The 72,089-nt window shown below is 37.1% G+C and overlaps 1 non-coding gene across 1 annotated transcript; it reads right to left on the bottom strand.

Annotated features, from left to right (window-relative positions):
• Window positions 1-39,590: 39,590 nt before the first annotated feature.
• On the bottom strand, window positions 39,591-39,720 carry Gm22159. Its single transcript, XR_003949301.1, has one exon. It is a non-coding gene; the product is annotated as a small nucleolar RNA SNORA17 (small nucleolar RNA).
• Window positions 39,721-72,089: the final 32,369 nt, after the last annotated feature.

A 72,089-nucleotide genomic window follows, 5' to 3' on the forward strand; every position in this document is an offset into this window, starting at 1 on the left:
ACCTGAAATGTAGACCTCTGAATAAGGACATCTTTAGTCTTATCATTATGACCTATAGGCTTTTCCACACATCTTTAGGATTCTACTTCATTTACGATTATCAGGTTTGTGTTGATCAAAGGTGACACTGTTGTGTAATTCTTCTTATAGATAAATTATTTACTGCCAGGAATTATAATTTTATATCAGATAAAGATTAGAAACTTATAAGTATTTTGAAAAAAATAAAAGTTTGTCAATTTGGACTCTGAGAGAAGATGAGGCGCAAGAATTTTTAATTTAGTTCCTAAGTAACTTCATGTTTTTATAGACAGAATAGCCAGACATCTTCTGCTGGAAAAGGAAAACATCACACTAGCCTATTGTTTTGTTTCTCATTTTTAAATGTTCCATATCCAATATAGAAGTTTCATCTGTCACCATTAGTTTATTTATTAGCATTTGCCACTTTATCAAGATAGGTATTTAATTAAGACTGTAATTCTGGAATTCAAAGCAGTAGATACTGAACTAAAACTCAATCACTATTCACACAGATTTTTTTCAAGGTTTTTCAAATCAAATGTGAACTTTACATAAGTATTATATACATCATTTCCACCCTTTAATTTCCCCACTACAGCTCCTCCCATATACACCGAGTTCTTCTCAAATTCATGATCTCTTCATTTTTCAATAATAATGGTTAGACATATGCCTACAGACACACTTATATTTATATATGAGTACACCCTGCTGAGTCCATCTTCTGTTACTTATATATGTCCATATTTAGTACTGACCACTTAGTATGAGACCACTATTATGGCATTGATCCCTCAAAAAGATTAAACCTCCCACTCTTAGCAGTCATTATTAATTCAATACAACTGTTCATCAAGAGATGGGGATTTAGGAGATTTTCTTCATTCACATTGGCATAGCAATTGATGGTATTTTTATGCCGGTCTTGTTTAGTTAAGCATATTGTTGGGATTTTATATGTGTATTTTCCTTCATTTAAAGGGCAAATATTGCAGCACATGTCTGTCCTCTGTTCTTACCATCTTTACCCCCAGTCTTCCATAATATTCCCTGATACTTAAGTGTACCATTTGTATTGTAGATGCAATTGGGTGTTGGTATTCACATAATCTTATTCCCTGTGTTTTGGACAGTAGTCATTTTCTGTAATAGTATCTTCTGCTCTAAGAAGAAGCTTCTCTGATTAATAGTGAGAACTACACACTTGTCAAATATATGAGCTAACCTAGCCTATAAACTTAAAGAACTATTTCCAGTTAGGTGTGGTTTCTGTTGTATTTAATCTTGTAAGGCAGACAGAGGTGGCCCTCTGAATTCCAGGTCACTCTGGTGAGTTTCCAGGACAGCTAAGGATATGTAGTGAGGTCCTGTTGCCCCAAAATACAGAAAAAAGAATATAGTCTTAAAGAAGGGAACTCAGATTCTGGAAGTTAACGTATCTAGAAAATCTTATACAAAAGTCCCACAGTTGTCGAATTTGTGAAATCTCGAACTTCCCAAAACAGTACCTGAAATGCAAGCCAATAATTCATCAAAGAAAAAATGTTGAGTAGATTGGACTAGCAAGAAATTTTTTATCTGCTTATTGATTCCATGATTGAGTTTATAAGAAGATGAAAATATAGGCAGACATATAAACAATATATTTAAAATTTTGAATATGAATATATCAATTACTCTTTATATTCTTTGGTTAAGTTCTAGGCTCAGCGCCATGCCATCTCTATGGAAGAATGAGAAGAATAGATTCAAGCTGAGTTGTAACATGCACAACTAAAACAAGGAGCTTTATTTACAAAAATTAAGAGAAGGATAGATATTAAATGAATTGTAACAAAAATGTTATATTAAATTCAATGAAATGTAGAGACAAATATAAAATAAGATTATATGAATGAAATGTGATTTAATCAAAAGCTGAATAAATATCTACATTCTGATTGGTTTTAAAAATTCTAAACTTAACAGGAAGTTTTTTTGGGATTTTGATCATGCTGGTAATAGAAAGAATAGGCTACATCTTAGACTAAAATCAGTGAAACCCCTAGGTCAATACTTTGTGAGAAAATGGTGAATTTTAAGAAACTATCAACGTTTTACTATCTCATGTGGAAAGTGGGCATGGTATTAGGCATAAGAGAAATAACAGAACTGTAAGAAATCAGTATGAAAATATGTAACTGTTTCAAGTACCCACTATGTAACAACGCTTATAATGTATCATGTGTTAAAAAAAATCTTGACCTTCAGTTGTAGATGAATTTTAATCTAATAACATGGCTGTCCAAGCAAGGAATTACATCCAAAGACCTAGGTCTGTATGACCCAACTGAAATGCAGATGTGCTACATAACTTTAAATGCTCTGGCTTTCATATACACAAGCCTTTAGGACACATTGTTAAGGTAAAATTACCTTATAGAAAAAAGCAGTCATGTTTGATTGTGATACCTAAAAGAGGGAAGACAAAGTGATGAATCAGAGAAAGAGTTGACAGAATGATTCAGCTATAGGGCACATCCAAATGCCTTGAGAGCAGGACAGGAGAAAAAGCTATTTAACAGCAGTATAGGGTTAGAGAGTCAGGAAGGTGAGAGTTAGTGCAGTGAGTTGAGTTCATCCATACGTTCAAGCGGTCCAGTGCAGGTCAGCAGAGGCAGAGAATAAGAGACAGAGACAGAGAATAATAAGGAGCCAGAAAGGGAAACAAATTGCCCTTGTTAGTTTGAGACAAAACAGAGCAATTCATTAAGAATCTGGGAGAAGCCAGATTAAATTAGTCAGCATGGAGAGTAGTCTGAGTCAGAATAGTTGAAGTAAACATAGCTAGAAAGGATAAGACTATTCAGCAGTAAGCCTCTGAGATAAAGAATTCATGAGGTGAGCAAAATTTACTTTTACACTTGATATTTTATTTTTGAAGGAGTTAGTTATGTTTGACATTGGTAGGTATAACTTATATTTTACATAGTGCTGCTTAGGACATTATGGTTGAAAGAGCATCCAGGGACTACAAAGAATCAAAACTTACAAACCCATCAGATCCACATCATTTATAGAAAACACAACCTCACATAGTTAGAAATATGAAAATACATGATATGAAAAAAACATATGAACCTAGGGGAAAATTTATAGATGGAAAATAACAAAAAGTTGGTTCTGATAAAGTTAGTGTTTAATGATGTCATTCTCAGACTAGTAGAAAATTTGGGACTTTGAGTATTACTTTACTTGGTGATTTGAAATGTTATAATGTATAGTAATTTAATTACATTGAGTTTGTGATGCTTATAACCTTATGTTTAGTGAACTCATTAGGATTGTTCTACGATAGATGTAGTAGAAACAGTAATTTCATTTTACATTAAAGGCAAACAAATGAAAGATGTTTACAAAGAACTTTTCATTTTGACGTCTATAAGATTTCTTCTTATTAAAATATTTTATTTATATATATTGGATAATAGTCTCCACTCTGATTTAGGATTGGTAAAGATCCTTTCACAATCTGTTGGTGGCCTTTTTGTCTTATTGGCAGAGTCTTTTGCCTTACAGAAGCTTTGCAATTTTATGAGGTCCCATTTGTCGATTCTCGATCTTACAGCATAAGCCATTGCTGTTCTATTCAGGAATTTTTCCCCTGTGCCCATATCTTCAAGGCTTTTCCCCACTTTCTCCTCTATAAGTTTCAGTGTCTCTGGTTTTATATGAAGTTCCTTGATCCACTTAGATTTGACCTTAGTACTAGGAGATAAGTATGGATCTATTCGCATTCTTCTACACTATAACAACCAGTTGTGCCAGCACCAATTGTTGAAAATGCTGTCTTTCTTCCACTGGATGGTTTTAGCTCCCTTGTCGAAGATCAAGTGACCATAGGTGTGTGGGTTCATTTCTGGGTCTTCAATTCTATTCCATTGGTCTGCTTGACATTCTCTATACCAGTACCATGCAGTTTTTATCACAATTGCTCTGTAGTACAGCTTTAGGTCAGGCATGGTGATTTCACTAGAGGTTCTTTTATCATTGAGAAGAGCTTTTGCTATCCAAGTTTTTTTGTTATTCCAAATGAATTTGCAGATTGCCCTTTCTAATTCGTTGAAGAATTGAGTTGGAATTTTGATGGGGGTTGCATTGCATCTGTAGATTGCCGTTTTTACTATATTGATCCTGCCAATCCATGAGCATGGGAGATCTTTCCATCTGCTGAGGTCTTTGATTTCTTTCTTCAGAGACTTGAAGTTCTTATCATACAGAACTTTCACTTCCTTAGAGTCATACCAAGGTATTTTATATTATTTGTGACTATTGAGAAGGGTGTTGTTTCCCTAATTTCTTTCTCAGCCTGTTTATCATTTGTGTACAGAAAGGCAATTGACTGAGTTAATTTTATATCCAGCTACTTCACTGAACCTGTTTATCAGGTTTAAGATCTGTTGGATTTTTTAGGGTCACTTATATATACTATCATATCATCTGTAAATAGTGATATTTTGACTTCCTCTTTTCCAATTTGTATCCCCTTGATCTCCTTTTGTTGTCGAATTGCTCTGGCTAGGACTTCAAGTACTATATTGAATAGGTAGGGAAAATGTGGGCAGCCTTGTCTAGTCCCTGATTTTAGTGGGGTTGCTTCCATTTACTTTGATGTTGGCTCTTGGTTTGCTGTAGATTGCTTTTATCATGTTTAGGTATGGGCCTTGAATTCCTGATCTTTCCAAGACTTTTATCATGAAGGTGTGTTAGATTGTAGGTTCAATTATATTTTATTGTTTGTTTGTTTGGTTGGTTGTTTGGTTGGTTTTTTTGAGACAGGGTTTCTCTGTGTAGCCCTGGCTGTCCTAGAACTCACTCTGTAGACCAGGATGGCCTGGAACTAAGAAATCCACCTGCCTCTGCCTCCCAAGTGCTGGGATTAAAGGCAGACTCCACCACTGCCCAACTAGGTTCAAAGTTTGAACCTAAGATAGCAAACTCCTATCCTGAAATTTCAAAAGTTATACATTGTTTAGGGATCTGAAAACTCAACTGAAGGCAATTCAATTCTACCACTAGCAATGAAAGGTGGCTAGTTCATATTTTGTATCCTCCATTACAATGAATCCTCACTAGGGGTAAGAAAGGAAGAAGTTTTTGGAAGTTTTCACTCAACTGGATTTCCACAGAACCCCCTACCTCAAAGCTACCCAGGTCCAACAGTTTCTAACTACACACTCTTTTCCATTTTCCCCTGCCTGAACCCTCCCACTCTTGTCCTAGTAAACCTGCAATATTTATCCTATTTCCCCTTACCAGGAAGTTCCATGCATCCCTAATAGAGGCCTCCTCATTACCTAACCACACTGTTTCTATGAATGATAGCTTGATTTTCATTTACTTAACAGATAATATCCACTAACAAGTGAATACATATCATATTTATATTTCTGGGTCTTGGTTACCTCACTCATACTTTTTTTTTATAGTTCCATTCACTTGCTTTCAATTTGCAATGATGATGTCATTTATTTCTCTTTCATTCTTTTTCTTTCTTTCTTTCTTTCTTTCTTTCTTTCTTTCTTTCTTTCCTTCCTTCTTTCCTTTTTTCTCATTTTCTTTTCTTTTTTGCTTTTACTTTCTTTCTTGTTGTTTTTTGTTTTGTTTGTTTCTTTATTTTCCAGACAGGGATTCTCTGTGTAGCCCTGGCTGTCCTGGAACTCACTCTGTAGACCAGGATGGCCTGGAACTAAGAAATCCACCTGCTTCTGCCTCCCAAGTGCTGGGATTAAGGGTGTGCACCACAACTATCCGGCTTTCCTTCCTTCCTTCCTTCCTTCCTTCCTTCCTTCCTTCCTTTCTTTCTTTCTTTCTTTCTTTCTTTCTTTCTGAATAATACTCCATTGGATAAAGGTACCACACATTCTTTATCCAATCTTCAGCTGAAGAATATCTAGGTTATTTCCAGTTTCTGACTATTATGAAAAGAGAAGCAATATACATGGTTACTGAATTCTCCTTATGGTAGCATGGCACTTTACTAACTAAATTCCAAAAGTGGTATAACTGAGTCTTAGTGACAACTACTCTTAATTTGTAAAAATCACTGCATCAATTACTAGAATGGTCAGATTTTATAAGCATTGGAGAAACGTTCCTCTTCTTTCACATTCTCACCAGCATGAACTGTCATTTGTGTTATTTATCTTAGCCATTCTGATAAGTATGAAATGGAATCTCAGATTGGTTTTGATTTGAATTTCCTTGATGAATGAGGACATTGAACATTTCTTTAAGTGTTTCATGATCATTAGAGATTCCTCTGTTGAAAATTCTCTATTAATGTCTGGGCCCTATTTTGAATTTAGTTGTTTGGGTTGCTGGTGCCTAACTTTTAGAGTTTCTTACATTTTTGATAATAGCTCTCTATAAGATGGAGGTTCAGTGAAGACATTTTATCCATCTGTATGATGCCATTTTGTCCAATTGGCATTATCCTTTGCCTTACAGAAACTTCAGTTTCTTGGGGTCCCTTTATTATTTGTTGATCTTTGTACCTGCACTATTGCTGCACTATTCACAAAGCTTTACCTGTCCCTATTCATGCAAAGATCTTTCCCACTTTCTCTTCTCTTACGTCTTTCTCTCTTGATTATGTTGAAGTCTTTAGTCCACTTGGAAATGAGTTCTGTGCAGGGTGATAAAAATGGAACTATTTGCATTATCTCACATTCATAGATCCAGTTTGACCAGTACCATAAGTTTAATAAGCTTGCTTTACTTCAGAGAAGGAATAAATTCATATAATATAAATACATAAATACAAATATAATACCAAAACAGAATAGAAATACAAATGACAAGTGGATTGAGAAAAAAATGGGAAAGCAATACCCTTCACAATATTCTTGTACAATATAAAGCTTCTCCAGAAAACTCTATGCAGACAAGTGAATAACTTGCCTGATAAAACCTTCATATCTTTGAAGAAAGAAATTGAATCTATCCTGGCTTCTTTATCAAATGTAGGTGTGTCTATAGTTGTGTGTATTTGTGTCTGGGTATTGATTTCAAATTTGTTGATCAATGTTTATGATTTTATGCCAGTACCATGGGGTATTTTTATTACTAGAACACTCATAGTCAAGTATCATTATACCTGCAGCAGTTTTTTTATTGTTCAGAATAATTATTAAGAGGTTTTTATTTATTTAAGTGTATGATTACACTGTAGCTAACTTCCGACACCAGAAGAGAGCATCAGATACAATTACAGATGGTTGTGAGCCACCATGTCGTTGCTGGGAATTGAAATCAGAACCTCTGGAAGAGAGCCAGTGCTCTTAATCTTGGAGCCATCTCACCTGCCCAGTTCAGAATTATTTTAACTATCATGATATTTTTATTTTTCAGTATGAAGCTGAGATTTGTCCTATCGTTTTCTGTAAAAAATTATGTTGGAATTCTGATATTGTTTTAGTTTGGGTTTCATTGCTGTGAAGAGACTCCATGCCAAACTTTTCTTTCTTCCTTCCTTTCCTTCCTTCCTTCCTTCCTTCCTTCCTTCCTTCCTTCCTTCCTTCCTCCCTCCCTCCCTCCCTCCCTCCCTCCCTCCCTCCCTCCCTCCTTTCTTTCTTTCTTTCTTTCTTTCTTTCTTTCTTTCTTTCTTTCTTTCTTTCTTTCATTAGATATCTTCTTTATTTACATTTCAAATCTTATCCCCATTCCTGGTTTCCACTCTCCCCTCCCTCTCCCCCTGCTCACTAACCCACCCACTCCTGCTTCCTAGCCCTGGCATTCTCCTATATTGGGGCACAGTACCTTCACAAGACCAAGGGTTTCTCCTCCCATCCATGACCAAGTGGGCCATCTTCTGCTACATATGCAGCTAGAGCTGTGTATCCCACCATGTGTTCTCTTTTGTTAGTCATTTAGTCTGAGGGAGCTCTGGGGGTACTGGTTAGTGAATATTCTTGTTCCTCCTATGGGGCTTCAAACCCCTTCAGCTCCTTAAGTACTTTCTCTCGCCTTTTCATTGGATTCCATGTGCTTCGTTCAATGGATGGCTGTGAGCATCCACTTCTGCATGTGTCAGGCACTGGCAGAGCCTCTCAGAAGACAGCTATAGCAGGCTCCTGTCAGCAAGCTCTTGTTGGCATCCACTAAACTGTCTGGGTTTGGTGGTTGTATATGATATGGATCCGCAGATGGGACAGTTTCTGGATGGTCATCCCTTCAGTCTCTGCCCCACACTTTGTCTCTGTAACTCCTTCCGTGGCTATTTTGTTCCCCCTTCTAAGAAAGATTGAAGTATCCATATTTTGGTCTTCCTTCTTGAGTTTCATGTGTTTTGCGAATTGTATCTTGAGTATTCTGAGCACCTGGGCTAATATCCACTTCTCAGTGAGTGCATATTACGTGTGTTCTTTTGTGATTGGGCTACCAGTAACAGGACTGTGAAAAGCTTCTGGATCCCACTCTAGGGGTGAGGAAAGGGCATAGTCCAGTTGCCAGGGAACTGCCTGCTTGAGTCAGACTCTGACTCCCAGGCACCACAGACCACTGGGTACTGTGGAAGAGCTGGTTCTGGGATTGCTGGGCTCCATGAAGGCCAGGAATGTCAGGTTCTCACTCTTGAACATTCCAGATGCTGCTGTATGTCAGGGAAGGGCTGAGAACAAAGTGGGGACCCTTGGGCAGATTCTACCCAGGGGCTGAAAGAAAAAGGTCAGAGAGCTCTGGAAGGTTTCCTGGAAGAGAGATTCAGGCTATGTCAAGCAGCTAGCTTGGAGGGCTGCTCGGGTTGGCTGGTAGCTATGGCTAGAACTTAGAGAGGCCTCCTGGTGGGAGGTTAGCCATGAGGCTCTTTAGAGGGAAACCTGCTCCATTGCTCCAGCACAATGGTCCTGATGAGAATAGGTAGTCCATAGTTTTTAGTCATTTATTGTAGAAAGGCAGAGACAGGGAGAGTGTAGAGAAGCAGAGAGCAGCCATGTCCACTTGGAGAGAGGGCGGAGGGAGAGGGAGAAAGGGAGCAAGAGTAAGAACAAGAGAAAAAGAGGTAAGAGAGTAAGAGAATATGAGGTAAGAGAATGAGGAGGGGGCAAACAGCTACTTTTACAGTGAGCTGAGACTGTCCTGGCTGTTGCCATGTAACTGTGGGGGTGGAGTCTGGACAGCCTACATGATTGAAAACCACAGAATTATGGAGCTGGGAACTTGTGTCAGGAGGCTAATGTCTGGGAGCATGCAGTAAACCTCCTTTCATCCCTTGCAGATTAATGTTCTGGGTCTCTGAGCTTTAAACCTAGCTTGACCAGAAACCAGGCTGACTTTCATGGTCCCACAGCTTCCCTCCATACCTGCTGCTGTCGTTGATGCTCATTCCCATGGTCCTGACATCTCTAATATTCTGAATTCTTCATTTCAACAGAGACTGCACATTGTTCACTGGCCTTCTAGGATTCATTTGGATTCTTCAACCCTATTACATGCACCCAAAGAACTCCTTTCAATCCTAGAGCTTTTATGCTACTAACTCCGCTAACAAGTATGGGACTCTAAAGATTTTCAAGATAAACTGCAACTTGAGATATAATCTTGCTATCTTTGGATCATGATTTTTGTGAAATGACCTTAATACATCCCAGAAGATATAACATCAATGAAGCTTGTTACTTCTTAATCAATGTAAATTCTTAGCTGCAGCTAAGTAGCATGAACTGTCACAGTAAAACACATGTTTTACTTTCAGAGATTCTTAATTTCAAATATTACATGATTAGAGTCTTTGTTCATATCACTGTACCTGTGTGTTGTCTTTTCCCTTCCCCATTTAATCAAGCGTCAACAATAGTCTTGAATGATAACCATACTGAGAGTTTGTGGTAACTACTCACTTCATGTTCATATTCACAGATAATTGCATATATTATTTTCATGCTCAGAAAGTATAAAGATATAAAACTTATCTATTTATACAGTCCAAGAGCTATAGTTCATATATAAAAAAAAAAAAACAAAAAAACAAAAAACAAACCAAACCAAACAAACAAAAAAAACCCCAGAAACAAAACAAACAGTTCTCCCATCTGAAATATGACAGTAGAGCTAGAACATTGGATTTCAATCTAGGTACTAAAGCACTGAATGATTCTGGAGAGATCTAGGGAAAACCACATGGGAATGACAACTGATTTTTATCTAATTTTCATGTTGACTTTGCCTAAATATAATGATGCATGAAAAATGCAAACTGGTAAGATTATGTGGATGAAATGTCCTCAAGTTTTCCTGCCATACCTCACCTGTGAAATGCTTTCTACCATCAGTAGAAAATTAGTTATTTTCTAAATACAGATTTATAGAACTCTCACCTCAATGAGACTTATTAGACCTGTCTAAAGGTATATGCTATGTGTGGACAGTAAACCTTTCTGTTATTAGACTTCCTTTAATTTATCATGTGATGGATTATAGGAGAGCCTCTGTCTATATTCACATTTAAAAACATAATTTTAAATAAAGATATATGTTTCCTATATACTATTAAGTAACCCTGAAAGAAAATATAGTGTAACAATATCCCACTTTCTTCCTCAGTTTTAAAAAAAATTATTATTATTATTATTATTGTTTAATTTTTTTTTACAGTCCACCCCAGTCTGCCCTATGACTGTACCTCATCCAATACCTCCTACCCACTCTCCAGGAGGATTTCCCCACACTGCCAAGGACCGGGCCTAGTCGGTCCCCCTCAATCCATGGGAATCAGGGGTTCCGGCAGATGGTCATAGAGTTGGCAGGAATGGGGTGACAAACAGACTTGACACAAGGGAGTGTGGATCTGAATGTAATCTGTCAAATTGAGCATCACACTTTTTATACAGAATAGTGAAGTTAGGCGACACACCAGTAAGGTACAATGAGGTTACTGGATTCTTACACAAAACAGAGGAATGCCTACATGGAAGGACTGGCAGGAACCAACTGGGAGAATATCAATGTTAACAACTCAGATCAAAAATAAATCCTCCTAAGGTCCACTTAGAAGCCAGGGGCAAGGGCTTCGTGCCCTTGCCACAGTTCCTATTCTAGTCTATTTTATAGTCCACCTTTCCCCTAGGCCATTGTAAATACTGGTATATGGGTGTAACTCAGCTATCTATAGTTCTAAGTATCTACCCTGGTTCCTCCTTAGATCACAAACTTCCTTCTTCCTAGATAATGGTAAATTCCTGTGTAGGGTAGTGACTTAGCTATCCATGCCCAGGATCAGCTTAAGGACTAACTAGGATTGGTGAAGAATCTAACTTAGCTATATGTCAAAAAAATCAATCCTTAGGAGCACTTATAATAAAGCAATATTAAGGGAAAGCACACAGATCCATTTACCAACTAAAGCAAGGACATTGGAGAATTCATTATACAGGATGCCACGATTCCAGGAGACTAAGTTTCTGTGAACTTTTCACCTCAGAACAACACCCAGGTTTTTGGGGCCTGTCACTTGTCACTATTGAAGTGGCTATAGCACCACACCTCACTCCCACCACACTAGAACTTCGATTCCCTGGGGCCTCAGTTCTCTCGAGGGTTAGGTTCATCTTCTCTCACTGAGGCCAGAAAAAACAGTCATCTCCTGTATATGTGTACATGAGCCTCATATCAGCTAGTGTATGCTTCCTGTTTGGTGGTCTGAAAGATCTTGGGGATCCAAGTTAGTTGAGACTGCTGGTTACCCTCACCCTCAACTTCTTCCAATATTTCTCTTAGTCAACCAGCTACTGTTACATCCATTGATTGGGCGTAAATATCTGCAGTAAATATTTCAGCTGCCTAATGGGCCTCTCAGAGAGCAGCCATGCTAGGCTCTTAACTCAAAGCACGCCATAGGATCAGTAATAGTGTCAGGCCTTGAGGCCTCCATTTGAGTTGGATTCCAATTTGGGCCTGTCACTGGACCTACTTTCCCTCAGCCACTTCTCCATGTTTGGCTCTGCAGTTCTTTTAAACAGGAACAATTCTGGGTCAGATTTTTGACTGTTGGATGGCAACCCCCATCCCTCCACTTGATGTCCTGTCTTTCTACTGAAGATAGATTCTATAAGTTCCCTCTTTCCAATGTAGGGCATCTCATATATGATTTCTCCCTTTGAGTCCTGAGGGTCTCTCACCTTCCAGATCTCTGTACATTCTAGAGGGTCATCCAAGTTCCTACCTCCCAATGTTGCCTTTTTCCATTCTTTCTTCTGGCCCTCAGAACTTCAGTCTTGTTTCTCCTAATACCTGACCATGTTCCTCTTTTCCCCTGCATGTTACTGCTTCCACCTAGTCCCTCCTTCCCTCTCCACATATTCCCCCATAACTGTGTTCTTTTCCCTCCCAAATGGGATTGAGGCATCCTCATTTGGGCCCTTCAGCTTGTTAAACTTCTTGAGTTCTATAGATTGTATCCACAAGTTTAAGTGGATAAAGGACCTCACCATAAAACCAGATATACTGAGTCTAATAGAAGAGAAAGTGGAAAAGAGCCTCAAATTAATTGGTGTAGAGGGAAATTTCATAATCAGAACTCCAATAACTCAGGCTCTAAGATCAAGAATTGATAAATGGGACCTCAGGAAACTGGAACACTTCTGTAAGGCAAAGGGAATAGTCAATAGCACAAATCAGCAGCCTATAGATTGGGACAAACAAGCCTTTACTAACCCCACATCCAATAGAAGCTAACCACCAAAAAACAAATATCCTCATCAAAAAATGGCCTATAGAACTACACGGAGAATTTAAAATAGAGGAACCTTAAATGGCTGAGAAGCACTTGAAGAAATGTTCAAAGTCCTTAGTGATCAGGGAAATGCAAATTAAAATGACCCTGAGATTCCACCTTACACAAATCAGAATGGCTAAAATAAAAAACTCAGATGACAGCACATGCTGGAGAGGATGTGTAGAAAGAGAAACACGCTTACATTGCTGATGGGATTGCAAGCTGGTACTACCACTCTGGAAATCAATCTGGAGGTGCCTCAGAAAATTGGACACAGTACTACTTGAGGACCCAACTATACCACTCCAAATATCTTCTCAAATGTATTTTTAATTAGTGCAGTGCATTATCTAAATATTGTCTGTAGCTAAACCTAGAAACTCTCATATTAGTTTTATTGTGTGAAATGAATTAGCAATTATTAAATATAATTTGTTACCTATGGGAATTGAAATACCCACAACATGAATACTCCCCCACGTTCTGACTCAGGAGAGGCGGCACTCCAACTTACTCACGAGAAACGGCCTTGATGCAAACCACAAGAGGACTTTTTATTCCAAGAGCGCTCTGGGGCCCGCAGTCATACACCAAACATGGGTAGAGGACTGTGACACCGAGTAGCTGGGTAAGGTGGTATTTAAAGGAAGAAACCACAACTCAAGCGGGTGGGGAGGGCATTGTTGGAAAAATACCAAAATTACCAGTTAAGAGGAAGTGGAAAGTTAAGACAGTTTTCTATGAGCCTCTAACAATAGTACATTTGCATAGTGGGTTCCAGCAATGGTCATGGTGGGTCAGGGTGACTTTCTTTGAACGAACACGCCATGAACCCAGGAAGCAGGTGGGTAGAGGAATGTTGCTATCACTATCTGTTTTATGATTAGCATGCCTTGGAGCATTGAGTCACAAAGGTCACATTCTCAAGCATGGGCCTAAAGGCCTAGAGTTTTGTTTTTATACTTTTTCAGAATAATATGAGACAGAAAAATAAAATTTACATTGCACAAGAGCAATTCAGTACAAATCTACAATTTTCTTTTTAAAAGAAGTTTGTTCTGAATTTTAGTCTGCTTTCTTTGTAGATGAATTGTTTATATAGAAAAGCAAACAAAACAGGATTAAGTGTATTAATATGCATTAAAGTTCCAAATGACTGATCACTTGATATTTTAATTTATTTTAGTTCTTTATGTAGTGTTATCAACTTCAAGTATCCTTTACAAAAGTCATTTTTTTATTATTTTCAAAGCACACATCAACCAAGGGAAAGATGCTACAAATGTACTCACTATTACAAACAAATTCAAAGCTGTTAAGCCTGACCAATTACTTATTTAATTTAGTTTCAGTGATCATTGTTTCTCATTGAATGCCAATTTCAATGCATGCTTGAATTTCTTCATTTCTCATAGTGTTTCAATAATTGTAGTTCTGAAATTTTAAAGTGATCCTTGATCATTGCAACTTCTCTTAAAATGTGCTTCTTAGGAAGAACGTGACTGAAGACTGATGTTTTTATTTTCATTCCAAGCTATTGCTTTCTTCCAAATTCATAAAACCCTGTCCTGATACCACTGTTTTTCCTCAAAAGTTAATATTTTTAAAATGTATGCTGATTGAAAGTATAGAATTGATTTTTGTGTATTAATTTAATCAATTTTTGAGTTTGATATCATTTTAAGGAGGAAGTGTTAAAATTCATTAATATCAGTTAACTACTTGAATTCTTTTTTTGTTTTGTTATTTTCACATACCTGAAAATACCTTAATTTTCTTTCATTTGTGAAGGATACTCTAACTGTACACTAATTTCAAAGGCAACAGTATTTCCTCATGACTCATTACTGATGTAGTTCCACTGTACCTTATATATGAAAAGTCAATAAGAATTTGGCTCTTCTATTTTTCTACCTGCTTCCTGAAAATTTTTCTCTAACAAAGTTCTTGGCTAATTATACTTATAACAGAGTTTCCATTTATATTATTCTTTGCATTTTTCTATTATTTATTGACTAACTTTATTTTTTATAATTATTCAATTTTTAAATATATATATTTTAGAACAATTTTAGAATATTTCATTTCATGAGGTCTCAAGCATACACAAAGAACTACAGGTAACTTAGAAAAGCTAGGACCAGGAGAATTAGATTTCCTCAGGGAAGAGGACATCTACTAGTTGTCCAGTGTAAAATGGTCAGCCTGAGAACATTCATAAAAGTAATGTTATATCCACAGTTTAGGGTATATTTTGGCATACATGTAGATGTATGAATACAATAACAATTAAGATCATGAATTCGATAAATTATTAGAGGGGTATGTAAAAGTGTTTGGAGTGGGTAAAATAAGGATAATTTGTCATTATATTATAACATAAAAAGTACAATTCTTAAAAGATTAAAAAAGTATAGTAGGACAACTAATAAATGTAATATGCTAATATAAAGAACTAGTTGTATTTTCTACCTCATGTAATATTTTTTCTCTTTCTTTCTTTCTTTTCTTTTCTTTTTTTTTTTTTTTTTTGAGACAGGGTTTCTCTGTAGAGCCCTGGCTGTCCTGGAGCTCACTTTGTAGACCAGGCTGGCCTCGAACTCAGAAATCTGCCTGCCTCTGCCTCCCTAGTGCTGGGATTAAAGACGTGCACCACTACGCCCAGCTTGCTTCCTTTTTCTTATACTTTGATAACATTTCAAGGTAGTAAATTTCTCACCTTATAAACATTTTTCTCAGTATTTTTAATGTCTAATTTTAGATTGAATATCTCAAATTCATATTCTGTGTATCATCTTGTTACTTTCCATCTTCTAGTTTACCTTCTTGAATATTTCTGGTTTTTTGCATTCAGGGATTCTCAGTATTTGCTCTTTAAGTCTCTTTACCAATCCAAGGAGGGCCCAACAAACAAATCATAGGCTTAATATATGGCTTTTTTTTTTCCTTGAACATAATTAAGTTCTGTTTCTTTTACTAGCTGACAGCTTGTGAAAGGAAAACCAAATAGATCCCAGATGATGATGGATCAATGGTTTATAATGCAAATGGGAAGTGTGCTGCAGTACACGTCTACAATCCCATCACTGACAGGGAAAGGCAGATAGATATCTATGAGTTCAAGACTAGCCTGGTCTGCACAAGGAACTCCAGGATAGCTAGGGTTGCCCAGGGGTGGAGGTGGGGGGCGAAATATGTATTGCTCTTAAAGAAATCTTGAGATCTGCTCCAAGCACCCATGTCAGGCAGCTTATGGCCCCCTGTACATAAGCATTAAAGCACCAAGGCCATCTTTTGTATTCTGTTGTCACTCTTCTCACAAAACTGTATACACACACATAAACACACACACACACACACACACACACACACACACACACACACACACACAGTTAAAGAGTAATATCTACAGAGAAAGTTTCTAGATTTTCTTCAATTCTCCTGAAACTAACTTTCTTTCTTTCTTTCTTTCTTTCTTTCTTTCTTTCTTTCTTTCTTTCTTTCTTTCTTTCTTTCTTTCTTTCTTTCTTTCTATCAAACTCCAGACTTTATTTCCCTCCGGTCCACCCTCTGACTCTTCCACATTTCATACCTCATCCCCCCCCACCCCCAGTCTCAATGAGTATGTTACCACCCCCCAAACCCATTCCACCAGACCTTTAAACTTCCTGAGGCTTTCAGTGTCTTGAGGGTTAGGTGCATTTTCTGTGACTAAATCCAGACCTGCAGTCCTCTGCTCTTATGCACTAGGGACGCCATATCAGCATATTTACTAACTTTTATATTTTCTAGATTCAAACAAGAAGTTTTAAGTCTCCTGTGCTAGTGAAACAGGGACAAATGATATTCAGTACTTTTCATTTTTCAGTGAATATTGTGCTCAAGTAATTCAAGTTGTCCAGCAGAATTTGAGGATATATCTCTATATCTTCTACTTTCTTCGATGTTTATTTCTGTCTAAATCTATTGTATTCAATTAAAATTATTCTATTTGATTTAACAATAGGAAGATTATCAATTTGCATTTATCTGAGGGTTTTCCCTCAAGAAAAAATTAACAATATAAAAATATCAGTTGTCTTTATACTGTGAATTGGGCTCAGAGCCCAATTCTTCTCTCTGATTAGCAATTTACCAGTAAGCAATAATATCAGACTATCTCTCACATTTTATTTTGATATCAAGCCTTTATAAGTTGTTCATGGAGACAATGAACTTACACTGTATTGGCAGCTTTTATCTTAAGTGGTTGGAATTAGTGAGCAATGAAACCAGAAAACAAATTCAATTCTATTATCATTATTCTGTATACCACAATTTGTTTTTACTTGGTCTATTACCAAATTGTGATTGTGATTTAGATTTATTTCAATTAAATTTTTTATTTATTCTATCTGTAAGTGTTAATGCAAATTTCTAGAAAGTTCTTTACTCTTACTTTGCTTCTCTAGAGATATCCTCACGATAGCAGCCAGCATGGGTGATTATTTCAAAGTCTGTACAGATTCTACATTCTCAAATGTTTTTGTGGCCACATTAAACTTATAGGATATATCAAACTGGTAATTTTACTTCAGATGTTTTGTGAGGACAAGCTTAGCTTTGATATTGCTGGAAGATAGCAGTCTATTAATTTAAAATAACCTAAAACACTTCACATGATACTTAGCAGATGTAATAATGTAACATAATAGCCAATGAATGCTAATTAAGAATACAAAATATCTTGCAGAGGACCCAGGCTCAGCTCTCAGCATCTTCAAGTTGTAAGATGGCTTAGAACTATACATAATGCCATTTCCAGGGATTATGACAATGCTCTCTTCTGAGCCTCACATGATACACTTAAATATACTTATGCAAAATATAAATACACGTAAAATAAATCCATTATCTCTCTGTCTGTCTGCCATTTTTCACCCAAAACAACTGGACTCTTAGTCTCCAAAATGCAGCCCATCAGATTTATAGCATCTTTCGTCAGACAGACTCATAGACATTTTATATGGGTATTAGGTTTTTTGGGAACTTCAGTTCACAGGAGAAAAAAAATCACAATATTTGATAATAGTCACAACATAGATCTGAAGACTAGCACAAAAAGGGTGAAAGTATTTTACATAGAAGAAGTGAAGGAACTATTGAATTATTATTTCAGTAGGAATAATTGTTTTAAAACAAGTCAGAAGCAGCCACAGAATGACTGGAGACAGATGGGGAGGACTAAACCATTGGATGGCCCTTGCAGCTTAAAATTGAATATGAAATAATTCAATCAATTCTTGTATTTAGGGGGTCAACTCTTAATGGAGTAGTTATATATGAATTCCTTCTAGAAGGCTTTTTGAGAGTGGGTGGAGGTCAGATCTTAATATGGTTATAAATTAATATTAAGAGATTATGATTTTATTTTAAATACAGAGGTATAACTTCTAATAATTTTAAGTAGGAAGGATTGATGCTTCTGTATTAGAGAAGCATTTCACTTGTAAATAGACAATTGGTAAGTAAAGAAACACAGGAGTAATGAGCAAGCCAATGATTATGTGTAGCAATAATTTGTTATGATTTGTTCTGATTCTATTAAATACTTAGACTAAATAACTGAAGTTTAAGTAAATTAAGCTTTTATTGCAAAAAGCTTCACTATGCTAACACTGTATCTGTAATGCTACATTTTTTTTCAGCATATCTCTGCCTGCTCCCTTGTGAAATATATTCCTCTGAAAGACTTTTTATCAACAACTAGAAGTCATGGTTTTCAAAATGTCATTCTTTAAAATTTGCTAAGTTCTATAGAGTGAATATCTGTCAAGCAGGACTGGATGATTCTTGCCTGTTTTAAATGTATGTAATAGTTACCAATTCTTTATATGTATAATGTACCACAAGAATAATGTAACCAGGTTCAGCTTGACTGCCTTATCTTCTCCACACAGTGATGATAAACAATTTAGGCTGCCTTCTTAGTCTCTGAAGGTTCTTTATTTTTCAATAGCTGTAAACCTTGCTCCTGAGTAGTGGTGTTAAAGAAAAAGAATCCTTTATTCAGACAACTCTGATATCCTTTGCATTTTCCAGTGCTGAATGAAAGGAGTATACTATTTGAAGGCATTTGATTTGTAACACAATAGCTGCTTTTCCTCAGCTAATGCAGAGAGCATAGAACAGATTTACATTAAGTGTATGCTCTTATGAAGGAAGAAATAAGCATTTGGGTTTGAAATATATTTAGTAGCTATTTTTATGACAGGCAAGTCATTTTGTTCAGCTGTGATTTTCAGTCTAACACACAGGCTCACACTAAGCATTCATTTTCCACTTCTGGTGTCATCTTGGTTAAGCTTAAGATTTTCCACATTGTCTCTTCTTCCCTGAAGAAGAGAAGGCATCTACCATTGTCTGGTAGATGCCAGTCAATGCTGTTAATTCTATAAATTGACAGTAATAAAATATCAAGAGAGCTATTTTGTGGCTTTTTCTCAATGTAGCTAGATTAAGAATAGGACAGTGTATCGGTTCATGCTACCCACTTGGGTAATTGATGATAGATCCATTAGCTGCATTATTTAAGGATATAAGGCTCCAAGTGATTTTTTTCCAGTTCCTTCCTGTTGCCTTTTTCATTTTAATTTTACTGTCAGTAAAATGTTTGAAGGATTTAGAAAGGTTAAACCACTACTGGCCACAGTTAATAGGAAACATTTGAGTAGCAGATGGTGGGATAAAACCACAAATGTATTTTCTTGAGCCCTTGGAGACAGAATAATACACTCAAGCATGGCTATGTCTCATTAACCAAAACACATGTTGTCTTTCTTCCTCTCAGTAAATGATATTCTGGAAGCATGAGTATCACCAGTAATAAAAGACAATTATAAATGAGATAACACTATAATTTTACTCTCATTGCTGTTCTATTATCCTAATACTTTCCATTGAACCATCACAATTTATTTGGTGTTCCTTGCCACATGGCTTGCAACACATAAAACTAGAAAACAATTAAATGGCATTTAATGTCAGCTACATGGGTCGTATTGCATGGTAATGTAGTATAATTGGTCTATTACTATGGGCAAAATAAGTTTATTTTAGTTATTACTTGGAACTCTGAAACAAATTGTTCTTTCAAGGGATAAACCATAATACTGGGGGGCAATGGTGGCACATGCCTTTAATCCCAGCACTTGGGAGGCAGAGGCAGGCAGATTTCTGAGTTCGAGGCCAGCCTGGTCTATAGCATGAGTTCCAGGACAGCCAGGGCTACACAGAGAAATCCTGTCTCAAAAAAACAAACAAACAAACAAGCGAACAAACAAACAAACATAATATTGATTCCTAAGAATAAAAGTTCATGGATAGATTCTCATGTGCATTACAGTTGCCTTTTAATATAGGCTGAAACTCCATATAAGGATCCTAGTGATCTCCTTCATTGTATGCACTCTTAAGCTCAGATCACCAAATGTCCCTTCAGGAACAATTTGCACCTCTGAATGAAAAAGACAGCCTCATCCCCCCATGCAAAACTTTCAGGTATTAGTGAAAGAACAGTCAAAGTTTATCCTAAATCTGATGGTCTAAAAAACATTTCTGCTCTCTATTGTTTAAGCTAGATGCTAGTATTAAAATGTTCCTTTAATCAATGATAAACAATGAAACATCCATTACTAGATTTTAGAAAAACAAAATAGTATCAAAGATATCAGGTCTTTGATATACAACCACCACTGTTGTTATTGCTGTGGATGTATAACATTTAAGAGACAACAGATTGTTCACAGGACATGGGGTGGGGCGGTAAGGAGGACAGAGAAAACAAAGATCCCTTCTTTGATAATGTTGTTTCTTAGCTTGTTCTATTTCAGTTCATGCTACAGTAGAATACATAAGGGTCTTTCCTCTATGCAGCTTTGTTTTGCATACAAACAGCTATGCATTCTAACAGTAGGTATGTGGAAATGACACTTACTCTTCACACAGTCCTGTCATTCTTTCTCCACAAAACACAGTGGATTAAAATAAACCATCTCCTAAAAGATACATTAGAAATCATTATTAACTACATCAATCCAAAGAGCATCTGAATGTGGTATACAACCTACTCTATATTATTAGGATAAAACAGATTTTTCACCTTTCTTGCGTATAATGAACATATAATCCTTTCTAATTAATTCTCCCTATAGCCTTTCACTTTCGAGGAACATGCGATGCTGGGTCTTACATAGATCTACTTCAACCTTAACAATGTCCTTTTAGAATGTCAAATATAAAATGTTACCTTGAATTTTAATTTGTTCAACTGCAGTGGTTTGGATAAGACATGATCCCATAGGCTTATGTATGTGAATGGTTAGTTCTTCAGTCATTGCTATTGTTTGGGAAGTTTTACATCCTTCTTACATGCGTTCTCACGACCGGCCAGGAAAGATGCAACAAACCGGAATCTTCTGCGGCAAAAGCTTTATTGCTTACATCTTCAGGAGCAAGAGAGCAAGAGCAAGAGCAAGAGCTTTATTGCTTACATCTTCAGGAGCAAGAGCTTTATTGCTTACATCTTCAGGAGCCAGAGAGCAAGAGAGAGAATGGCGAAACCCCGTCCCTTTTAAGGAGAATTATCCTCCGCCTAGGACGTGTCACTCCCTGATTGGCTGCAGCCCATCGGCCGAGTTGTCGTCACGGGGAAGGCAGAGCACATGGAGTGGAGAACTACCCTTGGCACATGCGCAGATTATTTGTTTACCACTTAGAACACAGGATGTCAGCGCCATCTTGTAACAGCGAATGTGAGGGCGGCTCCCCACACATCCTTTAAGAGGTGAATGCTTGCTGGAGGAAATATGGAGGAAATCCCAGGTAGGATTTTGAAGTTTTGTAGAATCTCCCATTTTTCTATTCATTTTTGTTTGTTTGTTTGTTTGTTTGTTTCCCTGCTTCCTATATACAAAGGAAAGGAAAACAGCAGGCACTTGATTCTGATGTTCAGCCCTGCCTTTCCTTCCATTATGAGTACCAGTCTTCTGGAACTTCTATATTCCTTACTTTTGCTTGTGTTATTTTATCACAGTAACAGAAAAGTAACTAACACTCCAAGATTTAGTTTTTGTTTGATTAGTTACTTTAAATGTGAAAACACAATCTAACTATAGATTTATTTTTAGCATTGACCATATCTGGTCATGAATAGCATGTGTATTATTGTATCAAAACAAGAGAAATGACTAATAACATTTTGTCATTATTATTAATAGAAATTAATAACTTTAAATATTATTTTGATCAATTTAAATATAAAAAATGAAGGAATTGAAAGTGAATGCATTCCTGAGTTAGCATTTAGATATAAATCAAATTTGAGTGCCTAGAAAATAATTTTGTACATATTGGGAAAATTGGCATTATAAAAATAAGAGTTGGCTCTTAATGATAGTTCCAATGTATCAGGATTCTTCATTTTAATGTATCTTTTTGAAAAAAAAACACCTTTAAAGTTGTGATAATAAATAAGTTTTAAGATTCTACTGAGAATTGATTTTATGTCCTTAATTAAGATTGGGTTTCAATATATACAAAGAAAGAATCGATGCTGAAAAACAAAAAAATAATAGGATCCAGAAATACAAAAGATATACAAGATTTAAAATTTCATATCAAATTTTTATTTTAAAAAAGGCAGTTGTGTTTTCACTTTTTTATTAGTTATTTATTCACTTAATATCCTGATTACAGCCATCTCCTCCCAGCCCCACCCTTATTCCCCATTCTCTTCTCTCTTTCTCCTCAGAAAAGGGGATGACCCATGTGTACCATCCCACCCTGATACATCAAGTCACAGCAGGACAAGGTGAATATTCTCCCACTGAGCCTAGACAAGGCAGCACAGGTAGGAGAATGAGATCCAAAGGAAGCAAAAACTGCAGACACAGCCTGGCTCCAAATGTTAGGAGACTCACATAAAGACTAACCTGCACATCTGCTACAGATGTTTAGGGGACCTAGGTCCAGAGCATGCATGCTGTTTGGTTCGTGGTCTCAGGTTAGTCTCTTTTGATCTTCTTTTCTAGTCCCTCAATCCTTCCTAGTACTCTTCCACAAAACTCCCAGAGCCAGTTTAATGTCTGGATGTGGTTCTCTTCATCTGTTTCTACAATTGTGTGAAGCTTGTGTCTGCAGGCACATCAGAGTATAATTAATAGTGTCAGAAGCTGGCTCCCTATGAGATCTGTCTCAAGTTGACCAGTCACTGATTGGTCATTCCTTTAATATCTACCCCATCTTTACCCCTGAACATCTTGTAGCTGGGAAAAATTAGGGGCCAAAGTATTTTTTGGAGGAATTTTGCGGTCCCCATCCCTCTACCTGCCTACAGGAGATGGATACTTCAAGTTCCATATCCCTCTCTACAAGGCGTTTCAACCAGTGCCATTCCCATAAAATCCCAGCAACCTATCCCTTCACAGTTCTCAGGTTCATCCTAGAGATGCTTCCTCAATGATTTCAATTCTCTCTCCTAGTCTTCTCTGCTCACCTCTTGTCCACTATTCCCACCTGTATTCCCACCTCAGTTTACTTCCCTTCCCTGACTCCTACCCAGTTCCTGCCCTCCAATCACATCTCATGTTTATTTTATTTTCTCTTCTGAGTCTCAATAATCCTTCCGGAGACCCTCCTTGCTACTAAGCTTCTTTGTGTTTGTAAACTGTAGAATTGTTAACATGTAATATATGGCCAATATCCAATAATATGTAAGTACATACCTTGCATGTCTTTTGGTATCTGGGTTGCCTCACTACTGATGATTATTTTTTTGGTTCACGTCAAATTGCCTATAAATTTAATAATGACCTTGTTTTTAATAGCTGGGTAGTGTTCCATTGTGTAAATGCACATTTTTATTATCCATTCTTCAGTTGAAAGATATTTAGGAGAGTTCCAGCTTCTGACTACTATGAGTAAATCTGCTATGAGCATAGATGAACAATTGCCCGTGTGGCATGATGGAACATCTTTTGAGTATATGCTCAGGAGAGATATATCCAAGTCTTGAGGTAGATACATCCCTAATAAAATGAGAAAACACAAATTTAATTTCTAAATTGATTGTACAAATTTTTACTTCCACCAATGATAAAGTGTTCCTGTTGCTTCTCATCACCACCAATATATGAATTTCCTTCAGCTTTTGAACTTGGCCATTTTGAAATGTATAGGACAGAATCTCAGAGACACTTTTATTTGCATTTTCCTCATGATTAAGGATGCTGAACATTTCTTTGAGAGGCATTTGCCTGGTTCTCTGAAACAGAATAAATATAGAGTAAAAGTCTACCTGCCAGGAAAAGTCAAGGCAGGTCAAGGTCTGCTGGCAGATTTCTTGACCTTCTGTTGCATGGAATGATAGGAGCACATACACATGAGGCTCAAGTCAAGGGAGTTGACATGCTTCTTGCCATTCTTCTACATGTTGTGAATTCTCTGATTAACTTTATATACCACTTTTTAATTGGTTATGTTTTTGTTGGTTTCTAACTTTTTGAGTTATTTACATAGTTTGGATGTTAACCTTCTGTCAGATGTGGAATGAGTGAAGTTTGTTTATCATTCTGTAGCCAGTTGTTTTGTCCTATTGACAGTGTCCTTTGCTTTACAGAATATTTTCAGTTTCATGAGGTACAATTTGTTAATTGTTGGTTTTCTGTTCAGAAAGTACTTTCTTGTTCAATGTATATAAGGTATTTTCCAATTTTTCTTCTATTACATTTGGAGGATCTAGTGTGCTGTTGAAAATCTTGGACTTGAGCTTCTGGCAGGGTATTAAATATGTATTTCTTTGCATATTCTACATTCAGTCTGTGGTTCTGAGTTCTTTCTCCTCCCTCAGGGGATATAGGGAGCACAACACATCAAACAGGAAAATATGAAGTGGAATTCAGAAAGTGTGGGTCAGTTGGATCTTCCTAGCAGTGAGTGCTGTTGGAGAAGGCTTTCTCCGAGGTTTTAAGGTTACATCTCAGTTAGAAGATACTCAGCCATATAGTTCTCTTAGACTGTATTCAGTTAAATAGCTTGTGGGCTTTATTTGGGGGTAAACAAGTGCCCTATGAATCTAGGAGAGTGGCAAGGGATTTTTAAGGGTGAATGTAAATCACTGGCTGGAGCATAATATACTAAGAATGCCTTGCTTGCATGGAGAGGCATTCCAGAAAATCCAGGTATTTGCTGAGCAAGTTCTTTCTTGAAATAAGAAAGTGGAACCTATAATTTTGCCAAAGACTAAGTGACAATTGTTAGAAGATCTGGGTTTGGGCTACTCAAATCAGACAGAGAAAAGGAAGACTATCTAAGAAAAGTATGCCCTCAATTTTGCTTCAGGAAATCAGTCCAGACATGGTAGACTACAACATTAATACAGGGATCCAAAAGAAGACATTGAATAACACCATTTGTTGAAGATAAATTCTGTTTTGCTTGGTAGAGTATTGGCTTCTTTGTGTAAAATCAAATGTCAGTAGCTATGTGAAAATATTTATGGGTCAGCCCCAAGAATATACAGTAGGGGCTTGATCTGTGATTTAAGCTTTTGTAATTTTTCTTTCCAAATGTGGGTACTCTTGCATTTGGAGCATAGATATTTAGGATTGATATGTCTTCTTGGTAGATGTTTCTTTGAAAAGTATGAAGTGTTCTTCCCATTTCTTTTGATGAATTTTTGTTTGAAGGTCTATTCTATTGGATATCAGAATGAATAATCCAGCTTATTTCTTAAGTCCATTTCCTTGGACAATTCTTTTCTAGCCCTTTACTCTGGGTTAAGGTCTCTCTCTCTCTCTCTCTCTCTCTCTCTCTTTTTTTTTTTTACTGAGGTCTGGGTTTTTGTTTTTTGTTTTTTTGTTTTTTTTTTTTTTTTGTTGTTGTTGTTTAGTTTTTGCTTACATGCAGCACAATGATGGATCCTGTTTTAACATATATTCTGTGTTTTATCTTTTTACTGGGCAATTGAGTCCATTGATAGTGATATATATTAATGACCAATGATTATTAGTTCTTGCTATTTTGACATTGTTTGTGTGTGTGTGTGTGTGTGTGTGTGTGTGTGTGTGTGTGTGTGTTTGTGTTCATTTCATTTTGTGGGTATGGAACTACACATTTCCTGTATTTTCTTAGGTATGGTTAACTTCCTTGGATAGGAACTGTCCTTCTAATATCTTCATAAGGTTTGATTTGTGGGTTAATTTTGTTTAAATTTAGATTTGGCATATAGTATATTGTTTTATCCTTCTTTGGTGATTGAAAGTTTGCCTGGGTATAAAAGTTTTGGCTGGAATCTCTGGGGTCTTAGAGACTGTAAGACATCTGTATAGACCCTATTAGATTTAGTCTCTGTTAAGAACTTGAGTATACAATTTTGAGAGGGATGTGTGGGCTCATCTCTCAATGGGGAGCCATGCCTAACCTCTGGATATGGTTTCTACACTCTCTCTCCTTTGTTGGGTATTATAGCTAATGTTATCCCCTTTGGGTCCTGGATGCCTTCCCAGGCATCTGAGACATTCTGTTGGCTACCCCCAGTTCCCCATCCCCCATTGCTACATACCTCTGTTCAATTTCCTGTTCCTCTGTTCATTGCCCTAGTCTCCTCTCACACCTGATCCTACCCTGTTTTGTTCTTCTCCCCTTCCTTTCTTCCTCCCAAGTCCTGCACATCCTGTCCCCTTCTAAGTAGGACTGAAACATCCACACTTTGTTCTTCCTTCCTCTTGACCTTCATATGGTCTGTAAGTTGTATCATGGGTTTTCTGAGTTATTTTTTATTTTTCCTCTAATGTCCACTCATCAGTGAGACTGCTCCTGTCTAAAGGAAATACAGGGAGAATGAGTGGAGCAGAGACTGAAGAAAAGGCCATCCAAAGACTTCCCGACCTGGAGATCCATCCCATATGCATCCACAAAACTCAGATAGTATTGCTGATGCCAAGAAGTGCTTGCTATTCGGAGCCTGATATGGATGTTTCCTGAGAGCCTTGGCCAGAGTGCTACCAACACAATGAGGGATGTGTAGGGTTAAGTAGGGGTCCCGCATCCACTCAGCCACAGGGCCTGGACACACTTTGCCACGCTGCCACCAGGTTGGTGTCAGGCCTTAGAGCAGCTCCCCAGGACAACCTTCCAGGTGTAGGGGAGTAGAACCTGAAGTCACAAGGACAGCCAAAGTTGGCTTGGGTGTTTCTGGGTCTGCAGGGAGATTGGGGCAGTCTGATTCTTGGGCTCTTGGGTACCCAGGCAGCACTGGATGCCATAGAAGAGCTGAGAACAGAGTGGAGGATCTGTGGGCTGGATCTGTCCCTGGGAGGAGGGGTCAAGGAGGGGATCTCTGTCTGGGTTGCATGAGGATTGTTTTTGGCTTGATTTGTGGGTGGCTGACTAGCTTGGTGGTCAAGGCTGGGAGCAAGGAGAGGCCTTGTATGAGAGGAGAGATTAGACAGTGACTCTGTAGGTGAAGGCCTTCTCTATGGCTCCCCAATGAGGATCTTGGTGAAAAGAGACAGTCCATGATTTTAAGGCATTTATTGTCATGGCTGAAAGTGGATGAGTAAAACCTTATTCCTCTTCTCAGGTCAGGCCTGAGACTAAATACCCTTTGCAGGGAGGAGTGTCTGGGAAGGAAAGCTTAATTAGCTAACCCTTTCAGGTCTTTAGGTACCTCATTAAAATGCAAATGAGCCTTGAGTCTATGTGACCTCTTCCTGTGGTGGGGCTCAGAGCATTACCCTTTCATGACTGATGGCCATAAATCTATGGAGGGATGAAGCCTTCTGTCAGGAGCCTACTGTTAGGAAGGAGCCTAGTGTCCAAGAATCAGGCAAAATGCTGCCCTCCCTTTAGGGTCAAAGGGGTTTCTAGCCTTAGCTCAACCAGGAATGAGGTTGCCTTTCTCTGTACTACAGGAATGCTTGCAGCCAACCATTAGACTGAGAAAGGGAACCCCTATGGAGGAGTTAGTGGAAAGACTGAAGGAGCTGAAGGGGTTTGCAACCCCATAGGAAGAACAACAATATCAGCTAACCAGAACCCCCTCCCCCCACCAGAGCTCCCGTGGACTAAACCACCAACCAAAGAATGCATATGAAGGGACCCATGCCTACAACTGCAAATATAGCAGAGGGTGGCATTGTCTGGCATCAAAGAGAGGGAAGGACTTTGGTCATGTGAAGGCTTGATACCCCAACAAAGGGGAAGGCTAGGGTGGTGGAACAGGAGTGGACAGATGGGTGGGGGAGAACCCTTGTGGAGGCAGAGAGGAGGGGGTGGGATGGGTGTTTTAGGAGAGGAAACCAGGAAGGGGGATACCATTTGAAATGTAAATAAACAAAATAACCAATACTTTTTTTAAAAATGAAATTGGGTATAATAGTGATAGGTCTGCTTTTGTATGTTACATATGTTACTTTGTCTTTTTTTTCCCCTTAGCTTTTAATATTCCTTATTTGTTCTGTATAATTAGTGTTTTGATTATTATGTGGTAGGAAGATTTTTTTTTTCCTGGTTGAATCTGTTGGTTTTCTGTAGGCTTCTTGGCTTCTTATATGCTTATAGGCATCTCTCTTTTTTTTTTAATTCACGATATATTCTTTTTTGTTCTTTTTTATTGGTTTTGTTTATTTACTTATTCATTATTATTTGTTATTCATTTACTTTCTGGGCCTTAGAGCAGGGAAACTTCTCTTTCTTTTAATCTGATTATTGCTAGGTTTGGTATTTTCATCTTACCCCAGATTTTTCTGATGCTTTGTGTCAGGGACTTTTTAGATTTCCATTTTCTTTGAAGAATATATCAATTTATTTCAGTGATATCTTCTATGCCCAAGATTCTCTCTTTAATCTCTTGTATTCTTTTGGTGAAATTTTTGTCTATAGTTCCTGTTCTTTCCACTAGGTTTTCTGCCTGGGACAGTCGCTGTCATGACAAGTACTGAAGTGGGACACAAAGTTAGATGAAAGCCAAAGTTGGAGATTATATAGATATTTAACTTTTTCTTATTGTTCTGTGCTGATGACCTTTTTTTTTTTTTTTCTATTTCTTACTGTTTGTACTTCAATACATTCTTTGTTCTTACTATTGGTGCTGCCCTATAGGTTTGGTGAGATTATATAATAATGATAGCAAAAGGCATATTAGCTGCAAGAAGCAATACTGAGATTAAGTCACTTGGGACCTCACCTCTCAGAGGTCAGCCATCATAAGGTATGAAAAAATGGTAGGCCACCTCCAGAAAAGCCCTAAACTAGACTTGGCCCCTCCTAAACGGCGAATGCAATTTTTTCACTTATCAGTTCCCTAAATTTGTGGGATTTTTTATTTCTTATTTTTCAATTTTGAGGTTTTGAGCAGTTTTATGTATTATCATTAATCTATTTCATTGCATTTTTCTGTGTTTCTTGAAGGCATTTATTCATTTCCCTTTTTAAGGCATCTATTATTATACTGGTTGTCCCTGGTTTGGGTAAGATATTCCTGATGCTGTCACCACTCTTCAGCTATGGGCCTGACAATTGAGCTAAGTGAACAGCACAATGCTCCCCTCCATTGGCTGTGTCACAGGTGGACCTGAATGTGTTTGGGTTCCACAGGAAGAGAGAGTAGTATTACTCTCAATGGAGCTTAGTAGTCAGAAGGCAGCTCACTGCTACTGGTTGTGTTTCATGTGGATCCAGCAGGTAGGAGACTGGCTGGGCAGGAACTAACCTGGAAGTTTCTCTGTCCAAGCAGGCCTCCTGGGGGAAGCAAGCAGAGCCTTCTGTTAGATGATGAAGTTTAGGGGACACCTCACTGTCCATCTCTGCTGGCCATGCTTCAGGCTAACCCAGCAGGCAAGGAGTTTGTGGAAGAGGTCTTATGATTATTTTTAATAGTAACATTTATGTGAACAGAAACTTGTATACTAAACTAAATTAAAAATTAAATATTTAATTTACATCTAGTCCTAACAGCTGATTGTGTGGTATGTGCCCTTGTAATTATTTACCTGGAATGTGACTTCAACTGCATCTGACCCTCTTCTGCTTTTCTTGTGTCTTTGACAAGGAAAGGTTCTTATTCTCAAATTTTGCTTTTGTATAACTAAATGTTTTAAAGATGAAATTGTAGAATAGATACAAATAGATAGTGGATAGAGTTAAGAAGAAACATATGCTCTGTTGGGAGCCGCGCCCACATTCGCCGTTACAAGATGGCGCTGACAGCTGTGTTCTAAGTGGTAAACAAATAATCTGCGCATGTGCCAAGGGTATCTTATGACTACTTGTGCTCTGCCTTCCCCGTGACGTCAACTCGGCCGATGGGCTGCAGCCAATCAGGGAGTGACACGTCCGAGGCGAAGGAGAATGCTCCTTAAGAGGGACGGGGTTTCGTTTTCTCTCTCTCTTGCTTCTTGCTCTCTTGCTTCTTGCTCTCTTGCTTCTTGCTCTCTTGCTTCTTACACTCTTGCTCCTGAAGATGTAAGAAATAAAGCTTTGCCGCAGAAGATTCTGGTCTGTGGTGTTCTTCCTGGCCGGTCGTGAGAACGCGTCTAATAACAATTGGTGCCGAAACCCGGGACGAAAAAAAAACTCGGGACTGGCGCAAGGAAGATCCCTCATTCCAGAACCAGAACTGCGGGTCGCGGTAATAAAGGTTCCCGTAAAGCAGACTGTTAAGAAGGATTCAACTGTATGAATTCAGAACTTTTCAGCTGGGGAACGAGAGTACCAGTGAGTACAGCTTTACGAGGTAAGTCTGATCTTGAACTTTCTAACGAAATTCAAGACAGTCTATCAGAAGTAAAGTGGAAAATGTTTGGCCTTGAATTTTTTCTGGTGTTAGGAGCCCTTTTGTTCCTTTTCACATGTTATCAAGTGATTAAGATAGGGCTGAAAATTCTAGAGGAAATTCAGGACAAGCTATCAGAAGTAAAGCGGGGAGAGAGAGTAGGAGCAAAGAGGAAATATGGTACACAAAATAAGTATACAGGCCTTTCCAAGGGTCTTGAACCCGAGGAAAAGTTAAGGTTAGGTAGGAATACCTGGAGAGAGATTAGAAGAAAAAGAGGAAAAAGGGAAAAGAAGAAAGATCAATTAGCGGAGGTCTCTAGGAAAAGGAGCCTGTGCTCATCGCTGGATGGGCTCGGGGAGCCAGCTCTTAGTAGTTCTGAAGCAGATGAAGAATTCTCCTCTGAGGAAACAGACTGGGAGGAAGAAGCAGCCCATTACCAGCCAGCTAATTGGTCAAGAAAAAAGCCAAAAGCGGCTGGCGAAAGCCAGCGTACTGTTCAACCTCAGGGCAGTCGGCTTCAAGGTCCGCCCTATGCGGAGTCCCCGCCCTGCGTAGTGCGTCAGCAATGCGCAGAGAGGCAGTGCGCAGAGAGGCAGTGCGCAGACTCATTCATTCCCAGAGAGGAACAAAGGAAAATACAACAGGCATTTCCGGTCTTTGAAGGAGCCGAGGGTGGGCGTGTCCACGCTCCGGTAGAATACTTACAAATTAAAGAAATTGCCGAGTCGGTCCGTAAATATGGAACCAATGCTAATTTTACCTTGGTGCAGTTAGACAGGCTCGCCGGCATGGCACTAACTCCTGCCGACTGGCAAACGGTTGTAAAAGCCGCTCTCCCTAGTATGGGCAAATATATGGAATGGAGAGCGCTTTGGCACGAAGCTGCACAAGCGCAGGCCCGAGCAAACGCAGCTGCTTTGACTCCAGAGCAGAGAGATTGGACTTTTGACTTGTTAACGGGTCAGGGAGCTTATTCTGCTGATCAGACAAACTACCATTGGGGAGCTTATGCCCAGATTTCTTCCACGGCTATTAGGGCCTGGAAGGCGCTCTCTCGAGCAGGTGAAACCACTGGTCAGTTAACAAAGATAATCCAGGGACCTCAGGAATCCTTCTCAGATTTTGTGGCCAGAATGACAGAGGCAGCAGAGCGTATTTTTGGAGAGTCAGAGCAAGCTGCGCCTCTGATAGAACAGCTAATCTATGAGCAAGCCACAAAGGAGTGCCGAGCGGCCATAGCCCCAAGAAAGAACAAAGGCTTACAAGACTGGCTCAGGGTCTGTCGAGAGCTTGGGGGACCTCTCACCAATGCAGGCTTAGCGGCCGCCATCCTCCAATCTCAGAACCGCTCCATGAGCAGAAATGATCAGAGGACATGTTTTAATTGCGGAAAGCCTGGGCATTTTAAGAAAGATTGCAGAGCTCCAGATAAACAGGGAGGGACTCTCACTCTTTGCTCTAAGTGTGGCAAGGGTTATCATAGAGCTGACCAGTGTCGCTCTGTGAGGGATATAAAGGGCAGAGTCCTTCCCCCACCTGATAGTCAATCAACTGATGTGCCAAAAAACGGGTCATCGGGCCCTCGGTCCCAGGGCCCTCAAAGATATGGGAACCGGTTTGTCAGGACCCAGGAAGCAGTCAGAGAGGCGACCCAGGAAGACCCACAAGGGTGGACCTGCGTGCCGCCTCCGACTTCCTACTAATGCCTCAAATGAGTATTCAGCCGGTGCCAGTGGAGCCTATACCATCCTTGCCCCCGGGAACCATGGGCCTTATTCTCGGCCGGGGTTCACTCACCTTGCAGGGCTTAGTAGTCCACCCTGGAGTTATGGATTGTCAACATTCCCCTGAAATACAGGTCCTGTGCTCAAGCCCTAAAGGCGTTTTTTCTATTAGTAAAGGAGATAGGATAGCTCAGCTGCTGCTCCTCCCTGATAATACCAGGGAGAAATCTGCAGGACCTGAGATAAAGAAAATGGGCTCCTCAGGAAATGATTCTGCCTATTTGGTTGTATCTTTAAATGATAGACCTAAGCTCCGCCTTAAGATTAATGGAAAAGAGTTTGAAGGCATCCTTGATACCGGAGCAGATAAAAGTATAATCTCTACACATTGGTGGCCCAAAGCATGGCCCACCACAGAGTCATCTCATTCATTACAGGGCCTAGGTTATCAATCATGTCCCACTATAAGCTCCGTTGCCTTGACGTGGGAATCCTCTGAAGGACAGCAAGGGAAATTCATACCTTATGTGCTCCCACTCCCGGTTAACCTCTGGGGAAGGGATATTATGCAGCATTTGGGCCTTATTTTGTCCAATGAAAACGCCCCATCGGGAGGGTATTCAACTAAAGCAAAAAATATCATGGCAAAGATGGGTTATAAAGAAGGAAAAGGGTTAGGACATCAAGAACAGGGAAGGATAGAGCCCATCTCACCTAATGGAAACCAAGACAGACAGGGTCTGGGTTTTCCTTAGCGGCCATTGGGGCAGCACGACCCATACCATGGAAAACAGGGGACCCAGTGTGGGTTCCTCAATGGCACCTATCCTCTGAAAAACTAGAAGCTGTGATTCAACTGGTAGAGGAACAATTAAAATTAGGCCATATTGAACCCTCTACCTCACCTTGGAATACTCCAATTTTTGTAATTAAGAAAAAGTCAGGAAAGTGGAGACTGCTCCATGACCTCAGAGCCATTAATGAGCAAATGAACTTATTTGGCCCAGTACAGAGGGGTCTCCCTGTACTTTCCGCCTTACCACGTGGCTGGAATTTAATTATTATAGATATTAAAGATTGTTTCTTTTCTATACCTTTGTGTCCAAGGGATAGGCCCAGATTTGCCTTTACCATCCCCTCTATTAATCACATGGAACCTGATAAGAGGTATCAATGGAAGGTCTTACCACAGGGAATGTCCAATAGTCCTACAATGTGCCAACTTTATGTGCAAGAAGCTCTTTTGCCAGTGAGGGAACAATTCCCCTCTTTAATTTTGCTCCTTTACATGGATGACATCCTCCTGTGCCATAAAGACCTTACCATGCTACAAAAGGCATATCCTTTTCTACTTAAAACTTTAAGTCAGTGGGGTTTACAGATAGCCACAGAAAAGGTCCAAATTTCTGATACAGGACAATTCTTGGGCTCTGTGGTGTCCCCAGATAAGATTGTGCCCCAAAAGGTAGAGATAAGAAGAGATCACCTCCATACCTTAAATGATTTTCAAAAGCTGTTGGGAGATATTAATTGGCTTAGACCTTTTTTAAAGATTCCTTCCGCTGAGTTAAGGCCTTTGTTTAGTATTTTAGAAGGAGATCCTCATATCTCCTCCCCTAGGACTCTTACTCTAGCTGCTAACCAGGCCTTACAAAAAGTGGAAAAGGCCTTACAGAATGCACAATTACAACGTATTGAGGATTCGCAGCCTTTCAGTTTGTGTGTCTTTAAGACAGCACAATTGCCAACTGCAGTTTTGTGGCAGAATGGGCCATTGTTGTGGATCCATCCAAACGTATCCCCAGCTAAAATAATAGATTGGTATCCTGATGCAATTGCACAGCTTGCCCTTAAAGGCCTAAAAGCAGCAATCACCCACTTTGGGCAAAGTCCATATCTTTTAATTGTACCTTATACCGCTGCACAGGTTCAAACCTTGGCAGCCGCATCTAATGATTGGGCAGTTTTAGTTACCTCCTTTTCAGGAAAAATAGATAACCATTATCCAAAACATCCAATCTTACAGTTTGCCCAAAATCAATCTGTTGTGTTTCCACAAATAACAGTAAGAAACCCACTTAAAAATGGGATTGTGGTATATACTGATGGATCAAAAACTGGCATAGGTGCCTATGTGGCTAATGGTAAAGTGGTATCCAAACAATATAATGAAAATTCACCTCAAGTGGTAGAATGTTTAGTGGTCTTAGAAGTTTTAAAAACCTTTTTAGAACCCCTTAATATTGTGTCAGATTCCTGTTATGTGGTTAATGCAGTAAATCTTTTAGAAGTGGCTGGAGTGATTAAGCCTTCCAGTAGAGTTGCCAATATTTTTCAGCAGATACAATTAGTTTTGTTATCTAGAAGATCTCCTGTTTATATTACTCATGTTAGAGCCCATTCAGGCCTACCTGGCCCCATGGCTCTGGGAAATGATTTGGCAGATAAGGCCACTAAAGTGGTGGCTGCTGCCCTATCATCCCCGGTAGAGGCTGCAAGAAACTTTCATAACAATTTTCATGTGACGGCTGAAACATTACGCAGTCGTTTCTCCTTGACAAGAAAAGAAGCCCGTGACATTGTTACTCAATGTCAAAGCTGCTGTGAGTTCTTGCCAGTTCCTCATGTGGGAATTAACCCACGCGGTATTCGACCTCTACAGGTCTGGCAAATGGATGTTACACATGTTTCTTCCTTTGGAAAACTTCAATATCTCCATGTGTCCATTGACACATGTTCTGGCATCATGTTTGCTTCTCCGTTAACCGGAGAAAAAGCCTCACATGTGATTCAACATTGTCTTGAGGCATGGAGTGCTTGGGGGAAACCCAGACTCCTTAAGACTGATAATGGACCAGCTTATACGTCTCAAAAATTCCAACAGTTCTGCCGTCAGATGGACGTAACCCACCTGACTGGACTTCCATACAACCCTCAAGGACAGGGTATTGTTGAGCGTGCGCATCGCACCCTCAAAGCCTATCTTATAAAACAGAAGAGGGGAATTGAAGAGATTTTACCCCGAGCACCAAGAGTGTCGGTGTCTATGGCACTCTTTACACTCAATTTTTTAAATATTGATGTTCATGGCCATACTGCGGCTGAACGTCATTGTTCAGAGCCAGATAGGCCCAATGAGATGGTTAAATGGAAAAATGTCCTTGATAATAAATGGTATGGCCCGGATCCTATTTTGATAAGATCCAGGGGAGCTATCTGTGTTTTCCCACAGAATGAAGACAACCCATTTTGGTTACCAGAAAGACTCACCCGAAAAATCCAGACTGACCAAGGGAATACTAATGTCCCTCGTCTTGGTGATGTCCAGGGCGTCAATAATAAAAAGAGAGCAGCGTTGGGGGATAATGTCGACATTTCCACTCCCAATGACGGTGATGTATAATGCTCAAGTATTCTCCTGCTTTTTTACCACTAACTAGGAACTGGGTTTGGCCTTAATTCAGACAGCCTTGGCTCTGTCTGGACAGGTCCAGATGACTGACACCATTAACACTTTGTCAGCCTCAGTGACTACAGTCATAGATGAACAGGCCTCAGCTAATGTCAAGATACAGGGAGGTCTCATGCTGGTTAATCAACTCATAGATCTTGTCCAGATACAACTAGATGTATTATGACAAATAACTCAGCAGGGATGTGAACAAAAGTTTCCGGGATTGTGTGTTATTTCCATTCAGTATGTTAAATTTACTAGGACAGCTAATTTGTCAAAAAGTCTTTTTCAGTATATGTTACAGAATTGGATGGCTGAATTTGAACAGATCCTTCGGGAATTGAGACTTCAGGTCAACTCCACGCGCTTGGACCTGTCCCTGACCAAAGGATTACCCAATTGGATCTCCTCAGCATTTTCTTTCTTTAAAAAATGGGTGGGATTAATATTATTTGGAGATACACTTTGCTGTGGATTAGTGTTGCTTCTTTGATTGGTCTGTAAGCTTAAGGCCTAAACTAGGAGAGACAAGGTGGTTATTGCCCAGGCGCTTGCAGGACTAGAACATGGAGCTTCCCCTGATATATCTATGCTTAGGCAATAGGTCGCTGGCCACTCAGCTCTTATATCCCATGAGGCTAGACTCATTGCACGGGATAGAGTGAGTGTGCTTCAGCAGCCCGAGAGAGTTGCACGGCTAAGCACTGCAATGGAAAGGCTCTGCGGCATATATGAGCCTATTCTAGGGAGACATGTCATCTTTCATGAAGGTTCAGTGTCCTAGTTCCCTTCCCCCAGGCAAAACGACACGGGAGCAGGTCAGGGTTGCTCTGGGTAAAAGCCTGTAAGCCTAAGAGCTAATCCTGTACATGGCTCCTTTACCTACACACTGGGGATTTGACCTCTATCTCCACTCTCATTAATATGGGTGGCCTATTTGCTCTTATTAAAAGGATAGGGGGAGATGTTGGGAGCCGCGCCCACATTCGCCGTTACAAGATGGCGCTGACAGCTGTGTTCTAAGTGGTAAACAAATAATCTGCGCATGTGCCAAGGGTATCTTATGACTACTTGTGCTCTGCCTTCCCCGTGACGTCAACTCGGCCGATGGGCTGCAGCCAATCAGGGAGTGACACGTCCGAGGCGAAGGAGAATGCTCCTTAAGAGGGACGGGGTTTCGTTTTCTCTCTCTCTTGCTTCTTGCTCTCTTGCTTCTTGCTCTCTTGCTTCTTGCTCTCTTGCTTCTTACACTCTTGCTCCTGAAGATGTAAGAAATAAAGCTTTGCCGCAGAAGATTCTGGTCTGTGGTGTTCTTCCTGGCCGGTCGTGAGAACGCGTCTAATAACAATGCTCCTTTAAAAGAGTTAATGAGAAGTTAAATCAAAATTGTACCTGGGAAACAGTTCTATCCCCGTTGGTCTACTTACCTTTTTCAGAGTTTTTTTAAAAGTAGAAATAGAAAGATTATCTTAATTAGGAGATATTTTAATTAAAGAGAAATAGATCATTTGGGGGGTGTTAGCTGACTGCTTTATGATTTAACTTTTCAAGCATAGTTTCTTTTTCCCTGAGCTGCTGTCTGCTAGCAATTGACTTCCTCTAGCTGACAAAAGGGATTACGTTAGAACTGTTTTTATTGGTGAAAGTTGTTACCCAGTAGGTTGCTTGTTCATGCTTCTCTAACTCAAGCCTCTTTCAGCAAGCCATGTAATGTACTTAAATCAGTGTTGGAGGGTTTTTTTTTTTTAAACTCATGAAGATCATAATAATTCTCCAGACATGAGCTGTATAATAAGTTGTAAATGAATTGTAAACTATTTTTCTTCAAATATATTTACATCATTCTGTCAATAAATATTTCAATATTTGTTAATATAATAAAATAAAGAAGTGGAAAGTTAACCAAAACAATGTGACAGATTTTGTTTAATTATCTGGTTCTTTACCTAGTCACACGTGGCTGTGCAAGAGAGAGCTTGAACAAAATGATCCATCAGTGTTGGCATATTATAATAAATGTACCCTCAATCACAGATGTAGCTGTGTTTGAGCTACGAGGTACTATAGTCAGGCTTTCTATCACATCATTTAAAGTCACTATTCATTCACCACCACTACTCCATAACAAAAACTAGACCAATGATTTGTGTCATTTAAATGACATTGAATAAGATTAATTTTCTCCTTAATAAAAGTATATTTATATGTATCTGTGTTAAGAAAAGAAAGTATTTTTAAGAAAATATATTTCTAGGACTAAAGAAGAAGCTATTAGGAAAATAAAAAGAAATGATGGAGTATAGGAAAGAAATCAAGTTTGTTTTTTTTTGCAATATTTTACTTATTTCGCTTTTTATTGGTTCTTCACATCATATATCCAATTCTACTCATTTTCCTCCTCTTGTAGGTGCTTTTTACCCTTGAAATCCCCACACTCCCTCCCACACACACAGAGAGAAAATAAATATTTTGTTGTGGAAGCTCTAGTAAGTCACAGTATGTCCTAGAGTATACCTTTTAGTCTACACTTCTTTACTTGCTAATGTTCACTGCAATGAGTCCTTGGCTTATTAAGAGGCCTCTAGCTTCAGCTACTTTATCAATATTGGAATTGCACTGGGACTCCTTTCAGATATCCTACTATTTCCCTTTGGCATAGATATCCTGTAGTTTGGAATGGCCCTCTAATGCACTCCAGCAGTTCATTGATGGCATAGATATTGGGGTGAGCCAACCCTTAGCTTTGGTTCTGGGCCCAAGATTTACCTATGCTTTTCAGAATACTGGCTCGCTGGCTCTCATGCTCTTGAGGCTAGCTCACCCATAACCCCCATACGTAGGGTCAGCTTTATATTGCTGGTGACATGAAGCACAGGGCAAACTCCCCTGAGTGCAACAAGTGAGATATAGGACCAGTTCTCCCTCTCTTACGACCATGGGACCAGCTCTCCTGCCTATAGTACATGGCTAGGAATGAAGGCATATGTCACTCCTTGCCAATGTCACAGCAAAGTCATACTCTCTCATGTTCTATCCTCAGGGTCTTGCTCCTTCTAAATAGTAGCAGTGGTGTTGTTGGAGGCTATCCCAAGTATTGAAGTTGTTTAAGGGAATGATCAGTTTTTCACTGATGCCTCCAGGGCCATTGCTCCCAGGAGATCCAGGTAAGGGGTGGGGCAAGCCAGTTCTGCACTGACCTCAGATATCAATATGTCTAACAGGAGGCAACCCAGACCACAGTTGTCCTTTGGGCTTTGGTGATAACAAACATTTGCTGCTGCAGGGCCATGGTACAGGGCATGATCCCCCCAGTGGCAGCACAAGCCAGGACCCTACCATAGTCCTGCATGGCATCATAGGCTACTCATACAGGCTACTGCTTCTTATCTTCAAATCTCCAGTTCTTCCTGTTCATTGAAAACCCTCTGTTTCTCTTTCTCATCTATTTTTTCACCTCTACCTTGTTCCATTTACTGGCACTTGGGGTCTTTGTGTGACTGCAGTCATCTCAGGCTCAGGCATCCATACATACACCACCACTGCTACCTGAAACTGCCTGAACAGCAACAGGCTGGTAGTCACCTCAGTCCAGCTCCCGGTCTGTGCCCCATGACATTAATCTGGTCATCCTCTCAAGCTCACTCCTTACCTTGTCACCGAGTGACCACTTTCAAGAAAAGTCTGTTTCAGGCTCATGTTACCTGGGGCCTGTTATCTTAAGTGGGCTTCTTCTAGTCTCCATCTAGCTTCCTGTCCTGAGAGCCTTGCCAGGTCTACCTGGCAACAGACTGGTGATATTCTCAGGCTTGCTTTTTTTCAGGGAATGTTAGGTTACTAATCATTTAGATTTCCACAGGTAGAACAGCGAGCGTGGCATAGCACCTTTTCTCTCTGTTATCTACTGATGCACATATGATCCAACTGCTGCCCCTACAATGCCTGTAGAGACAGAAAGCCAGAGGCTGTAACCAGGAACTAAGCTAGCTAACCCTGCACTCCAGTTCTCATTGATAAAATCTGCATCTTAGAAAAAATACCCTACAATTATTGATATACTTCTATCAGATTTGTAAAGTATCCATTTTTATGAGGTACAAAATGAAACACCATAGAAGCTGTGGCTTTGATAAGACAAATCTAAAATATTACAAATGTTTAAAATCAAGGTTTGTAATATTATCAAGGTTTATAATATGATTTAAATATGTGTAGTTTGAGAAATCAAGTAATTATTTGACAAAAATATAAAAAGATTGATTTTTCAGGGTTTTTTGCAAGTCTTTTTTTTTAGACTTATTTTTTTTTTATTAGATGTTTTCTTCATTTACACTTCAAATGTTATCCCCTTGGGGGAGTGGGAGGACATAGGGGATTTTTGGAGATGCAACTAGGAAAGGGAATTTTTCAGTTTTAATAATTAAAAATTTTTATTTCAAATGTAGAATAAATTGTTTTATAGGCAATATGTCATAATTTCCTCCATTGTATGAAAAATTCAAATGTTTTATGTTTTAAGGAAATTCATGTACTTTAAAATATTCATCATTAAGTATAATACAGCATAAAAATTCTGAGACATCTTTTACATCGCAAAACAAATCTTCATATCTCTCCCAGCACCAAATCAACTACGAACTAAATCTTTACTAATATTTTATTTTCTTTTAAATAGACTTTGAAAGCTGGAGAGCTAACTCAGTTAGTTGTCTTCATGCAGATGACCACAAAGTGCCAGGTCACAAACAACTGTAGCCCCAGAAGGAAAGGAATGAGTACCCTCTTCTGGGCTTCACAGACACTATATATATTATAATTACTTGCATGCAGGCAAAACACTCAGACATTTAAACATGAATAAATTTTAAATCATTGTGTGTTTGTGCACTAGATTTTTGCAAAGATGCACTTTTATTTCACTACATCTGATTGAAATAAGTAAATAAGAATCACAGAGAATATTGGAGCTTTTATATTTGTAAATAGGTCCCTAGTTTTCAGGGTTTTGTTTTGTTTTTTTTGGGGGGGTGTTTTGTTTTGTTTTTTTGAGACAGTGTTTCTCTGTGTAGCCCTGGCTGTCCTGGAACTCACTTTGTGGACCAGGCTGGCCTTGAATTCAGAAATCTGCCTGCCTCTACCTCCAGAGTGCTGGGATTAAAGGTGTGTGCCACCACCGCCCAGATTAGTTTTCAGATTTTGAAAGATAAAGACTACCAAGGAAAATCAAATTGTATAAATAAAATTGCAGTGTTCACGAGAAAAAAAATTCAGATTTTCTCTCTTCCTCCTCTTCTTTTCCTTTTTTCTTTTTCTTCTACTTTCTTCTTCTTTTTTAGAAAAAAAAAAATCTATGTGAGCCAGGTTGACTTTGAGATTTTTCATGTATGTATTAAAATTTAATATTTAAAGTAAATTCATAGGATAAAATAGTCTGGGCCCAGAGGATTTAGAAAGTTAATCATTGTATTCTATTATAAATTATTAAATCAAATTCATGAGTTTATATTTTAAGTGCTTACAACAGATGGCAGATGATTTGTGTTTGTTTGCCACTTACTCATTTAAAATTACCTAATCAAATTGTTGTTCATAATATACAAATCTTATAGATCAGAAACTGGTTCAAACAGAGAAAAGCAAATTTTCCAAGGTCAGAAAGTTAGAATATGTTCTCACATAATTTGGTTACAGGCCAAGAGACCAAGTGCTTTACAAAGTTTTGCTATGTGTACTCAGTACTTGTAAATCTTAATCATGACTAAAACTCTAGAAATTATGTTTTTCTCATAAGTAAAAAACATCATACATTATAATACAGATGAATCACTCACATCTATTACCACAGGAGCCTAGTGAGCTTCCATGGATATAAATCACATATGCCATCCATTTTCTTACACCGACTTCCATGATTTTTTCATAATTTAAGTATTGAAATCTGAAATAAATAAATATGCATATCCAAAGTTAATGTACTCTAATAACATTTACTAAATATATCAGTTTCTAAACTTTTAAACTATAGATATAATTTGTGTTCGAATCACGATGTTTATCATGAGTGATATAGTATTGAAAATTTTAAACCTACCTAAGCAATATTATACACTTATATTAACAATTTGGCAAAGAAAACATGGTGGTTTTTCACTTAATTTATCAGCACATCTGCCAAATCCTTTCTTTCTTTCTTTTTTTTTTCTTCTATTTATTATTCAACATCCAAAGAACAACTATGGAATGTTTTTTAAAAATTTTTCTTGTAATTTTTTCTTTGAGACACTGATAATTCCAAATCAAAAAACAATCCATTGAAAAACACATATTATCACAGCAAGAACAAAGTGAATTATGTTATTATAAGGTTGTTTCCCTATGATGCTTGAAAAGACCTGACAGTGCTCATTACTCTTTTTTTTTTTCTGAAAAGAAGATACATAAGTTAAAATGTTCATTTCATTTACCATGAAGCATGAGGCATTTTGCTCACAGAAAAATATGATAGTAAGGAATAATAAAAAGGAAAACATTTTTAGTTATTCCAAAAGACATAAGGGTTGATAGTTAATATTTTTCTCAAGTAGATAAAATCACATATGTGTAAGCATTTCTTTGACTAGCAAACATGATTTTAATCCAGTATCTGATTTTAAATTGCAAGATCAAAATCAGTATAGTTTCAGTATTTCTGTGAAGTAGTCTTTTTATGAGTAATCGCTGAAACCATCTCATGGGGGTGGAGCATTGATGTTTGTAGATTTGGACATGATTACATGTGTAGAGGGAACAAAATGTGTGTAAATGTATGTTTGATATGAGTGTAAGTGTAGCTACCCAAGCACCGAGGAAGTCCAAAGTATAACTAAATTATATTCCAAAAGAAAATTTCATATTGTTAACATTTTTTAATGCTACAGTTTCTCTATAGGATTTAAGCAGCATGTTTGTGGCCATCTCAGGGCCCTTACGTAAACATATTCAAGGAAAAAATAATAACAAACATTTATGAGACTTGGCATTTTTATAGCAAGCACAAAGAAGTTTGTTACCCCAATGTTCATTGTTGACAATACAGGCCTGTTTTGCTATGACTCTTTATAGTGTATTCTTTTCTAATTTGGCTTAGAGAGTATATATTATCAGCCATATAAAAGCAGTTTAGAAAACTATGTTTAATTAAATAAATAATATGTTTTCAAAGTGATCTGGTTTTCTTATCCAACTAGATATCTCATCACCTTTACACTTATATAAAAAAAAGAACATGTATCCTTGACAAGTGTTTCTTACTTTAAATAATTTTGCTCATATTGTAGGAACATGAAATCCTGTAAAACATGAAATAATGGTTAGAGAATTTAGAGTTATTAGAAGTTCTTAAGAAATAACAAAAGTTTTGGTGATACAAAGAAGATATCAGTGAAGGAAAAACTGTTTCATAATTGATAGGCAGCATAATGTGAGCCCAGGCAACAGTAAGCCCAAAAGTATGCAATGGCCATATGTTGTAAGGAAATCAACCATTAACCCATTTTAAGGGTTAGAAATCTATACATGAACATACTAAAAACTAATTCTTCCTGATGTATGCTCACTAATAAAGTGTATGAAAAAAGGGAAAGTTCTAGTAGTAGAAGAGGATGGACATTCTGGATGGCAGATGGGTTTTCATTGGATAAGCATCAAGTAAATATGATAGCCATTAAAAGGTATAGCTGACAAGGGTATTGGGCAATGGTTAGATTTGTTTATAGAGTAATCTGTGAGCAACTTCCAACCAGGTCATACATGAGTAGAAAGAGTATATAGAATATATAATGTAGGACTTACATTATATTTTAAACTTATGTTATATTTTAAATGTTAGAAAAAGAACAAAGTGAGAGAAAGGGGGGTGGGGTGGGAGAAGGGTTTATAAAATGTTGCTCCTGGGTAACGGTTGTGCATTGAGGTATGACTGCCTAGGAAGGCTAGAGGTACAGAGTTCAGACAAAGACAAATGCCCTGATGAATTTTATTAACTGAGGAGTTATCTTGAAATATTGTGCCAAAAGGTTGGGCATGTTGGAAAGAAAAGTGCAGTCCAAGTTATTTTAAAAGAAATTTGAATCATTTTTCTGAAATCAATTTACTTTGAGATGAAAAACAATGTGAAAATGAGTGATAGATACCTATATGTGTGTGTGTTTGGGAAAACAAATGCAATAAAATCAACAGTAGTAGAATTAACTAAAATAGTCATCATATACAGTAGAAATGGATTTATTTGATTGTGAAAATGTGAAAAATGTAGATGAAATTAAAACTTAGTAGAAAAAAAATACCATTATTTTGATATCAGTCCTTGTAAATTAATGAAAATAACAAGGATGTATAGGGCATTCTGGAAAAAAGGAGGAATAAGTCAAGATAGATGTCTAAAGTCCAAAAAATGCAAAAAAGTAAATCCTTTCAGAAAAAGTAATACTAGCAATAATAATGACATGTACAACAAGTGCATGACAATTTTATTATTGCCTATATTTCTAAATAAGAGAGTGATTCCAGTTATTTCTAAAATCAGATACATACAATAATCCATGTATGTCATTCAATGTTCCTTTTTATTTTATCTTTTTATTTGTGAATGCTTGCAGATATTAAAGGATAGACTTCAGTACAATTTTTATGCCATTTCACTTTTCATTTAGTGGAAGAGAAAAGGGAATGAAACAGCTCTAACATTTAAAAATTAAAATGTATCAAAAATTAGGTTAAAAGGGGAGACAAGTTAGACAAAAAGAACGTTTACTGCCTGTGAAACATAAAAAGAAAACAAAGCAAAATTAAAACCCAAAACATGTTAAATGCTCAAATTAAAGAAAAAATTGCAAAACTGTAGGAAATGAACCAATTAATTTTTTTACATAAGGAGTTATGCAATATAAAAAAAGGATAAAATGATTAATTATATGTGTATATAAGACATATAAGTGCCAATTTTATTATGAAAATATTATATCAAATTAGACTGCAATGCAAAAATAATTAATAAACATGGATACATACTTACCATAAAAATATTTACTGAATCAACAACATTAAATGTTTTGTTTATATAATAAAGGTGATACTAAAAAATTAAATGAATAAACTATTCCATTATTTTAGTGAGATACTTTATCTCAGTCCTCTAAGTAAAATAGGTTAATATTAATTAGATATGTAGATTTGCCTATAGTTGTCAGAATACTTGACTGTAAAATGAGGTTATAGTACATTCAGTGCTACAGTATAAGCATCTCTCAGTTAAGTATAGAGCATCTATGTTTTTTAAAATCCCACCATATACTATACCATAGAGGAAAATATTAAATAAATGTGAATGATAGAAATGATGCTTATAATCTTTGACTGACAATCATTTAATAAATTAATTAAAGTGATAAGTATAAAATATGTTTAGATAGTAAGTAAAACAATCCTTAATAATTTTGAGATAAAATAATGCATCTCCATTTTATCTTGGGACAGTTTTGAAAAGAAATACACGGTATCTTAGTATTTGGTGGTATAAGAATGTGTGTGTGTGTTTGTGTGTGTGTGTGTGTGTGTGTGTGTGTGAAAACCTAGTAGAGTACTTGAAATATTTTGTCATTGTCTGTAGTATCTGAATATTATATATAAAGTTTAAAGAAAAAAAACTCTGCTGTGTATTACTGGCCATAGAAATTGGGACAGGAAAAGTCAAATCATGATAAGATATACAATGATAGCACCATGTAGAGAAGCAGCCTGTACTAACGACCTTCAGCATTGTCTATTAAGATATATAATTTAGACAAAGCTGACAGGATCGTCACACTACATTTTAGTTTCTTGGGAAATTATGGAAAGATAATTTCCACCTAAACCTATAAACATATACATACATACTTTAATAGTGGGGGAGTATAAAATTTAGACACTAGCTTTTTTGTCAGATTAGTAATCACTAATCTGCATTTTTGAAGAAATTAAAATATTGGTAAAAGAAACAATAATATAATAGCAACAAGCATACACTGGGCAATCACATATACGTAGTAGACTAGAGTAACTTAATGAAATAGCTTAAGAGATGTTAGCCCTGTTTCCAAATGATATGTCCTTGGATGCAATTCACTGTTTGCAGAACACATTCCTTTCCAAACCAGCAGAATTTGTGTAACTCTTTTGACTACCAAGACTTTAATCATTAAACAGAAACTATGTAGTTATAGTAAATGCATTTATTTGACTATTTGGTAAATTGTAACCTCTGGTTCTTAGAATAGGAACCTTTTGTACCTGGATATTTTAATGATGGACCAGGAAGGAAGATTTTTTTCCACATTAAATATCAATCTTTATGGAAAACATGACATTTACATGATTGCAACTTAAGTGAAAACATTCTATTGAGAAGACATGTCTATAGGTTTTGGTGAATGTTATTGAAGGCTCGAATGTCAAATTAAAATCAAATAAGTAAGAGGGCTCTCTTGAAGAATCTTCTAGAGTGCCTCTATTGATGGGGAAAGCTTAACCTAATTGTTGGCAGCACCATCAAATAGCAGCCAATAAAGAAAGAGAAAGAGAAGAAGGAGGAGAAGGAAGAGGAAGAAGAAGAAGAGAAGAGAGGAGAAGGAGGAAGAAGAGGAAGAGGAGGAGGAGGGGATAGAGGAGGAGGAAAATATGTAAGGTTGGATAAATAAGGGAAGATGTAATCTCTTGTTTTCCAGTTGCTTTGTCCTGTTTCTGTCATTGCTCTTTTTAAACTGATCGCAGTTCAAGAGTTTCCAATATTTCATCATAGTTTGGAGATCAGTAGCTTTCAGAAAACATCTGACTTATTAGCTCCAGATTGTGATTCTGCCATGTGGTCTGAGTACTTCAGTTGTCTTCCCTCATCCCTCATAAGAGACAGCTATTATATGATTACTCAGGCTACTGATGCATTCAGCCCCAGTCAACTAGGAACAATGAGGCTGTCCACTTCTCAGTTAGGTTCTAGCTTATTTTGTTTGTTTGTTTGTTTGTTTTACCAGTTTAAAGGTGACTTCATAAATTCTGCTTGTGTGTGTTGTGTGAATATATATCATTAGTTCTGATTCTTTAGGGTGTTCTTTTTTTATTAGATATTTTCTTTATTTACATTTCAAATGCTATCCTGAAAATTCCCTATCCCCCCCTTGCCCTGCTCCCCTACCCACTCACTCCCACTTCTTGGCCCTGGCATTCCCCTGTACTGGGGCATATAAAGTTTGCAAGACCAAGGGACTTCTCTTCCCAATGATGGCCGACTAGGCCATCTTCTGCTACAAATGCAGCTAGCGATATGAGCTCTGGGGGTACTGGTTAGTTCATATTGTTGTTCCATCTATAGGGTTGCAGATCCCTTCAAGACTTTGGGTACTTTCTCTAGCTCCTCCTTTGGGGGCCTTGTGTTCCATCCTATAAACGACTGTGAGCATCCACTTCTGTATTTGCTAGGCACTGGCATGGCCTTATACCAGACAGCTATTTCAGGGTCCTTTCAGCAAAATCCTGCTAGCATATGCAATAGTGTCTGGGTTTGGTGGCTGATTATGGGTTGACAGAGGAATGGATACAGAAAATGTGGTACATTTACCAATGGAGTACTACTCAGGTATTGAAAACAATGAATTTATGAAATTGTTGGGCAAATGGATGTATCTGGAGGATATCATCCTTAGTGAAGTATCCTAATCACAAAAGAAGTCACTAGATATGCACTCACTGATAAGTGGATATTAGCCAAGAAACTTAGAATACCCAAGATACAATTTGCAAAACACAAGAAAACCAAGAAGGAAAACCAATGTGTGCATACTTCTTTAGGGAGTTCTAACTAAAACAGTGAGATTGTAAGAGGAATTTAGTCCTACTAGTAGCTAACTTAAAAGTAACCTCTCTCTCATAGCACTTACATAATACATTATTATCCTGTTACATAACTGATTATTTCATGTTTAGCAGCTTTCATGGTTTTATTCATCAGAATTATCTTATGAGATGAATGATTCTTTATTTGGGGTATTTCAAGAAGGAAATTAATGTGCTTGCTGGGACAGAGTTCTATTATGAAGAGTTAGCAGAGAAATCTTGTTTCCAGGCCCATCCTACTGCATTTACAGACTGATATAAGCTATATTACCAAAAATCACAGATTAAGGTATGCAATCTAAATTGGTTAGCATGATTTTTAGTACTATTCCAAGCAGATATCATCACAGCTGTGTATTGAAATTCTAATTTAATAAAAATAACAGTCATGACCTTTGTTTTACAATTCTAAAGACACAATTGTGAGAGTCTGAAGATGTTCTAAACTATAGTTGGTTCAGGTATAATAATGTAAATAATGTAAGAATTTTTGTATCATTTTATCTACCCATAAGCACAGGGTGATGCTTGTAATAAAATAATCATGGATTAATATAGTTGACAGAAAATTATATTCTAAATTGTATATTATTTTGAAGTATTTACCATCAAGATAAACCATAAACTAAGTGTTTTTCCATCAAAGAGTAAAGGCCATTATTTGATAACTTTGTGAGTGATTTTCTACAATATCTAGAAAATATAAGTGCTTATGCTTTTAATATTAACTGGAGAGCAGTTAAAATGGAAAATATATAATGTCGTATTAAACTATATGTATATTATATGTGCTATGATATATTAAATATATTTATTGTATATAATGAATACATAATATAATAAATATAATATGCAAATGTAATATATAATATATCAGGGATTTTAAAAAATATTTTTCTAAAATTGCATACATCTATATCTATCTATCTATCTATCTATCTATCTATCTATCTGGAGAGCAGAATTTATCCAACACATATATCATATTACAAATAGAAATATCCAGTAATGGAAATAATTTTTCAAGTTTCTTCATCCATAATATTAGATATTCAGAGTAATTGCATGAACTTCTGGATATAATTGGCTTCTCCCAAGAAAAATGCATCTATGATGAAAAATGTGGGAATCAATATTGTTGAATTTTAACTGTGGAATCTTTTATTTGCTGTGCAATCTTTACAGATGAAAAAGTCATTTACAAAGAACTAGTGATAAAACCAGCAATTGCACATCTACACTGAGTGCATAGACAGTGAAATGCAAAATAAACTGAATGAGAGATCAATAAAGAAATGCCTCACCACATGCACAGAAAGTAATTAAGGCAAAAAGGTCATATTATTTCTTTGTAAGCACTTGTGGTAGACAGCAGAAATCCTGTAAAATATACTATATATGACTCTGAATTCTCTAATGGAAGTAATCTGAAAAAATAGATGGTGCAAGAGAAAGCTTCATGTAGTAGTTTTGAATATTTAGTAAGGTAAGTTTAGAGTAAATTATGTAATAGACATTCATCCCAATATGCTACAAGTGCAAATGGAGGCTTGGAGGCTTAGATTTTTTTCAAAACCTATTTTATTTATCATTCTTAAACACTTCAACCTCCCTTCCAGCCCACAAACCAGAGGTAGGAATAAAAGAAGGTTAATAGGAAAAGGGTATTCGGCACCTGTTTTAAAATAGTTCCTTGTGGGTGATTCTACTCTTCACTGTCAGGATACCAGTAGCCCAGTTCAATAGAAAACATTGAATTTGAATCAGTAGAGGTGGCACAATCAAACAGAAAGAACAGGATTCTATGGAATGAGCAGAATACTAGGCATCCATCTACCTAAAAACCCAAGTAATTTACTCTTAGACATATATCCTATAAACAGACAATATTATCACAAAGATTTGTTCAACTATTTTCATGATGTCTTTACTCATAATAACCAGAAACTCTAAACAGCCTATATACCCAAACTAAAGAATGTATAAGTGATTGTGATCATACACATATTGGAATATTACTCAGTTCTTTAAAAAAATGAGGTCATGAAATTTGCAGGCAAATGGATGGAACTATAAAAAACAATCATGCTGTGTGAGGTAACACAGACCCAGAAAGACAAACATGGTATATACTTATCAATGGATATTACCTATTAAGTAAATGATAATTATTCTAAAACCCACAGACCCAATAAAGCAAAATAACAAGGAGGGCTCAAGGGGGAATACATGGCTCTCCCAAGGAAGGGGAAATACAATGTATTTTGTGAGAGGACTAGGGGTGGAGGAAACAGGGGTGATCAGGTATGGAAGAGGAGAAATGAATAGAGAGAATGTACTGAGAGATGACACTAATTAGAGGACATTTGGGAAACAATGTGAAAACCCAGTTCAGTAGGAACTCTCAGGGTGATAGGAATGTGATCCTGTCAAGGAGTCATAGTAATGGAGGATATGGAGCCTGAGATGACCATTCTCTGTAACCTGTGGTAAGGCTAGGACATCAACCCAGTCATAAAACCTTCCATCTGCATACTGTTCTGCTTGCACAATTTCCTATAGCAATGGAGGCAAAGAATTAATGGGAGTTGGCTGACCAATGACTGGGCTAATTTGAGGTCCATGCCAACAGATAGAGCCCATGCCTGCTTGGCTGACATACTTCTTGAAAGATAGCCCAGAGACAAAATAGACAATGAATGAAAATAAATCCTAATGATATTCTGCTATACTCACATATAAGTGCCTAGACCATTTCATATCACACAGATTTTGAAGTCAGCTAATGAAAGCAGAAACAGAGACCTACAACCAAATCTTAGGTGAAAAGAGAGCCCAAATTGAAGCTCACCTTCTGGTTGCTCCCTTTGGAACTCAGGGTACCTGAAGAAATGGGATCAAGGAAAACATGAGAATATGGCCCACAGAATCAACTAAGCAGGGCTCTTGGGGTCTCAAAGATAATGGAAAGGTAGTCACAGAGCCTACACGTGTCTTGACAATGTCTTTTAAAAATATGTTATGGTTGTGACATTTGTGTTTTACTGGGTTTCTAAGTGTGAGAGTAGGTATGTCTCTAACACTTTTTCCTAGTCTTGGAATCCTTTTTTTTTCTTACTGGATTGGTAGTCTAACCTTGATATGAGTGCTTGTGGCTAGTCTAACTATATCTTGTTATGTTGGAAGGCCTTTTTATTTCTGAAGAGAAACTTAAGACCTTAAATGGATATGGAAAAATGTAACAGGGAGACATGGGGAGAGGGAGGGAGGATAAACAATTGCTGGGCTACATTGTATGATAGAAGAATAAATAAATAATGTTTCCACCTTATAGTGAAGAAAACAAATACATAGCTGTCTAGAAAACATAGAAGCTTACAAAAATTCAGCAATGCATGCTTGTGGGACCTGAAACTTGTACAGCCACTTAAAAAATATTTATGGAAGTTCTCAGAAAATTTGGACTTCAACCATCTCGAGACCCAGCTATATCAGCCCTGGGCATATTTCCAAATATACCACATCACAAGGAAACTTGCTCAGCTATATCCATAGCAGATTTATTCAAAATACTCAGAAATGGGAAATAACCTAGATGTCCCTCAACTGGAGAATGGATAAAGAAAATGTGATCCTTCTACAGAATGAAATACTATTCAGCTATCAAAAGCAAAGACATTATTATGAATTTTGCGGGAAAATGGATGGAAATATGAAGAAATCATCCTGAGTGAGACAACTCAGACACAGGAACAGTAATATAGATGTGTAATCACTTATAAGTGGCTATTAACTCTAAAACAAAGGATAGTAATGCTATAATGCAATAACTCAGAGAGGCTACAAAACAAGTAATGCTCTAGGTGTGGTGCATGGATCTCTCTGGGAAGTGAAAATAGAATAAATATTGCAGGTGAAATCATGGTAGGTGGAGATAGGAAGAGGAGAAATCATATGGGGAAGGATGGAGGACTGGGAGTGAAAACTAAATTTGGGAGACAATTTCAGAGCAAGGTAGAAACCTAGTGCAATGGAAACTCCCAGGCATCTATTAGTGTGAACATAACTAATTTTCCTAATAAGGGAGAATATGCAGACTGAATCAGCAATCTTCTATAGCTGAGCAATACTTCCAGTAGAGGGATTAGAACACCATACCAGCCACAGAACCTTTGATTAATGTAAGGCAGGTGGACTGTGCCACCCGACAGAACAACCAGTAAAGTTCAGTGAGCACCAACTCCACGAAACTCAGAATTGAAAATGTTAGGAGTGGGGTCCAACTCCTTGCCTAACTCTATTTGCTCAGGAACAGGTAATGATGACACATAACTGAGAGGACAATGACAATCAGTCACTAGGGAAAACACCTAAAGTCCTACTCCATAGGAATAGAGCATCACTAGCATCTTAAGGTGAGACAAATGGAAGCATCTATTCCTGGATCCAACCCTACTCTTCAGTGTTTATAAAGTTTCTATATACATGCAGTAAAGTACACAAGTTACTTCACCGAGAAGTTCCTGAGTGTGGCTAATTTATAGAGCTGTAATACTTTGGACAAGTTTTTTTTTTTTTTTTTTTTTTTCTCTTAAAACATTCATCTCTTGATCTTGGACCCACCTTGCAGGCTAGGCTAATGCCACTGTCCTTCACTGCCTTCCATACCTGTTGCCATCTGCCCCTGCTTCTGACATTGCTATTGCCACAGGAGGAGGGAGACCTTGGACCCTTCATGGGCTTTCCTTCTGAAAGCTGGAACACATTGACTATTTCCAGTTGGACCAGATACCCCGGGACCTATTTGTCCTGGAACCACAAAGCACAACAGGTCTACAATTTGTGACACCTGTATAATGTTCTAGGGTAAAACAAGACAGAAATTGTGAGATGACTAAGCAAGAATTTTGACCAGCTTAAGACCCATGTCCCAAGAGAGAGCCCAACTTGACACTGACTGGATTATCAGAAACCAGAGCCTGGATGATATAGAGAACCACAAAAGATCAAATATTTTTAGAAGAAGGAAAAAAAAAAAAGAAGGAAAGAAGGAAGGGAGGGAGGGAGGTAGGAAAGGAGGGAAGGAGGGAAGGAGGGAGGGAAGAAGGGAAGAAGGGAAGAAGGAAAGAAGGAAGGAAGGAAGGGAGGAAGGAAGGGAGGGAGGGAGGGAAGGGAGAGAGAGAGGGATGGAGAGAGAGAGAGGGAGAGGGAGAGAGGGAGAGAGGGAGAGAGGGAGAGAGGGAGAGAGAGAGAGAGAGAGAGAGAGAGAGAGAGAGAGAGAGAGAGAGAGAGAGAGAGAGAGACATGTTTCCTAACGGTATTCTGGGTATTCTGCTATAATTGAAGACAGACTTCTGGCTGGCAGAAAGGGCAGGAGCTTATGGAACCAATGAAATCAGTTTCTGCCCCTCGAGGTTGAGGTTACAAGCATGGACCTTTGTGACTGCCCAAGTCCTACTTCCCTTTTCAGAATATCATGCCAGTTTAGGTATTTTTGAAACATTTTAATTTGTCAAAATATTAAATACATAATTCTGTGGTATAATCTAACTTGTCTAATTAAACATTATTTCTATTTTAAAAAATAACTGAATCAAAAAAATTACATTCAGAAATATTTTAAAAACTATTGTATTAGATTTCTTCCCCTATGGGCTCACTTGTGTCAAGAAGAAACAAATGCCAGTTAGACGGAAGATGAGAAAATTGTGTCCCTAAAGATTTTGATTATATCAAGTACTTCTGGATAGACTGTGAAGAAGGAAAAAACACAAAAAGGGCACATGCCAATCCAGGAATGGGGAATTTTGATTCCTGTATGTAATGAATTTTTCTACATCATCCCTCTTTAGCTTTCTAAACCAATAATTTAAGATAAAACTTAGTCTTATCACGTTTTTATTTTTTTATTTCTACTTTTCCTTGTTGGAAGGACTTAATTATGTAACCCTGTCTAACTAGGCACTTCATATGCAGACAAGACTGGTTCAAATTCACATAAATCCACCTCCCCACCCCTATGACCTCCTTACTGCTGGGATTAAATTGTTGTGACACTATGTCTTACATAAAATGACAACTGCTGAGGATGTTTGGAGTATAGAAATCCAGAGCTCTTGACTCTAGCTGCATATGTATCAAAAGATAGTCGGCCATCAATGGAAAGAGAGGCCCATTAGTCAGGCAAACTTTATATGCCCCAGTACAGGGGAATACCAGGGCCAAAAAATGGGAATGGGTGGGTAGGGGAGTGGGGGGGTGGAGGGTGTGGGGGACTTTTGGGATAGCATTGAAAATGTAATTGAGGAAAATACGTAATTAAAAAAAAAAGAAATCCAGAGGCTAAAATGGAAAGATGTAGAGAAAAACTGGAATTATTCTAGATGCACAAGAGACATAACAAAATCTCATCCAAAACAGCTAAACAGAGTAGTCTATGGCTCTAGAGTTGAACAATTATAGTTTACTCTTTGATGCTCCAGTTCCCTTCACTTGAACTTTTGGCTTAATAGAACTTTTTTTTTTTTTTTTTTTTTTTTTTTTTAGAATTCTTTATTTTTATTAATTGTATCCTAATGTATTCCCAGAACACTACACCTGGCATTTATTAAGCACAGCTTCTAATTCTCCACAAGCCCAACCTTTCTTCTAATTTGTGTAACCATACAAACACAGATATGGAACAGGTATTTTAATAGGTGATCAACACAGTCATATTAATTTGTCATACTCTTGCGACAGTAAGTTTTATTTCATTTTTAATCAATGAAAAGGTGACAACAAATATATCTGAAAATTATATTAAAATCTGTTTGTAGACTGGAATCTGATTGAAACCTAAACAACCTGTTCATCATTTCCTTTACATTCAGAATTTTGCCTTTTTTCTTCAATAGACATCATTCTGTAAAGTTCTCCAAAAATCTATACTAATCAATATTTTCCAATGATTAATTTGTAGCAATTGCTTGATTTTTGATTCAATTGTGTAAAGTATAAATTAAACTCAAATATATTGTTAAATTTTGCTTGTGTTTTAACACGATATACATTTTTATTATAGCTCACTTAAAAATGTAAATCCACATAAAAGCCAGCCACCACCACCAGCAACAATTCCAATACATTATGTCTCCTTACTTCTTTCCCAGTGAGACAACTGAATAGTACAGTCACCAACTCGAATGGAGAGGAAAGTCATAAGCAAGTTAAGCATGGCTGAAAAATAGAGACTAGTGAGAGACAGGAATATACACATCTTTGTAATTTTTAACAAGGGAGAAATATAAATTTATAATAAGCCATTAAATTCAACTTTCTATTGAAAGGACTACAAACTGATATGTCTGATTCCATAATCAATTAAATATGATGAAAAATTTGTTGATGTGCTTCATACAAGTCTTCTTTATTGCTCACTACAATGTAGCTCTCAACTTGTGAAATAGTAAAGAAAGATAATTATAAAAGTATGTGCAGTAAAGTATAATGCATAAAATATCTACTAGTAAATACATATACTAATAATGTTATCTGTAATTATATTAAGTTAATTGGAAAATTAAAATTTATATAAGCATTTCATGCCTTTATTTTTCAAATAAATATGACTTGCTGACTTGCTTATTTGTTTTCCATAAAATGCATTTAAGTGACAAAACTAACAACAGGAATAACAATGATGATGATAACCTTGGATGTAATTGTGCGATATCTTTTTTTATAATTTCACAATGTTCATATATATAATATGTAATCAGTGTAAATTGTTCATATTTTCACTCCTATATTCTAACTCTCATAATCTGATATTATCAACATTGTGATGTTCTGTTGTTTATTGTATTTTCCTTGAATAACTGGACAGTAGAAGAAGAATGTAACATAATTCCCAGGATAATTCCTATGTACAAATTCCCTCTGAAGACGTTTTTATTATCAAAACTAGCTCTCATCTAATAAATTGCAGTTGGCAGTTATAGAAGTAACTGTATGTAAATATGTCAATCGAGAAATAAATCCTACATAAAATATACCACCCTGAATAGTGATTTTTTTTGTTGAAATTCAAATTTCTTCCCACATTTCCTTCTTTACATAGACCTTTGCAAGAATGTTAGCACTGGTTTTTATTTGAAACCATTTAATTCACATTTTAATAACTATTGAGGTACATATATCAAAATATTTTTTTAAATTGTTTTCCTATGGTAATCAAGATTTCATAGGAGTAAGTTAAAGCAGAAAGCTGACAATATTTGGAGAAAATGTTGCATGACTTTTCAAGTTCTATCAGCTTATACTAAGTACAAATTGAGAACATACTGTACAAAGGCATGTGAAGAAAAAAAAATGGAGGTGGGGTCATCATGCTCATCCTCACCACTGTAGCAAGGAATGCACACGTTCTTAAAGAAATGGAGGCAAGCAAACTTTAGGGGATAGCCTATAATCTTTTATCAATCACCATATAATTTACAGGCCAAGACAAATGATAACTTAATATCTGTTTACTTAACATACATTTTAAGAATAGGCCTATAGTATATTGCTCTTAATATGCATATACTAAGCTTAATTGAGAATTTGAATCCTGTTGACAAGGGAGGTGCTTTTCTCAGGAGTGTTCAGTTCAAACCTCTTACATTTCAAGACTGGATTAATTCAGTTCTGTACTAAATGTTCAATGCTATTAGATGAGAAAAGAATAGAGAAGTAGTATATTCAGAAACTTTCACTTATATTTAGAAGAACTTTGAAGTAAAAGTATATTGACTACTAAAACCATAAAATAAAATGTATTTGTGATGACATAATTGTAAGATTAATTGTAGTAGTTAATTAAATATAAATGCTGAGAGTATTTTTTAAGCTGTAGATGCATTATTTCCATGTCTCCTGACTACATAGTGAGCCTATGTCCTCAGTTTTAAAGGAACCTGTCTTGCTTAAGATCAGAAGTAGTACATCACTCACTCAAATGTAAAGGGAGATATAAAAATATTTCTCATGTTCTTTTTATTATAATTTTCTTTCAGATTTTATTTCTATATGCAACTAAATTAGGAAGTCAAATTGTAAATTATACTGGGGAATTTTATGTGTATCATTTTACATATCAGCAATAATTCTATAAAATACACATACAGATTGAGAGAGAGAGAGAGAGAGAGAGAGAGAGAGAGAGAGAGAGAGAGAGAGAGCAGGAAAGCAGGAGAGAGCAAAAGAACAAAAGATTAGATAGACCTGATGTGCATGTTAAACAATTTTATTTGCAGAAGACATGAATTTGATGAATAGCTGGAGTACATGGCATGTGACATCTCCTGAATCATTGTTTAAAGAGGCTGCACAGGTATCAAAACTAGAACAGGCTATTGTGCTTAGTTACTTACTAAAAGTGTATGAACTATACTGCTGAAGACAGAACACACATCGGGTATACAACACAGAGTACTCACTCACAATCCAACCATATACCCTGCTTTTGATGACTAGTTTTATAGTGCACATAGTGATACATGGCCTGCAAGTAGAGAAAAGACAGTTAAAACACATTTTTTTTGTCTTTCTGGGGCTGAAAGTTACTCTACTTGGGATGATTTTCTCCAGCTTCTTCTAAATAGTTGCAAATATCATAATTCAGTTTTCTTAACTGTAGAATAAATCACATTTTATATAAATGAAAATGTAGCAAAATTTCAGTAATTATCCATAAATTGATGGTTGTATTGACTGTTTCTAGTTTCTGGTTATTATTTATAGAACAGCAATGATCTTAGATGAACATGTATCTCTGTGGTAAGATGTAGAGTTCTTTGGGCATATGCCAAACAGAGGTATATCTGGACATTGCAGATTAATTTTCAGCTTCTCGAGAAATCCCTACATTGATTCCATAGTGTCTGTACCAGTTAATGCTATAAGTTTTGGCTTATATTTTTCAAAATCCATTTTAATAAGGGATCTTAAACATTTTAAACTCCCTTTTAGCCTACCGCCCACAAGAGGTTAGAGCTAAAGAGGATGTGAATCTGTTTAGCAGTAGTTCTTTGGGGCAATCCAATCTTCATTGCCAGGATATCCAGTTCAGTTCACATGAATCAGCAATGTTAGCTTGGTCCACTGGCAAAAGTCATTCACTAAACAACGACAGAAATTCAATCCAGGGGAAACCAAGAAGCTCTGCCAATTAGGCAGAGTTGTGGAAGTAGAAAGAAGCTGCCAAAACATCACCAGAAGTTTGTTGCACTAAAACCTTCTAGTCTTGGTCTTTATTTATGGGGTGGGGGAGGGGGACTTTTAATGACTGCTTCTATTTCTTTAGGGTTATGGAACTATTTAGATGGTTTATCTAATCCTGATTTAAATTTGGTATTTTGTATATGTCTAGAAAATTGTCCATTTCTTCCAGATGTTCCAATTGTGATGAGTGTAGGATTTTGTAGTAGGATCTGATGATTTCTTTGAATTTCCTCCATTTCTGATGTAATACCTCCATTTTAATTTCTGATTTTGTTAATTTGGATACTATCTGTGTGCCCTTTTCTTTGTCTGGCTAAGGGTTAATCTATCTTGTTGATTTTCTCAAAGTACCAGCTCCTGGTTTGTTGATTCTTTGTATAGTTTTGTTTTGTTTTGTTTTGTTTTGTTTTGTTTTGTTTTGTTTTGTTTTGTTTGTTTGTTTCAGATTGGTTGATTTCAGCCCAGATATTGATTATTTCCTGCCATTTACTCCTCTTGAGAGTATTTGCTTCTTTGTGGTCTAGATCTTTCAGGTGTACTGTTAAACTGGTATTGTGTGCTCTCTGCAGTTTCTTTTTGGAAACACTCAGAGCTCTGAATTTTTCTCTTAGCACATCTTCTATTTTGTCCCATACGTTTCGGTATGTTGTACCTTCTTTTTCATTAAATTCTAAAAATTCTTTAATTTATTCTTTTATTTCTTCCTTGACCAAGTTATCACTGAGTAGAGCATTGATCAGCTTCCATATATGTATTTTGTGGGTGTGTGTGTGTATGTGTGTGTGTGAGAGAGAGAGCTTTCTGTTGCTTTTGTTGCTATTAGAGAGCAGCCTTAATCCATAGTGATCTATCTGGAGGCATGGGGTTATTTAAATCTTATATCTGTTGAGGTCAGTTTTGTGACTTAGTATATGGTTAGTTTTTAAGAAGGTATCATGAGGTGATGAGAAGGTATATTCTTTTGATTTAGGATGAAATGTTTTATAGATATCTGTTAAATTCATTTGGTCCATAACCTCTGTTTGTTTCACTGTGTCTCTATTTAATTTGTGTTTCCCTAGTTTGTCCATTGATGACAGTGGGGTTTTGTGTGCTTGAGCTTTAGTAAAATTTCTTTTATGAATATTGGTGACCTTGCATTTGGAACATAGGTGTTCAGAATTGAGAGTTCATCTTGGTAGATTTTTCCTTTTATGAGTATGAAGTGTCCTTCCTTATCTTTTTTTTTTTGTTGACGTTTGGTAGAAAGTCGATTTTATATGATTTTAGAATGGTTACTCCAGCTTGTTTCTCAGGACCATTTGCCTGGAAAATTGTTTTCCAGCCCTTTATTCTAAGGTAGTGTTTATTTTTGACACTGAGGTGTGTTTTGTACCATAATGCTGAGTCCTCTTCATCTATCCAACTTGTTAGTCTATATCCTTTTATTGGGAAATTGTGTCCCTTGATGCTAAGAGATATTAATGAATAGTGATTGTTGCTTCCTGTTATTCTGTGCAGTTATCTTCTTTTGGGTTTGTTGAAAGAAGAATACTTTCTTGCTCATTCTAGGGTGTAGTTTCTCTCCTAGTGTTGGAATTTTCCATCTATTATCATTTGTAGAGCTGGATTTGTGGAAAGATATTGTATAAATTTGTGTTTGTCATGGACTATCTTGTAATGTTCTTTCATCTGTTTGGTTCTGTTTTCCTGCAATTCTTTAAGTGATTTTTGTCTTTTCTCTGTAAGGTCTTCTACATATTTACCTGTGTTCTCTTGTATTTCTTTAAGGGACTTAATTATGTCCTACTTAAAGTCATCTATCACCATCATAAGATGTAATTTTAAATCAGAGTCTTGATTTTCGGATTTGTTGGGGGTAACCAGGGACCTCTGTGGTGGGAGAACTGATTTCTGATGATGCCAAGTAGTCTTGGTTTCTGTTGCTTATGTTCTTGTGCTTACCTTTCACCATCTGCATATAGCTAGTGTTAGCTGATCTTCCTGTCTCTGACTGTGGCTTGTCTGTCTTACAAGCCTGTGTCAGTACACCTGGGTGACTCGTTCTTTCCAGGAGGAATTTAGGTATACAGAGTTGTCATACAGGGTCAGCTCTGGGGCACAGAAAGAAACCAGAAGGATCCCGTCCCCAGCTGATCTTTGGTTCCTGTGTCTTGCTGGCTCTGGGAGGGTCCCTCCTGGGTGAAGAATTTGAAGAGAACTGGTGATCTTATGTGTGCTTGGAGGTTTGTAGGCACTCCTGGGAGACCAGCTTCTTTCGGCAATTTTTATGCATGTAGCTCTGTGTCATAGGATCAGCTCTGGGTGCAGAAAGAAACTTGAAGACTCTTGTTCTAGGAAGCTCCTCAGTCCCTGTGTCCTGATGGTCCCAGGCAGGCTCCTCTGAGCAGCAGTGGTGGGCCTACATGTTCTCACAGGCCTGTCTGCACTCCTGGGAGGCTTGCTCTCTCTTGGTGTTATTTGGGTATGGAGCTATGTGGGAGACTTCTGCTCCAGGTACAGACAGAAAGTGGAAGGCTTTTGTCCCAGCTAGTTAGTATTTCTATTGCTACAGTGAAATACCATGACCATAAGGCAAGCTGTGATGGAAAATATTTTCATGGTATTCACTTCAAAAAAATAAAAAATAAAAAATCAGTAAAGGGCAGAACCCTGGAGGCCAGAGCTGATTCAGAGTTCACTGAGAGGTACTGTTTAGTGCCTTGTTCCATATGGCTTACTCAGCTTTATTATATTGGTACCTAAGATGTTTGGCCCAAGAATGGAACAGCCAAACTGAACTTGGCCCTACTGTATCAATTTCTTTTTAAGAAAATTCACAGAGACCTGGGAGGTAAGAGACTCTCAGGAGTTCAAGGCCAGCAAAACTAAAAAACTTAGGTTCAGTCACGATGGTACAAGCCTTGGTTCCCAGCACTCAGGATACAGAGGTAAACAGATCTCTGAGTTCTAGTCACTCAGTTCTGTTCATTCAGTTTTGTTCAGTGCAGTAGGGAGTTCAGTCAATTCAGTTGAGTCAGTGAGTTGAAAGGCATTGTAGTGAGGTAGTGTTCATGGCTGTTCCATTGCTAGAGTTTAGAAGCAGTTTATACAGGGAATTTTATAGAGAAAGGAAACGGAGAAAAATAATTAGATAAAGGAGAAACCAGAGGAAGCTAGAGTATGAGAAGGAGCCAGAAGTGAATAATAGTAATAATAATAATAATTATCAATAATAATAATAATGTAAAATAATGCCAGAGTCAGTTTAAGCCCAAGAACAACAGTCCAGTAAGAAACCAAGAGAATACAGATTGACTCATTCAGCTTGGAGAGGAGATTTAGACAAAACAAGTGAGTTAAACTAGACAGTCAGTGTTCAGAAAGTTAGAAAAGGTGAGCATATTCAGCAATAAAACTCTAAGATGACAATTTTCTCTAAAATAACAGATACTTTAACAAAAATAGTACAAATAAAATTTAGAATACACCTAATAAAGGATGTGAGGGACATCTACAATAAAAATTTTAGAATTCATACATCAGTGACAATAAAAGATAGAGTAATCTCCCATGCACAAATATCAGAATTATTATTGTGAAATGACTATCCTACTACAATTTGTAGATATAATATGATCTAAATCAAAGTTTCTTGCAAGTCTTCACAAAAAAGGAAAAATAATCATGAAAATAACAATGATTTTTGAGGTCTTACATATAGGAAATATTATATTAGGAAGTTTTTCATACACATAATGTCAATGCATACATTCTGTGGCCCTGTAATGTTTTTAGAAACCTACTCATGATTCATGCAATGTCATCACTATGGACAAAATAAATTGTATATCTCTAGGAATTCCTCAGTGATAAATTCCATTCTACAAAGTACAGTGGACTTTGCTCAGAAATCTGACGCAGAAAGATTTTTAAATCTCACAGTGGTTCCCTAACTTGTACAAATGCTTCACACTTTACATAGTAATAAAAAGATCAACTTTAACTACATCTTTTGTCAGTGAATATACTCAGAAACATGCCATTCATTTATACTGCAGTGATTTAGCAGGGATTCATGACTGCAAGTTTTAATTAGCTGTTTATTCAGACTCTAAATTAAACAAAATAGGTTAATTTCAAAATTCTACTTGGAGGAAGTATTTTGATGAAATTTGAAACTTATCCAAACCCTCTGAAATTATGGGGAAAGCATAGCTAACAAAAATTGTGTGTGCCATTATCTGTAACTAGGCTTTGTTCTCATAAATAGGTAGTGTTTTTAACACAATGCTTTTAATTTCTTAAAATGGGTCATTAAAAGAAATATTGCATTATTTTAACTGTAATTACACAATTCAAAATGTGACACTGAGAAATGTTTACTATGACAATATAAAGTTGTAAGAGAATGGATAGATTTTGCCTACAGGAATGCATCTTCTAGATTCTGGTTCTTCTAGCTTCTAACAGAAGTCTTAGAAATTATGGCACTATAGTACAAATGTTCCCAAACATATATAATTTTCCTGAATATGTATTACTGCCTAGAATCCTGGGGTAGTAGTGAAAAATGTATTATGAGGCAGATAGGAATGTCCTTCCCTCTCAATAACCCAAAGTCTACGGTCTCCCAGGAGATCTGCTGCAGCCAGGGACAAATGTCTCCAGGATATCTGATGTAACTAAGGGACACATAAGGCAGGTTTCAGACAGAGATACCCAGGCCAGTTAACAACAGAGATAATTAGAAGGCAAGAGGCAAGAGCAAAATATGGGAATAGAAACAATAAAAAAAAACACAAATGGAGAAAACACTGCAAGTGGAAAACTTAGGGAAAAGATTAGAAGCTACAAACGCTAGCATTACCAACATAATACAAGAGATAGAAGAGAGAATTTCAGGTGTAGTAGATATAGATGATATTGATAAAATGGCCAAAGAAAATACAAAACATTAGAAGTTCCCAACCCTTCAAAATCTAGGAAGTACACAGGATACAATCAAGGATTAAACATGAAAATAATAGTAATAGAAGACAGTGAAGATTTCCTGGTCAATGGACCATAAAATATCTTCAAGAATTCATTGAAGAAAACTCCCCTAATCTAAAGAAGGAAGTGGACATAAATATACAAGAAGTCTACAGAAAAACAAATACATTGGACCAGAAAATAAAAATGCCGACCTATCAGAATTACAGTAGATTTTTCAAGAGAGAATCTAAAACACAGAAGATTCTGGTCAGATGTCATACAGACCCTAAGAGAACCAAATGCCAACCCAGGCTACTATATCCAGCAAAATTCTCAATCATCATAGATAGAGAAACAAAGTTATTCCATGATAAAACCAAATTTAAAAAATATGTATCTTCTAATCCAGCCCTATGGAGGATACTAGAAAAAATTCTAGCACAAGCAAATATGTAAAACAAAAGAAAAAAAAAAAGAAAGAAATTAACCATCTCAAAACAAACCAAAAGGGAGAGAATCACACACACACACACACACACACACACACACACACACACACACACTCTCACACACTACAAGCTCCAACAATAAACATAACAGGCACTAATTCTCTAATTCTAAGATGCGTACAAAAATACACAGCTCAACGACAAAGATAAACACTAGAAGTCTAGAAAATATTTCATCAAGCAAATGATCCTAAGAAATAAGTGGCATTTTCCATTCTAATATCCAAAATTATAGATTTTCAACAGAAAGCTATCAAATGAGATGGAGAAGGAAACTTCATATTCTTCAAAGAAAAATCCACCAAGAGAAAGTCTCAGTTCTGAACGTGAAGCCCAAATGCAAGGGCACTCACATTTATAAAAACAAAATTTATTAAAGCTCAAAAGACAGGTGGATACATAGTCGAACCAGAAACTAAACAGAGACACAATAAAACTATTAGAAGTAATGAACCAAATTTATTTAATAGGTGTCTAGAGAATATTTTACCCAAAATCAAAAAATTATACCTTCTTCTAAACACCTTGTGGTACCTTCTCCAAAATTAATCATGAAACACTTCAGAAAATACATCTCAACAGATACAAGAAGATTGAAACAACCCCATCATATCAGATCACCGTGGACTAAGGCTAGAACTTCAAGAACAACAGAAACAATAGATAACTCATATACCAATGGGGGGGGGGGTGGAAACAACTCTCTAATGAATGATAACTTGGTCAGAAAAGAAATCAAGAAAGAAATTAAAAAGATTCTAGAATTCAATGAAAATGAAGACACAGCATACACAAACATGTGAGACACATTGAAAGCAGTGCTAAGAGGAGAATTCAAAGCATTAAGTGGTCACATAAAGAAATTGGAAATATCCTACACTAGTAACTTACAAGCACAGTTGTATGCTCTAGAACAAAAAGAATCAAATACACCCAAGAGGAGTAGCTGGCATGAAATAATCCAATCAGGGCAGAAACCAACCAATTAGAAACAAAGAAAATGATAGAAAGAATCAACAAACCAAAAACTGGTTCTTTGAGAGAATCAACAAGATTCATAAACCCCTAGCAAAACTAATTAAAGGGCACAGAGATAGTATACTATGCAAATTAACAAAACCAGAAATAAAAGGTGAGACATAACAGAAACTAAGGAAATTAAAAAAATCAGAACCTACTACAAAATCCTATTCTCAAACCTTTAAAATCTAAATGAAATGGTTGACTTTCTAGACAGATACCACATATTAAACTTAACTAAAGAGCAGATAAACTATCTAAACAGGTCCATACCCCCTGAGTAAATAGAAGAAGAAATTAAAAACCTCCCACCCCAAACCAAAAACAAAACAAAAACCAAAACCAAACAAACAAACAAACAAACAAAAACAAAAAGCACAGAGCCAGATGATTTTAGTCCAGATTTATACCAGAGAAGAGCTAGTACCAATACTCTTCAAACTATTTTACAAAATAGAAACAGAAGAAACACTACCTAATTCATTCTATGAAGCCACAGTTACTCTGATACCTAAACCCTACCAAGACCAAACAAGGAAAGAACACTTCAGACCAATTTCACTTGTGAATATTGATGCAAAAATATGCAATAAAATCTAAGAACATAGCAACTTTAGGTGCCTCATTAAAATGGAGATATATCTTGAGGCTACTGATCTGTGGTCTGTGGTCAAGTCCTCTACCTGTGGAGGGGCTTGGGGAGTTGCACTTACATGGCTGATGGCCACAAAATTGTGGAGAGCTGAGAGGCCTTGTGTCAGGTCACTGGTCTCTAGGAGCAGGGCAAAATGCCTACTGTCCCTTACAGGTTGTTCTTGCTAGGTCACAGGGGTTTTAAACCTAGCTCAACCAGAAACCAGGATGTCTCTCATGGTCCCACACTTATGCACACTTGATCTTTGAGAATATATACAACAGATAAAAGAAAGTATCTTCAATAAATGGTGCTGTTCTGTCAGTGTATGTGTAGAAAAATGAAAATAGATCCATATTTATCACCTTGCACAAAGGTCAAGTCCTCAAGGAGATCAAGGACCTCAACATAAAACCAGATACACTGAATCAAACAAAAGAGAAAGTCAGAAAAAGCCTTGAACTCATTGTCACAGGAGGACATTTTCTGAAGAGAACTTTAGTGGCTCAAGCTCTAAAATCAAGTATTGATAAATGGAACCTCATGAAATTGAACAGTTTCTATAAGGCAGAAGACAGCGTCAATACATCAAATTAGCAACCTATAGATTGGGGAAAAAAAACCTTCATTAACCCTACATCTCACAGAGGACTAATATTCAAACTATATAAAGAACTTAAGAAGTCTACCTCCAAAACCTCAAATAACCCAATTTAGAAATGGCATTAAGAGCTAACCAGAGAATTCACAACAAAGGAATCTCCAATGTCCTAGAAGCACTTAAGGAAATGTTCAAAGGCCTTAGTTTTTGGCAATCAAAAATCAAAATGACCCTGAGATTCTACCTTTCAACAATCAGAATGGCAAATATCAAAAACTCGGGTAGCAGTACATGATGGCTAGCATGTGGAGAAAGAAACATACTCCTCCTTTGCTGGTGGGATTGAAAACTGTTACTCTGATACTCTGGAAATCAATCTGACAGTTCTTCATTAAATTGGAAATAGATCTACCTGAAAGCCAATCTATGCCACTTTTGGGCATACATCCAAAAGATGTCACACCATAACATAGGGACATGTGCTCCACAATGTTTATAATAGCCAGAAGCTGGGAACAACTGGTATGTCCCTCAACTGAAGATTGGATATAGAAAATGTGGCTTGTTTTTTTTTTTTTTTTTACACAATAGAATACTATTCAGCTATTAAGAAAGACAACATCATGAGTTTTGCAGGCAAATGAATGGAATTATAAAATATCATACTGATTGAGGTAACCCCATCCCAAAAGGACATGCATGGTATGTACACACTAATAATATGATATTAGCCAAAAAAGTACAGACTATCTAGGATACAACCCACAGAACTTAAGATGTTTAACAAACAGAAAGGTCCAAAAGATGATGCTTCAATCCCACTTAGAAGTGTGAAAAAGAATCAAGGGAGACAGAGGGAGAGAGGGAACAGGTCCTGGGTGCGAGAAGAGAGAGGTAGAGGATATATTGGTACAGGATTCTTGTATGTAGATGGTGTACAGGAGAGAAGCCAAGAGAGTCAGCAGAAGGAATGGAAATATCCAGCCTTGAGGTGTAGAAGGCAGGGGCACCCTCTAAAATATACCGGAGACCTTGGAAGTGAAAGACTCTTTCCACCTTTCACCTTTTTTTTTTTTTTTTGACTGTGGGGTTGTCAAACCACAGTCAAAATTTCTGACCCAGAAACAAAAATGGAGAAGACACTGAGAGTGAGATAGTCCAGTGACCAGTCTCATTTGGGATACATCATATGGGGAGGCACCAAAGCCTAACACTATTACTGAAGCTATGATGTGATTACAGACAGGGACATAGTATGGCTGTCTTCCAAGAGGCCCACCAAGCAGCTGGCAGAGACAGAAGGCAAAAATTTATACCCAACCACTCAACCACTGGATTGGAGTCTTGGACTCCTTTGGTTGAATTAGGGGAAGCATGTAACAAGCAGAAGAAGAAGACCTTCCCATAAGAAGATCAGCAGTCTTAACTAACGCGGACCCCTAGGAGCTGGCAGACCCTGAGCCACCAACTAGGTGGCATACAGGAGCTTGTCTGAGAGCCCTGGCACATATACAGCAGAAGACTGCCTGGTCTGTCCACAGTGGGAGAAGCTGTACTTAAACCTGGAGAAGTTTGAGGTCCTATGGAGGTAGGATGAATAGAGGGAGGAGCACTCTCTTGGAGAAAGTGGAGAGGGGGAATGGGATATGGATATGTGGAAAGTGGGACTGGTGGAGGAGCAGGCAAACGCTGCATTATAAATATAATAATAATAACAATAAAAATAGATTGTATTATGAGTGCTAATTCATTCATATTTAGTACTTAGGTATGTATCAGTTTCAAAAATGTTTTGACATAATTATATGGGACAAGCAAAGCAGTTATTTTCAACTAAGAACTAGGAAAGAAAGTTTTAAGTTTATTTAAAATTAAATTCAGTGGTGGAAGAATTAGTAAATATTTAAATTGCCACAGTAAGTAATGCTACAGTTTTGTTATATGGTAAACACATTGACTTCCAAAAGAGAAAGAAGCCAGCAATTCCATATAGAAAATAAAAGATTAATTATGTTGTTTTACTTGGATGAGGCAACTACATCAGGGAAATTGAATCATGAAAACATAGGAACTACTTTTTATTAAGGTTTAGTATTGCATTCTTCAGCCAAGACATTATTCTTCTTGTGTCAATTTTAACTGACTACAGAGAGAAATGTCAAAAAGGCATAGAAAGTCCCAACAAATATAAAGAGAATTACACAATCTCTATAATCAAAAATCTCATAGAAAGTGCTACTGGAATGTGCTTTTGACATCTGTTTAATTAGTGGTATTAAATAAGCTATATAATATGTTAAACAACAGTTTATAGTAATACAAACTATCTATGATATTAATTTCCTAATATTGGCAGAAAAATATACTCAGGTAAATAAGGGCAAGAAGTTTTCTGTACTTGCATGCAGTTATCATAGATTTAGCAAACTGTGATTTTGATAATATTGACTTTGCTCTGGGGATTACTATTTTAACTAGAATGTCTGATATATTGCCCATATCTAAAGTTTTACTAGTTTTATTATCTTTAAATGACTGTAAAATATTTCAGGTTAAACAAGACAATGAATTTCTTTATGTTGCTACCCACCCATCATGGATATAGTCTTCAATGAAAGGACATCATGTATGGAGACCACTTAGCAGTCAAGAGAACAACTTTAGAATTTGTTCCTAAATATGTTTCAAATTCCTTCACTTTTAATAAGAAATACAAACATTTCAAATTAGCACTATAAATATTAAAATTGAGATTTGTTGGTGAAATTCAGTGACTGAATAATCAACACACTACCTGTTAAATACCACTTGGCAATAACATATAGACATATAAGTAATATGACTTTTTTTCAAAAGGATGTAAACAACAGCAAAAATACAAACAATTTAATTGTGATTCCTAAATATTCCAGTAAGAAGTTAATGAATAGCCATGCCTCATGGTAGTTGAACCATAAAACAAGCAGAACCATAAAACAAGCAGAACATTAAAACTTCAGTTTAAACGAAGGTTGACTTTTAGGTCTATTATTAAATTCTTCCATATAAATGTTATATATGGTCTTAAGTTTTACTCTTATATAACCTTGGTGTTAGGTTATACAATAATTCATTTGCACCTACATGAAGCCTTCATCACATAACGGCATCTGCCAGGAAACACAACATTATGTGTTCAAAAAGAACTTAAACAGTTTTCAACTTCCTGGAAGGAATACTGGTTCCATATCTGTGTATAAGTTTAAGGCCAAGTAAGATAAACTAGACTTAAACACAACCCTTAATGTTCTCAGCAAGCTTTATCTTTTGAAATTTATGTTATTTCAGAGGGAGAAGCACTTACCATTTTAGATAAATGTCCCAATATTTCTGGTCTGGTGATCCAGTGTTGTATATATTTAAAGCTTAGACACAGCCTAAATTTCCTCAAAGAAAAATAACCTGAAAAGAATTCAACACCTTAAACACTCTTTCCAAGTTACAGAGAAAAAAACTAACTTTAAAAGTAGTTGTACTGTTTTAAAGAAATAAAATGTAGAAATGGAAGATATAACATTATGAGAATGAAGGTACTTAACTTTGTATTACATTAATGTATGCATTCTTTTTTCCCACATTTTTATTAGATATTTTCTTCTGTTACATTTCAAATGCTATCCCAAAAGTCCCTTATACCCTCCCACCACCCTGCTTCCCTACCCACTCACTCCCACTTCTTGACCCTGGTTGACTGGGGCATATAAAGTTTGCTAGACCAAGGGGCCTCTCTTCCCAATGATGGTCGACTTGGCCATCTTCTGCTACATGTGCAGCTAGAGACACAAGCTCTGGGGGTACTGATTATTTCATGTTGTTGTTCCATCTATAGGGTTGTAGACCCCCTTCAGCTTTTGTGTACTTTCTCTACCTCCTATATTGGGGGCCCTGTATTCCATCCTATAGATGACTGTGAGCATCCACTTCTGTATTTGCCAGGCAATGGCAAAGCCTCACAGGAGACAGCTATGTCAGGGTCCCTTCATCAAAAATCTTGCTGGCATATGCAATAGTGTCTGTGTTTGGTGGCTGATTATGGGATGGACCCCCTGGTGGGGCAGTCTCCGGATGATCCATCCTTTCAAAAAAAGGCCACCAACACATTGGGAAAGAATTTTTACCAATCCTAAATCTGATAGGGGACTAATATCCAATATATACAAAGAACTCAAGAAGCTGAACTCCAGAAATTCAAATAACCCCATTGAAATGGGGTACAGAGCTAAACAAAGAATTCTCAACTGAGGAATACCAAAGGGCTGAGAAGCACTTGAAAAAATGTTCAATATCCTTAATCATCAGGTAAATGCAAATCAAAACAACCAAGAGATTCCACCTCACAACAGTCAGAATGCTAGGATCAAAAATTCAGGTGACAGCAGATGCTGATGAGGATGTGGAGAAAGAGGAACACTCCTCCATTGCTGGTGGGATTGCAAGCAGGTACAACCACTCTGGAAATCAGTCTGGCGGTTCCTCAGAAAACTGGACATAGTACTACCTCTAGATCCAGCAATACCTATACTGGGCATTTACCCAGAAGACGTTCCAACTGGTAATAAGGACACATGCTCCACCATGTTCTTAGCAGCCTTATTTATAATAGCCAGAAGCTGGATTGAACCCAGATGCCCCGCAACAGAGGAATGGATACAGAAAATGTGGTACATTTACACAATGGAGTACTACTCAGCTATTAAAAACAATGAATTTATGACATTCTTGGGCAAATGGATAGACCTGGAGGGAATTATCCTGAGTGAGGTAACACAATCACAAAAGAAGTCACTTGATATGCACTCACTGATAAGTGAATATTAGCCCAGAAACCTAGAATACCCAAGATACAACTTCTAAAACACAAGAAAGTCAAGAAGGAATACCAACGCGTGGATACTTCATTCCTCCCTAGAATACGGAATAAAATATCCATGAAAGGAGTTGCAGAGACAAAGTTTGGAGCTAACATATGCATTCTTATTTATATCTATACTTCTCTACCTAGGATTTCTGTGTACATATATATTGTTATTTATATAAATATAAATACTGTGATGCATTAATGCATAACTGGATACATAACTACATATACTCAGTTGTCTGAATTTCTCAAATATGTCTTTATATGTACTACAACACACACACACACACATACTTTAATGGAAGAAAATTCTTTTTTAAAGAGAAGTTTAAAATAAATACATAAAATTTGATATCTGCTGCTGAGGAGCAAAAGATACCAGCCAAAACAGGTAAGCAACCTACCTGTCTGCAGAACTCTCCCACTCCCTCAGTTTAATTCCTAAAACCAAATCTTCTCCCATGAAATCCCAAACCCTGAATCATCCTCTATAACTGTTTGACAATACCCTCCCACCTCTGGCAGACGTTCCCTGCTCAGGGACAGGCAATGCCAGCCAGAAGAGTGGATATGACAGAGAAGAGCCTCAGTTTTGAAAGAGAGGCCACAGCAGCCTCCAGAATTTCAGTCCCAACTCCTGTGAAGACTCTCTGCTATAGCATAGATGAACCAGCTGCCAGAACTGCAGATAGGCAGTGTATTCTCCAACCTTCTCTACTTCTTAAGTGCTTCCTTATTCCCTTCCTTATGTTCTAGCCCGAAATATTCTGTTCCACCAAAGCCCATACTAATAGCTAAAACTCCAGGACCAAACTCAGAGAGAGACTCCCTGCTATACCAGAGGTCAGATCTTTTGCCAGAATTCCATGCCACAAAGATGAAGACGCCAAAAGAAGACAACAGAAAACAAGGGGAAAACGTACACCTTTTCATCAAAGACAAACTCATAAATGGCACCTAGAACTATAATCACCACGAAGCTAAATGACTACACAACAGCATAAGAACACAATTGATAATAACAAGAGCAACTTTCCCCACCAGAACCTAACTATCCTACTAGAGCAAGCCCTGAAAATTCCAACACAGCTGAAGCAAAAGAAAAAAAAATGCCTACCTTATGAAGATGATAGAAATCCTTTTGAGGAAATGAATAAATCTCCTAATGAAATGATAAAAATATCAATAAAATTGGAAGAAATTAACAAAAACTTAAATAAAGAAAATAAAGAAAGGAAGAAAGAAAGAGAGAAAGAAAGACAGAAAGAAAGAGACAGAAAGAGAGAGAGAGAGAGAGAGAGAGAGAGAGAGAGAGAGAGAAAGGGAGAAAGAATGGGAGAAAGAAGGGAAGGAAGAAGTGATCAAAGGAACAGAAAATAATGGTTCCAGACCTGAAAATAAAATGGAAACGATAGGAAAACAAAAACTTGGGAAATTTTTTAAAATACAAAATCTAGGTAAAAAAATAATAAAAACTACAGACTCAAGCACCACCAACAAAATACAAGACACTAAAGAAAGAGCTTCAGCCATTAACGATAAAAGAGATCAAAGA

This window comes from Mus musculus, chromosome 1 (genome assembly GCF_000001635.26).
Source record: "Mus musculus strain C57BL/6J chromosome 1, GRCm38.p6 C57BL/6J".
Lineage (NCBI taxonomy): Eukaryota > Metazoa > Chordata > Mammalia > Rodentia > Muridae > Mus > Mus musculus.